Source organism: Aedes albopictus, chromosome 2 (genome assembly GCF_035046485.1).
Source record: "Aedes albopictus strain Foshan chromosome 2, AalbF5, whole genome shotgun sequence".
NCBI classification, from domain to species: domain Eukaryota; kingdom Metazoa; phylum Arthropoda; class Insecta; order Diptera; family Culicidae; genus Aedes; species Aedes albopictus.
The window spans coordinates 264952410-265024498 of NC_085137.1; the positions used below are offsets into that span (position 1 = coordinate 264952410).

General features: G+C 38.4%; 1 protein-coding gene and 1 long non-coding RNA gene across 2 annotated transcripts; both read right to left on the reverse strand.

Annotated features, from left to right (window-relative positions):
* Positions 1–29176: 29176 nt before the first annotated feature.
* Positions 29177–34731, reverse strand: LOC134288064 (uncharacterized). The gene is made up of 2 exons (XR_009997737.1): positions 33101–34731; positions 29177–32986 (listed from the first exon to the last, which is right to left on the reverse strand). It is a non-coding gene; the product is annotated as an uncharacterized LOC134288064 (long non-coding RNA).
* Positions 34732–35221: 490 nt separating this feature from the next.
* On the reverse strand, positions 35222–41581 carry LOC134286506 (uncharacterized). The gene has a single exon (XM_062848126.1). It carries the CDS (start codon positions 41579–41581, stop codon positions 35222–35224), a length of 6360 nt encoding a protein of 2119 aa, XP_062704110.1.
* Between the last annotated feature and the right edge of the window lie 30508 nt (positions 41582–72089).

Below are 72089 nucleotides of genomic sequence, written 5' to 3' on the forward strand. Positions count from 1 at the left end.
TTTTTGATTTTATTCGAAAGAGCACCTTTTTTTTAATGCCAGTATGATTTTTTCAGATTTTCAAAACTTTATTTTGATACCTAAATTCAATTACAAAAAGATTTTTTGAAATCACCTTTTGACAGCTGGGCAACTGCTTGACAGCTCCGCCCAGTACGAAATGCGACGAGGGGTGATTCGACAAATCGCTCCCATACAAACTTTAAATCGAATTTTTAAATAGGTTCCCGGGCACCAAAGTTCATGAAAATTTGGATTTCGGCTCAGTTTGGCATGTAGATTGTGAATATGGAATTATCTCAACACCACTAAAGAAGGCAATTGCAGCTGGTCTATGGAAAATTTTTTTATGTTATTCATTGCTATAATTTGAGTTTTTGGGTAAATACAGCATCATAGCTATTGATATGTTTATCTTTGTATTAAGTTCCTTCTTTCAATATCCCAATCCCGCTACGGTGCCAAATTCCTATCACTTTTCTACGATTCCCAATTCTTATAGGTTAAGTAAAATTTTAGCTTCAAAAAGTGATACATCTGCAAATGAGTTTTTTTATCTCAAAATTGAGTAAACTTAGTTGAATTTATATGTCATTTTAACAGTACTGCTATTCTAACCTCTAATTATAACGTCAAAAAGTACCGAACATACTATGTATTACGAAGTAATGAATGTTAGTGAGAGTGGATATAGCAAATATGGTACCTACTAAATAATTCTAATCAATAAAAATGTCAACTATACAGACAATTCTGCTCAATTGATGATTGCATTTGTCTATTATAACTTTTTTCTTTCGATCTATTATTATTCGATCATATATTGTTTGACATTATGTCATAAATATCTTTTTTCATTACTAAAAATAATCTAAAACAGAATAAAACTAAACAGTATCTGCAGAAGTAATCATATCGGCATATGATATAATTACCTTTTACCTTCGCTCACGTAGGTACGTGTATAATCGCCGTTCTCACAACGCGAACAAAACAAAAAAAATAACAAAATCATCTCCGTCCGGAAAGAATCTTTGTCGCCGCCAAAATGCACCCCATGACGAAGCTCAATCATAAAGAGTCGACTAGCAACTTTTTCGTCTTTGTTCCGAAACAGCCGACGACGAGCCATGCGAACGCCACCACTGTTATTAGTGTTTCAGTGCACATGTCTGCGCACCGCGATAGCGCTGTTGGTAAGAGAGAGAGGTTCATTGTTTGATCTTGCATTCAAATCTCTGTCTATTTTTGTCCTGCGACTGGCAAACATGAAATGGGGGAATAGGGAAACTGGCAATACGTAGAACCAGTAAAGCTTCTATCGTCCCTCACTGCAAGTGCTGTGATAGCCTCATTGGTAAAGGCGACTGAAAATTTACGATAGCAGGATTGGAGGTTCAAATCCCGTCCATGTTTGTAAGTTTTATAATGAATTCGAATGTTTTTTATGTGACCTATTATTTTCTAAAAATAGAATAACACACTTAAAATAATTACCCAAAAATGAGTAAAAAAGTTAGTTTTTACCCTAATTTTGCTTTCGGAATGTTATCAATAACTCTTTATTATCAAAATTTGTTATTGAAATATTTCCCAAATTCACTGTTATTAAGTTGTTATTGCCACTAACAAAACATGTTATTAAATTGATTTTTCAGGAACAAATTTTTGTTATGTTACTTGTTATTTTGCCGCTTATGACAGACAAGTTTATAACTCAATATGTTATGTTAATAACATGAAAATTACTAATTCTATTATGCAGTTATTTTGCCAAAATAACGCATTTTGTTATGCTGTTCTTATTCTCTTCTGCTCGGGTAGATATATGTGTTACACATAATAGAGTAAAGTGGGGCAAAAGTTAAGCAACTTAAATTATTTCTTTCGGGTGTCGAAGTTGTTCGAAGCCTTTTTGAATAAGAGACTTTCACTCCAAAAATTATGAAAATTGATCAATATTTCGAAAAGTTATGACAAAATAGGGTCTGGGACCATTTGGGCAGGAGCACCTATTTTGGGCACTTGCTGCCATAACTCAGTCAATTTCAAACCGATTGACTTGAATTTTTGTACATGGCTAGATACTGTGCGTATCTGATCGTGTCTCAAAAATCAAGTCAATCGGTTAAAAATTGACTGAGTTATAGCAGCAAGTGCACAAAATAGGTGCTCCTGCCCAAATGGTCCCAGACCCTATTGGTTTTTGATTAAAAAATTGTAATATGCATTGGTCCATCCAACGCATGGATTGGAATTGTAATGAAATCGAATTCGGTTTTTTATTTTGTGGCGTAACTAGGTACATTTTGAAGATGCTTTAGCATGTATAACTTTTTGCAAAAAAGATTTAGAAATCATATTTTACACATACTGGGGCAAAAGGTCGAATTGTGGGGCAAGAGTTCGAGTCATGTAGCAACTTTTGGTGAAAACCTAAAATTCTGCAAAATTTGCATATTATCTCTAAAAATGATGGAATTAGTGAGAAAATTCGATCAAAGTTTGAAAAAAAAGTTGTTTTATCTGAATATGGCAGAAAACTACTAATTTTTGGTGTAATAAATTTAACCCTGATTTGGGGAAAATCCAGATCGCACTTTAAAATGTATTCTAGTTCCAACATCAAATATTAATGGGTTTCAGATATTCCTATTACCAAAGTGTCAAAATAGTGTGCTACGGTTAGCGAAATTCCCCAAACACTAGATTCGAACTTTTGCCCCAATGGTGGGGCAAGAGTTAGAATAAAACGCACACATACAACAAGTGTTGTAACTCAAAATTGAAAAGACATTTGGCGTAGCTTTGTTCAGCAAAATTTTAGCTCATGGATGGTAGAATCACCACACGGTATTCATTTATTTTTATCTGCTTCGATTTTTTGGAAAAACATGAATTTTCAACTAAGGTCGAACTTTTGCCCCACCTTACTCTACATAAAAAAAAAACAAATATGCAGCAAAACTATTGAACGGGACCGTAATCGAATCTTATCCCCGTCAGCATGATGACTTATAACTGTGAATTTATTACTAACTGAGCTATAAAAGACCCCGGTAAAGTAGATGAGCATAAGGACTGTTCAATTTATAAAACGGACAACTTTACAAGGCTATAAAAAGAAGACGCGTAGTTCAAATTTAACCACCCTTGCTTCGTTGTTCAGTACATCATATTTCATTATAGTAGTGATTTTTGAATAGTTTTAATTATAAGAAAATCGGCCAGGTGTTAAATGAGGTGAATTTTACGATTGCTGAAATTTGAATATATATATATATATAAAATTACTGTTCACATATGGTATATCGTTTTTAATATCAGATAAGAATGTTCCATGCTGTAGCAGCATGAGTAATAAACATTCTGGTGAAGTTTAAACTCAATTGAAAAATTAGTTGTTGAAATATTAAAGTCTCAAGTGAGATTCGATTTTTTGATTAAAATTCAATTGTAAAGCAAAAAGGACATGAAAATCTTCAATAAACAATTTTTTTATGCATCCAGTCGAAAGTAGGAAGAGTTTGGTTTCAAATGCAGAAAACTGCTTCTTAATAGCATTGCTGGTTTGGTTACTGTGCGCCATTACAGGCACAGTAATCAAAACAGTTTCGTTCTTTGAAGGTTCTTCCAAATTACAATGCAACCTAATGCAAATTTTACATAACATTGATGTTGGAAATATTTTTTTTACATCCGATTGTTATGAAATAAGGTGTACAATAATATAGGATCAACTTTTTTGAAAATTAATAATAACAAGATTCGCTAGAGTCGAAAATTTGCATCAATGGTGTAAAAAGAATGCAATTTTTTTACAATGACCATCTTTATGGATTATTTTTTTTATGAAGAATGCAATTAAAGTATTTTTTTTCTTCTGCGTCATTCAGAAAACAATATTCTACTACTCTGGACAAATTTTTAGCTGAATCCGTTGTGCTATTGCATCACAGGACTTAAATAAATATTTTTTAATAATTTCTTTGTAAACAAGGCAACTCACTTTATCAGGCTGAAGGCTGGCTTGGTGCATTATTACTAACCAACTATTGAACTTTACCTGCAGTAGAATAGTATAAGATTCCATTACATTGAAAACTTCATGAAAATATGCATGTTTAATATGTGGAAAGTTATGTCGAATTTTGAGAAATGGGTTTTTATTGATGTTTTACGAAAACCGCTTCAGTTATACAATAAAGAACATTTTGCTTAATGTTATATTTTTCCAACATTTGAGAATAGCTATAGAAAGTTATGCAAAAAACTGATAATGATTTTATTGAAAAATAAAAAAGATATCGCACAAGCAAGTTGTCCGTTTTATAAATTGAACAGTCCTTAAGGCCTTCAAAAACTTACGACAAAGACACTACGAGAATGAAAAAAAATTGTTTTAAAATGTTTTAAGCCATTTTTCATTTTTGATTTATAATACAACACATATTATACATATGTATTATCTTCTATACGAAATCATCATAGCTTCAAAGATTCTTTAATTATATTGATGTACTACATTCAGAAATTTAGTGCGTACTTTTGCCCCACTGTCGAGGTTTTAACAAAGTTCCTTCCTGCAAAGTTCCTGGACCCTGCGCCTATAGTGGACCCCCTTCAGAAAAACTCAAATATAAATGCCAAAATCAACTGTTTCCAGGCAACTTCCACCGGGGGAACATCCATTACATTGCTACACTGCAGTTCCTGGCAAACAAATGACCCAGTGGCCGTAACAATCGGTTTAACTATTTAATGAATGTACACACTCAAAAGGGTCCACTATACGCACACTCAGGGAGGGTCCACTACTCGGGTAGAGGTGAATGGCAAACCAAAAACAAAAAAATAACACATTTTATTGTCATAACTTATTTTGTCATTCATGAGTTCTTCATGAAGAGCTTGAAACAACATGTCAATAGCATAATATGTCATCATATCAAAATATGCCATTCGCTTGTCATTTATCAAATTTGGAAGAATAACTACTGAATGTCTTATTTTGCTATCATAACAAATTGTGCAATTGGTGAGATATTGTTGACCTCTTACGAGTTTGATGAACCATCGCAGCTTTGGCACTTATTAAGAACAACATAAAGACATAGTTTGAATTTTGATTAATCTAATGGTAACTTTTGATATTTTTTTTTGTGGCAGGCGAATAACTAATTTTGATATTGTTCTGTTTTCAATAACTCAATAATGGTATATTTTGCAATTCTCAACCTTAATTTTTTTTTGTTCTTGGTTTGCCATTGTAATGTCAAAATTTGACATTCTTTAGTTATTTCATAGAACAATGTCAGTTATTATTTTTGCCCTTTTGTCACTTATTTCAAACAAACCAATGGCAAATTTTACCATTCAGTAATTCTTTTTGAATGGTAAAAATTGCAATTGTTTTGTTATTCTTTTCTGCCCGGGTATAGGCACCGTCGGCGGCGTGACAGCTAACATGGAAATCAAATGGGGGGTCCACTATAGGCGCCAAGATAATTGTGAATAATCCTATGATTATAGGCAACATCGATGCGTATTTTCAAATGAGTATTTCACTGGAATAATGTATTAATGTTGTAGGGGTGGTGGGGGTAAAGTGGACAACTTAAGAATGTTGGTCGTTTCCCGCGGAAATGCGGTCAAATCCATCTGCTTTTCCGAGTAACATGGAAGGTAATGATATACTCTAGAAATCTTGTAAGGGGTTACATTTAAAAAATATTGTTTTCTTTGATTATCTTCTTCACCAAATCGTGCATCAAAATAGCGCGAAAAAATTGGTGGGGGTAAAATGGACAATCGATGGGGTAAAATGCACAAGTCGTTAAAAGTTATATAACAGCATATTGTTTCTATGTTTTTAAATACAAACTATCAAATTTCATACGATACCTTTATTTTATTCTTTTCAAACTTTTAATACAAACTTTGAAACACACTTAAATAATTATTGTAAAAATAGTGTAAAAAACAAGCATATATTTTTAATATTTTTTTATATATTTTTACTTCAACTTTCTTACGATAGGTATGACGGCTGATGATTCAGAAATTTGCAGAAAAAAAATATGAAATTTTGATGAAATTTGAACCGATTGAACCGTGGGGCTGATTTTGTTAAAACTATTTCCCAAACTTTTTTTTTACAAAACTTAAATTGTTTTCCGGTCAAATATATTTTTCTACGTGGACTTTATTGGTATAGGGTGTAAAACTTGTAATAATTTCAAAAAAACTTACGAGAAGCAGATATAAGCAGATTTTACATCATTTCCGATTTTTCATGTGATTTTTAAAGTTTTTGTCATTTTGAAGAGGTATATTTGATTTTAATGTTCAAGATCAGCAAAGGACCCATATAGCCGAGGCGGTAAACGCACGGGTATTCAGCATGACCATGCTGAGGGTGACGGGTTCGATTCCCGGTCGGTCCAGGATGTTTTCGTAAAGGAAATTTCCTTGACTTCCTTGGGCATAGAGTATCTTCGTGCCTGCCACACGATATACACATGCAAAATGGTCATTGGCAGAGGAAGCTCTCAGTTAAAAATTGTGGAAGTGCTCATAGAACACTAAGCTGAGAAGCAGGCTTTGTCCCAGTGGGCAGTGAGGACGTTACGCCAAGAAGAGGAGAGAGGAGGATCAGCAAAAGTATAATGATTCATGCTTAGGCATAAGCTTCAATCGTTGAAACATTTTGAAAAACAATAAAAGTCATGAAACTGTACCCTTTCCATTTTACCCCACCTGTCCACTTTATCCCCACCACCCCTATGTTTGACGGTCTTAACATAAAAAGAGGATGTGAAACTTGTTTAAAAAATCCACTCTGGAACAATCCACTATCTCAACATAGCTAAAGAGCCGCAGAAGTAAATTTCGATGTCTAAGGGTTCCACTACTAGTACCCAAACCCTAGTTTATTGTTTATTCGAGTGCACCTCTCGAACTACCATGGAATAACGATTCTCTGACATAAAGGGGTTTCTTCTTCTTCCGGTTGTAGGAATTAAATGTGTTAAAAATAATGTTATTATTGATATATCGAAGATTCAGATTAAATCATCCGTTTGGTTTACCTTTACAAAAGTATAAGAAAAAAACTCATATTCAATCGCATGTTTTGTACTAGTGTACTAGATCTCGTTTGGGACGACTCGGAAAATGGACAGACTCGAAGAATAAGCACAAAAATGAACATGAAAGAAGAACGTGTGTGGCTTCACCAGCAAGCTTTCAATAGCCCACCTGAATCACACCAGCGAGCTGATGGACGGGACTCATTATGCGGTAGAGAAAGAGAGAGAGAAAAAAATGTTGAAAGAGAAAAATAGATTTTGAATGGACATGAACGGGAAGGGTGAAAAGAGAGTTCAGTTTGAAGAACGATGTAATCGAGTGATGTTGTGCGCGTCGATAGGGAATTGGAAATTCTGTAGAAAATAAAAAAATAAATAAAAATGAAAATGAAGTGCAAAAGAATTTACTATTGGTTTTTTAGTTTAAAATTGACGAATCCCGACACCGGTTACTACAAATTATTATACCAAAAGGTCCAAAAATTCTATCAAAACACATTGAAACACATTTTTTTACATAACTCTGGCACAGCATAACAAAATCGTTCCAATTTTTATTGACGATTAATCGATCAGATAATGAGTCGAACCCATACAGGTTTACTTGGATTCCTAACTCGTGCGCAGAGAAAGATTCATCACAGACAAACAGACGTAACACCTTGAACGATTTTCATGGAAATCCATCGCCCAGTTTAGGGGAGACTGGGGAGACTTGATCCCTTTTTCTTAATTTACCTGAAACTTTAAGAAAAAACACAAAACTAGATCCGATTTCCGTACAAAATGGCAAGTAAACATCTATTGCAAGTTAATATACAACAGAAGGCCTTTAAATTATTGTTAAAGTTTTCAAAACTGTGTTTTTATGGAGGCATGTCGTATGATGTATTTTGTTAAAAATGGGTGACACTTGATCCCCCTTTGAGCACATGGTTTATTTAAAGGGAAAATAATTCCAGAGTCTTCCTATTCATTTTCTTTTCGAGTTTCCTTGTATTTTCCATGAATTTGGAGTGTTTGAAATTGTAAGATTTCCTTAAATTTTTAAGGATATGCCGTATTTTCAAAATGGGGAGACTTGATCCCCCTTTTCTTAGTTTGTACTAAAGTTATAATCAGTGTTGGTAAACTCACACTCAAAGCACACTCATGAACCGCTCCTGCGTGAGCAAACTCGCGCGCGATTCTGAATCGTTTTCTCACGCGCGAGAATTTCATGCAAAATCTCGCTCTCACGAGTCAAGCGTCGAAATCTCGTTCGCTTGTTAAGGGCGGACGGGACGGTCGGGTAAATATCCGCCATTGCTCTGTTGCTACTAAGATGGTAATCTCAGATTCTACTTCATATTTTGCAACAAAAACCTATCATTGTGTATGCTCACTTGCACTGCATATGCTGATTGTTTTTCATCATCTTCAGTGCAATAGAACTCGAGATTACCATCTTCAAAATCGCGAGGCAAATTGTTAGAAAGAGATGCAAGATAGGAAAAATAACACGGCGTCCCGTTTCACCTTAAACGAATCCAAATCAATTTGAACGGCATTCAATGTTGTTGTACGCTAAATTTGCTTTTGTTCTATCATACAATCCTAAAAACTTCGATTTAAATATTAAGAACACCAAGAAATAAAGCAATGAGTGAAATCATGAGTCAACTCATGCATGATTTTTTCGGCGGTGATTTTGGCGAGTCAAGAATCGCGCGTGAAACAACTCAACCATGAGATTTGAGAATTCGAGTTTTTACCAACACTGGTTATAATTATCTGACACATTTTATCATTGAATAGACTAGAATTCCAAGTAAATAGAGGCTTCCGAATAGAATTTTATTTTTCACATGTATAATGTGTTTGTAATCCTCGAGGGATCAAGTCTCCCCATGTCACTGTTGTGTATACTAAGCTGAATTAATAAAAATATGTTAACAACAGCCTCATTTGGATAAATAAGTTTGAAAGTATTCAATTTAAACTATGTGCTGTGAAATTTTGACACGATTTGGTTTAATTTTCACAAAGTTATTGAGATTTTTCGGAATCGCCTAAAAGATTTCTGAAGGACTGAAAACAAACCATCAGCCGTTAAAAAAAATGCAATGTACAATCGAAATCACTTGTAGCCAAAACATAGTCGTTTGTCCAAGAGTAGTTTTGGAAAAATTATGCTAGAAGAAACATGTTTTTGATTCCGAGCAAATATGGGGGGAACAAGTCTCCCCAGGGATCGAGTCTCCTCAGTCTCCCCTACACTACCATCACCTGGTGGAAAAGTTGCACGATTCACTGTGTTGTGCAATATCGTGAACAGAAGGCGCTAGTGTGAAACGTCAAATGCATAGAAAAACAATGCGCGCGCCTCTGGTTTTGAAAGCCACAACTATGAAAATTTAAAATGATCGTCAAAAGGGTGGTCGATGGAAATTTTTCAAGTGTTACGTCTGTTTGTCTGTGGATTCACTGTGAACTTTTGCCCCGTTCGAACTTTCGCCCCGCATTACTCTTTTAGATAATGCACGAATCTCATCGCGTACAAGCATTGTAGGTGATTTGGTTGAAAATTGAGAAAAGTTATAGTGAATTCTCAATTATGAAAGAACTCTCAGCTACATTGTGTCAAATGTTGGTCGAATAGGGTCTGGAACTATTTGGGCAGAGCGGCCTATTTTCGGCACTTGCTGCTATAACTCAAGCAATTTTAAACCGATTGACTTGATTTTTGGGACACTGAAGTAGGATAGTTTTCCAATTGTTGCACGGCTAAAAATTCGCCTATTGTTGCACACTCCACGTTATTCTTATCAGGGGTGCAATAATTGGCGATTTACCCTAGTGCTACCCGAGCAGAAAAGAATATCATCTGAATAACATATCATGGTATTAATCTGAAATACTATTATGCCCCAATATACCCTCCAGTGCTGAAAAATTCATTTCGTCATATCTAAATTCAAGCATCTATAACTCATTTTAGAAGCTGAACCTGAGAATATGGTGTATGAAAAACTTGTGCGACTAGACCAGTTCTGCAAGAAAGTCACGGAAAACCCACTACTTTTCGAATATTTAAGGTAAATGTCACGGACTACCTTCGAAAAATCCCAATGATATTCACGGTGAATATCATTTGGCATTTTTCAAAGGTAGTCCGTGACATTTACATCAGATATTCGAAAAATAGCGGCTTTTCCGCGACTTTCTTGCAGAGCTGGTCTAGCCACACACGTTTTTCATATACCATATTCTCAGGTTCAGCTTCTAAAATAAGCTGTAGGTTGTTGAATTTTGATATGACGAAATGAAATTTTCAGCACTGATACCCTCCATTAGATGGACATAAGAGGCAAAATAACAAAAACGAATACCGCAATTTTGTGTAAATAACACCCAGAAAATATCAAGTATTTTTTTTTTTTCAATAATACATAAATACATACCTTAAATTTTAAGTGCTGTATTTGTTATCAAAAAAAATATTAAATTATAAAACAAAACCATTTCTTACCATTAAACTGTGCATTTGTTGTATTTCCTTCTGCTCGGGTACCGTCTGCTCGAATCACTTGAATTGTAGGAATAATTTAACTGAATATGTATTGTGCGTTGCAAGCAAAACACAATTATGGTGACTGCTTTCCAAGGCCTTCAATGATGAACAAAATTCAGTCGCAGTGCAAATGCCACGTGCAGTTGCAGCAGTCATGCGGCCATGTGGCGACCTTTTTTCAAGAATTATCAAAGAGCGCTATGATGGAAAATTTAAAAACAGGTCTGTTTTCTTAGGCGACTGTCTCGCGCGTATCTCTGACTGCGGGTAAAAGTAATCGCGAAAGTAGATTTTATTTTGATTCGTATAATAATGTGACGAGAAGACTCATTGCTATTATCATTTATCTATTTAACTAGCTGTCCCGGCTAACGTCGTACTGCCTGCCTACTGTGATTTTGTCATACAATAAGAACCTTCTCCGGCTTCAAAAGTACCCACACACAAAGTTTCACGCCGTTCAGTAGTTTCCGAATCCATAAGGGTCAGACAGATAGACAGACAGACAGAAATTTATTTTTATATAGGGTGCCTGTACCAGTTGTCGCACTACCTAATGAAAACTACTTCTACAAAAATAAGAAGAAGACGGACGAATGTCGTCGATATACCTATGCCAAATGATAGATTTGTTTTCATACTTAACAGGAAAAATATAAAATCTGAGCCAAACCCAGTGTTACTAGTTATTACGGCGTGTGCCAATGTTAGAAACCCTGTACCAGTTATGGACATATTTTTTTCGGTTTTACTTCGCACTATTTTGTGCATTCCTTGTGGGATTTGCCATAACTGGTACACCATGGCGAAATAGGGTGCAAGGAAGCCGCAATTTTAAGGAAAATGCATTTTATTTCTATCACAATTTGAGCAAAATGGGGAGTTTGAATGGGTGCTATCATCTTTTGTGAACGTGAGCTTTCGTTAATATATTTTTTCTTAATTAAATTAATTAATTATCGATTTTTGCGGCTTAACCAGCCGAATGGAAGTTTTACTTTATTCCAAAAGCTAGACTTTACATATACTGGCGTGAGTGAGAAATGGACAAATTGAGGTGAAATTTGCGAAAAAGTTACTCGTCCTCTCGGTGAGACTCGAACTCACGACTCCTACTCACTAGACAGGCGCGTTGCCGCTACGCCACGAGAAGACTCGAAGACGTAGCTGCTAACCTGAATTCAAGTTCAACACAAAATTCCGAGGTTATCTTTTCCACATCTTTTTCTTGTTGATTTGCATCGTTAAAGGTTGAAAATCAACTATAGCGAATTTGAGGTAGGGGAGATCGGGGCATAATGGACACCCGGGGCGAAATGGACACCCCTGTTTTTTGCCGAAACCGTTGACTTTTATGTTAAACTTTTAATGCATAAATGTAAAGAAACAAGTGATTGTTCTTTTTTTTTAAAGTACGATTTATATTCCTCCAAAATAATCAAAATATCATTGAATTTGAAATATGTTTTTCATATGGTGAAATTCTTATAATTTCTAAGCAGCAGCTAATAAGGTATTGCGAGTGTTTGAGTGTGTCCACCATAAAAACAAGTGAATTGTTACCTTATCTACATGTGTTCGCATATTTAGCAATGGATGAAGTATTTATTTTTTATCAGAATTTACTCAAAATAGCAATTTTAATGTTGTAGTCGATTCGGGGCGAAATGAACACTGGGAATTATGAATGGATGTACGCGCATTGCATACTGTTAGGCGTTTTAGAAAATTTGGAAAAAAAAATCTATCCGATTATTTTAGCCTACAATTTATTTAATTAACTTCCATGTTATGTCACCTCGTCTAAGATGGAGTAAGATGGAGTTTTATATCTGTGGTATTGATCTCCGTATGCAAACTCGTCGTCGTCGATGTAATGAAAGAATTAGCATAAAATATGCAGGGGTGTCCATTATTCCCCGATGGGTCGGGTGTCCATTTCACCCCGTACCTTTCCTGTCAGTCATAAAAAAAACACAGTTTACAAACCATTATTTCTTCACAATACAGACTTTCCACATGCTGTAAATTATTGAAATTCGTAGGAAACAAGCTAAAGTTGTAAGCCAACTGATAATATGTTATGTTTTTCTTTGTTATACAGGCCTAACAGACTCACTTGCTTAGGGTGTCCATTATCCCATCCTGATCCCCCTACTACAGCCATAACTGGTACACTGAGCCTATATAGATTTAAATATAGAATTAACTGTTCTACCATTTAATAATTGTAGAATAATAAGTTTCGTTTTAATGTTTTCATGTTACTTTTTCAGCGAGAATTTTATCAATGATTTTTATCTTCGTAATAAAATTATACCAGTACTACATAACAACACAACATGCACACAACATTTATGTGCAAGTGCTCAACAATAAGCCATATCTAAAAAAAAATATCTATTTTAACCACATTTGTAACAAAGTTTACACAAATCAGTAGTCAACATTATAACACAATAGCACTTGCAAGCGAAATCTTCAACGACCAGCAGATATAATTTATGAAATCATAAGTTTGATTATGATTTAATTAAGCAGTTTTCACGGTGACATAAATATTTCAAAGCAACTTTCGTAAAAGGCAATAGCTGCCTCTTTACACACAAATAAAAAGAGCACATAATGTTCTACGAAAACATTCAAAATCAAGTTTTTTATTGATATTTAAAAAAAGCCAAACGGTTTAGGCAGAATTTTGTTCAACTTTTATTACACCACTAAACCTATGCGCCATGGTACTTTTTATGCGAAGTCACTCTTTTCATATCCCGGTAAAAAATCTGCACGGTAAAAAGTATGAACTGATTGGCACTTGAATTCACACTACTGTTCAATCAGTTTGTTATCAATTAAATAGCTTTGCCAATACAGGGTGCGTACGATATTTTTGCACTAAAACATATCGTAATCATAAAACACGTTTTAAAAATAATTCGACAATAGATCTATACTAAATGATTTTTTCGCGAACAATTGTGATTATTTCAATGATTTAGGAAGAAAAAAGTGGTCCTAATATCGATAACCTTTTTTGAACGATCCTGAGAACCGCTGCAAGTCCGTTTTAGTGTTGTTCTCTATATTTTGGTCAACAATTGTGTTATTTTAGGTAAAACTAGATTTTTTTGTACGAGGAGCTCCAATGGTATCATCGTTATGTGTGCCGTTCAAAAAGTATCCCATAAATTTGAAAAAGAGGTTTCTAGAAGACGAAAAAGCGAACAACTTGAGTATAAATATATGGAGCAGCTGCATACTATCTGCATTTTCTCAGCTGTCAAGAACGCTATGAAGCTGATTTTTCAGTGTAGTTGGGGGATTCCATAGGCTTGTTACCTACAAAAAATACATCGCTGCAATGGAAGATAGCAGAGAAATAACTGGAAGAAGCCGGAAATTCTAATTTGAGCAATGGTATTCTACTAGGGCTGCTCAAACATTTATGAGAAAATTCAAAACCAAAATATCGTAAGTCTGACCACCTCAATTTTCTGTTTTAGACTCCCATAAGCCGCAGCACAAATATGAGCTGAATTGATAAGGTCTTAGGTATCGCTCGACAAGTCTGAAGTTTATATGGTAAAACTGATACAAATATGTGCAGGAATGGCATAGTTTTAGTTTTCTGCCACTAGATGACACTGGAAGCGTTCAATTACCCTTACTTTTAGTATTATTATAGGGAATTCTATGCGGAGCATCTTTGTTGAAGACCGCTAAGTGATCCGATGCTTGCTAAAAAAAAAAGTTGTACCCTAGACTAAGTGTATCGAAAAAACATTCAGTTTTTATTGATGCTATTCGATAATGTGTTAAAATCACCACGTCAAAATTATTTAAATTATAATTTTTGAAGCATATCTGTATCATTACGTCTCGTGTATCATTATCGGGCTTTAACACATTACATTTCTGGAGCTCGACTTGAATAGGTCGTATGTGCTTTTGTCGATTAAAAATTCGATCAGTTGGATTCGCTTATTATAGCGAATACCGTTGAAATTGAGCAAAGTTTATACATACAGCAGAATCCTCACAAAAGAGGCTTTCTGTTCCATCATTAAAAGTTTGCAAAATATCTGCCATATTGCTACAATGACTAAAATAAACAGATCGAATTTTATATCGACAAAAGCACATACGACCTATTCAAATCGAGCTCCAGATTTTACTGATTTCGTCTTATTTACACAACAAATAGTAGAACCCGAAATGTAATTGGGCGCGCTAGTGTAAAACATAGGATCTGAAAATATTTTCTCATACCACCACGTTTTTGATTATTAATGGTTTTATATTTTTCACAGTTCACTAGAAATATGGTGCATTTGATGATGTGGGATTTATATTTTTATTGCAACTCTTTGATGAAATATTCCTGTTTGTAGGTTAGTGCAAAATTACCGCACGCACCCTGTAGTCCGTTAGAAGTTATTACAAGTCAACTAAGTCATGTACCATCAAACAAAAAACAGGACAGTTACAGTTAGACGAAACATAAGACTAAAAAAGAAGACACTGACCCCGTGTCGAAACGTTGGGCAAGTAATAAACATCGTTTGTTAGTTCAAGACTGAGTAGCCGGTTTTAATTGATTGGTGGTAGAAATTGTTTCACTTCATATCGCACCTCTCTAAAATGTGTGAAGTAGTGTAGTGGTAAAACAACTGATCGTGAACCTCACGATCCTGGTATCGTCTGGACGCGTTTGACACTTTTTTTTTTTATTTCTAGTTGTTAGTGCAAATTGAAGAGATTTTTAGTAGATTTCTCCGGTGGGTTTGTTTTGGTTCTCAAATCAACACATGGCGATTTCAAAGGAAAAGCCTTTCTGATCGTGCTGATTGGGATGTTGATTAGTTAACACTTATGTGGCCGGCAGGGTACCCGGGTACCTTTTTCAATTTCAAATCTCGATATTTTAATGGTTATTGAGACTAGGATGTTGAAACTCTGTTAGATCTTAGAACTCGTGAATATACATCTATTAATGGGGTTGACCGAATTTTAAAGTGAGGAGGGGCAGGGGGAGGGGCTCCTGCATTTTTTTATTACGTGGAAGGCCGGCAGGGTACCCGGGTACCCACGAAATTGAAATGATCATATCTCCGTCAATTTTTCATCGATTTTGGAAATTTTTAGCTCATTCAACTCAGAAACTCATCATCTATCGGGAAAATATTTGGTTAGACCGATCTAATCACCGTTGGTTTCGGAAAATCCATATTTTTGGGAGCATGTCCTTATACCATATTGAAACCATGGTCAACCATGCCCCACGGGAAGCGTGTTCCGAAATCACAGTTTCAAAGTCAACACGTTTTATGATTCCAGGCCGGTCAGATACAATATGCCAAAGCAATTATACGATGCTTGGTACCGAAATTGCTATTAACCTACCGAAAATCCCGTATATTGTATTGTATAAAAACATGGATCCGGAAATCCGGATTTTCCAGTACCTATGGTGATCGGACCGGTCCAACCAAATACGATCTCGATAGATAATGAGCTTCTGAGTTAAATGAGGCAAAAACTTTTAAAATCGGTGGAAAAATCGCTGAGATATGATCATTTCCATTTCGTGGGTACCCGGGTACCCTGCCGGCCTTCTACGGGTGTTTTTTTGCTGGCCACACTACGGTTAAAGGATTTTTACCTTACATCGAGCGTGCAGAATATTTACCGTGTAGGATTCTGATTTCTGCCACCAGATACGGAGGGATCGTTTGCTTCCTATTATGTCCAGTACTACACAGAAAGAAATCATGAAAATTAAACAGCTCGTAAACGAAGGATCGACTGAAAATTATAGCAGAAACTTGAAAACTACATCCATTTGCTATGAGATAATGCAGTTCGCTCAGTAATCAGCCACTCATGCGTATTGTTTACAAATTTTGAGACATTTTCGCTTGAAATTTACATGTAGTAACGTAAACGAGGACAGCCACGCTCAGTCATCAGCCAATCGGAATGTTTTTTCGTCTGCTTCGCTGCGGAGACGGCTCTCTCTCTGCGGCCAAAGCGGTACAACCGTTTGTTCGTATTTGTTGGAAGATGTTTGTCTTCGATTGCCTTCACTTCAGCTTGGTGAGACAACCTAGAGGGGTAAGGCGTGGACTCTCACTCAAAAGATCTGAGTTCGATTCTCGTGTTGAGATTTTTTAAAGATTCTTCGAAAAGTCGGTGCTATAAATAGAACTTTTCTCATCAATTACGAGCTGTTTAACTTCCATGATTTCTTTCTGTGTAATTGTAAGGTACACCGGGGTAAGATGAAACAGCGGGTTAACATGATGTTTTTTAATGATGATAAACAATTCGTTTGCCATTACACATAGTTTTTAATTCAAACAATCTTTTATCGAAGGAAAATTTCCAAATTTTACTGAAATCTATTTCAAAACTTCGCGTTTCATCTTGCCCCACCCGTTTCAATTTACCTAACCTTACCAAATTTCAGCTCGATCAATGAAACTATATTTTAGCGCTGGCGTTTTCAAATTTACATAAGATTTAGTATGGAAAAAGTTAGTATCACAATCAAAAATCTGGCGGAGCGTCGTTAATTTCTGAAAATAAATGGATTCACTTACCCCCTGGAACAGATCAAAATAAACCTTTTTCGAAGTCCGCAAGGCAATCCGACGTTTGTGAAAAAAAAATGTTTTTCAAAAAGTATTTGCCTAACAGGCATCCGAAAATGATATAGGAACTGAAATTTATTTTTTGATCCATCCTAATGTGTGTCTTGATGTGTGTGTGAGGAAAAATTCACCGCAAATTGAAATTTCTCTGCCAGTTTTGGCAATTATTTTGTCGTACGAACATGACGGAGCCCTGCACGAATGCAACAGTTAAAGAACTATGTATATTCTTTGACCTGGTGTTGGCCCAAATCGTGGCATTGGCGATCAAATGTGAGGTTAGGTAACGCAAAATTTTCAACTTTGGAAGCAAAAATGACATATTTCTGGTCAATATGAGAATCAGCAATAATTTCACTTTTCTTCCATTTGTATCATTAGTAATTCAGTCTAGAACTCGTAATTCACTGTTTCAGAAAAGCGCCACCTGCGCAATTTAGCTTTGCGTTTGATCGTCAATAAACCACCATTCCATACAAATTATGGACGAGAACAGCTTTCCCGGGAAGCTGACTAGACTGATAAGAGCAACGATGGACGGTGTGCAGAACAGCGTAAGGATTTCGGGTGAACTATCCAGTTCATTCGAATCTCGACGGGGACTACGACAAGGTGATGGACTTTCCTGCCTACTATTCAACATCACCCTGGAAGGTGTTATGCGACGAGCCGGGCTCAACAGCCGGGGTACGATCTTCACGAAATCCAGCCAATTTGTCTGTTTTGCGGATGACATGGATATTATTGCCAGAACATTTGGAACGGTGGCAGAACAGTACACCCGCCTGAAACGTGAAGCAGCAAAGGTCGGACTGGTGGTGAATGCGGCTAAGACAAAGTACATGCTGGTAGGTGGGACTGAACGAGACAGGACAAGCCTTGGCAGCAATGTCACGATAGACGGGGATACTTTCGAGGTGGTAGAAGAATTCGTCTACCTCGGTTCCTTGCTAACGGCTGACAATAACGTGAGCCGTGAAATACGAAGGCGCATCATCAGTGGAAGTCGTGCCTACTATGGGCTACAGAAGAAACTGCGGTCAAAAAAGATTCACCCCCGCACCAAATGTACCATGTACAAGACGTTAATAAGACCGGTGGTTCTCTACGGACACGAGACATGGACGATGCTCGAGGAGGACCTGCAAGCACTCGGAGTTTTCGAGCGACGGGTGCTAAGGACGATCTTCGGCGGTGTGCAGGAGAACGGTGTGTGGCGGAGAAGGATGAACCACAAGCTCGCTGCACTTTACGGCGAACACAGTATCCAGAAAGTGGCCAAAGCTGGAAGGATACGGTGGGCAGGGCATGTTGCAAGAATGCCGGACAACAACCCTGCAAAGTTGGTGTTTGCTAACCATCCGGTTGGTACAAGAAGGCGTGGAGCGCAGAGAGCACGATGGGCGGACCAGGTGGAGCGTGATCTGGCGAGTGTTGGGCGTGACCGAGGATGGAGAGCTGCAGCTGCAAATCGAGTATTATGGCGGCAAGTTGTTGATTCAGTATTATCATGAATTTGATGTGAACTAAATAAATGAATCCATTACAATTTATATAGATTTATTGGCACTGCCACCGCAAGTATCCATTTATGTTAACTATCGAAACAATTTTCTATCAACAACTATCTAGTTTATCGCCCCACTGGCGTAGCCACGGGGGGGGGGTGTGGGGGTTTAGGGTTAACCCCCCCCCCCCCAGAGCCAAAATTTGTGGAACAAATTTTCATTATAAAGCAGTTTGCGACGAAAAAAATTTTCGGCTGCGCCGCTATTTTCAAACTACGAATACAATTGCTCATTACTGTTTACAAAATGTTAGCGTCAATTCAAAAACGGTATCATTGTCTGTTGAAAACCTCTCCCAGAGACAATTTCTGGCTACGCCACTGTATCGGCCGTATTAGATTTTATATTTGAAACTTTTATGGCTTTTGCGGTCATTGCCTACTCAAAGAGCAAGGGAGTAGATATTTAATGTAGCTAATGAAATAAAGATTTGATAGTATTCGCTAGGTTGCGAGCAAGTGTGAAATTGTTTTCATTTATAAGGTGAAACATACATTCCCGTTCAAAAGTTTGGGGTCACCCCCTCAAAAACATGTCATTTTTTTAGGCCCATATCTCCGCCAATTTGCGTCCGATTTCAAAACCCTAGGTTTCATTCAAAAGATAATAAGTCAAAGAAACTTTGAACATGATTTAAAAGAAACTTTTTCAAAAAAATTTGTATGTAAACTTAACCCAAAGTTGCCAAATTTCTAAAAAATGAATATAAACATACGGCAGTGTCGCTAAAAGTTGGGTCGACCAAATTTTAAGATGAGAGCGGTAATATGACCCATTTTGTATCAGCTTTCAACTGCTTTTTACAGAACTTAGCTAAAAAATCTAGAAAAAAAGTTATTAAGTAAATTAATCCTTGATGTCATCGACCAAAAGTTTGGGGTCACCCCTCAAAATGATGTATCGGCCAAAAGTTTGGGGTCACTATCGTAAAACATGGAAAAGTGATTTGTTGATATCTTTGTCATCTTTCATTCAATTTTAATTCTTCTTGGCTTATTTGAAACAAAATGAATGATACTTACTGCATAGACATTGAACCACACATATTTGTTGAAATTTACATACTAAAACTTAACGTAAAGTTGCCTCATTTTTTGAAGCGTGGAAAAATGTGCTAACGTTACAGAACATTTGTATATACAAAAATCGTTATATACGTTAAGTTAAAGACATCAAACGTAAATTTAGTTAATTATCTTTGAAATGGGCCAAAAAGAATTAAAATTGAACTATAGATGACGAAGATATCACCAAATCACTTTTCCATGTTTTACGAAAGTGACCCCAAACTTTTGGCCGATACATCATCTCTCTCTTCTTGGCGTAACGTCCTCACTGGGACAAAGCCTGCTTCTCAGCTTAGTGTTCAATGAGCACTTCCACAGTTTTTAACTGAGAGCTTCCTCTGCCAATGACCATTTTGCATGCGTATATCGTGTGGCAGGCACGAAGATGCTCTATGCCCAAGGAAGTCAAGGAAATTTCCTTTACGAAAAGATCCTGGACCGACCGGGAATCGAACCCGTCACCCTCAGCATGGTCATGCTGAATACCCGTGCGTTTACCGCCTCGGCTATATGGGCCGATACATCATATTGAGGGGTGACCCCACTTTTTTCTAGATTTTTTAGCTAAGTTCTGTAAAAAGCAGTTGAAATCTAATAGAAAATGGGTCATATTACCGCTCTCATCTTAAAATTTGGCCGACCCAACTTCCAGCGACACTGCCGTAAGTTTATATTCATTTTTTAGAAAATTTGGCAACTTTGGGTTAAGTTTACATACAAAATTTTTTGAAAAAGTTTCTTTTAAATCATGTTCAAAGTTTTTTTGTTTTATTATCTTTTGAATTAAACCTAGGGTTTTGAAATCGGACGCAAATTAGCGGAGATATGGGCCTAAAAAAATGACATGTTTTTGAGGGGGTGACCCCAAACTTTTAAACGGGAGTGTAGGCATAAAGACCATGGTGCACATATACATATGCATTGCATATACACCGTGTCCAATAAGTTCTCATACAAAATCAAATTCAATTTATTTCGCATCTGTAATAAGAATTTTCAAAGTAAATTTATTTATTGAAAGGTCAACTAACACACACAAAATACTGCATATGTTTTGGAACTAACTGTCCTTTATCCTTCTCTGTTGATCGCTTATGTGTCGTAAGTACAAATCAGCTGGCACGCACGCCATTTCATTGGTATTTCGTCGTATTTTAACGAGTAGAGATTTTAAGTTAAAACAAATTAGGTTTACGTCCTCCCCATTGCTAGTAGCAACTATGACCAGAAGAGAAAAAATATGAGATCCTGTATTCGTAAAGTACGAAGCCGTTTTATTTTGTACAAAATATATCGTGAATTAAACAAAAATGTCCATTTTCCTGTTTTAATGAGATTACCGTCTACCCCCGTTGGTTTGACCTCATCTAATCTGAACACTTTTTAATTTGACCCCCTCTAATCTGCACATCGTTCAAAATAAAAATTGTTCAAACGTCATTCTGCTCATGGAACGGGGTGAAACGGAACGCAGAATCAAAACAAAACAGCAAAAAAGGTTACCATCAGTGTGTTTTTCGATGTCCACAGAGTTACTAGAAGTTCAAATTAAAAAATGAACCCCGCTGGTTTGCATGAGGTGTCGTTCAAACCAACGGGGGTAGACGGTAGTTATGTTAAAGGCGGGGGGTGCATCTTATCTGGTTCATTCACACCATTCTCACTTATAAAACATGCTTGTATTCCTATTGTGGTAAATTTTGTCCAAAATTTACGTTTTATGATATTTATCTTTGATATAAGAGTTATTTTCATGAAAATCAACCCAAGTTGAGCTTACTTGCATATTTCTTACCATATCATAATTAAAACTGTGTTTTTTAGCCTTAGTATATCCATTTAGTATATAACTTGGGATACAAATTAAAAATTTATCCTTATGGACTCGATTTCGCTACCGTAGAATGAAAAACTTTCCGAACATTTTTCTTGCGTGCCGGAGAAAACGAATTTCATAAAACGGAAGCGTAATGCTAGGTTTATAAAAACAAATAGAAAATAAAGTTATTGTAATCCGTATGCTTTATTTAATCAGTATTATGCCGACAATAGACAATAGAGACAATAGAGATTAGTAGCATTTCAACACACAAACACTAGCGCGAGTTTTTCCTCACACAAAATTGCACGCATATTCAAAGGCTATTCAGATTGCATATGTAAATAATACCCAATCGAATTGGGTAAAACGGGTAAATAATGATGAAACTAACATCGGCGTAAGAGTGCACTTTTTTATCCTTATGAGGCGGATACAAATTTAATTTTGACTTTTTCTCTCCCCCCCCTTCAAAAAATTTTGGCAGGATTTGGCATTTTGAGGGGGCATATAAAAATATATTTATCAAAATTTGGGGTTTTGCTAAAAATTCATTAGGGGGATTCACTTAACAGCGTAAACTGATTAAACTGATAAAACGTCGCGATCACCAAGGCAATCTTTGATTATTTCATGCGCAAAATCATGAAACATTTCAAATAAGCAGAAAATCATGGCTTATGCAGCAATTTAATCTGTTTAGTGAGTACCCCTATTAACAAATCCGATGAGTTTTTAATATTTTTCAGATTAAATGCTTTATTATTTTTATCCCCCCCCCCCCCCCCTCGACCAGCCAAAGAGTGGTAGGACAAAAAGTTAAATAAATATTTGTAACGGCCTTATTGAGACTTTCAGCCCGAGGCTGGTTCGTCTTCGCAGAGTGCACTTGTTTTTCTCACAGTTTCACAACTACATCTACAAAAACGGCACGCATACATTTGAACGTGATTACCACTATACATCGGATGCGTAAACCTTTTACCTAACGTCGCCGAAATTGAAACGGCTTGGTCGGTGGTTTCAAACCACCAAGACTTGGTAACTTCAGTCTAGAATGGGAGCGTCCATAAATTACGTCACGTCTAGAATGGGAGTTGTCCATTCTCGAATCATTAGAATCGCGCTACAATAGTCGTTGGTCACTCGGTTTTCTCGGTAGGGCAATGGAAGCGCGAGTGGAAAATGCGGCATACAAGCGCGAGTGGAAAATCCGCGGTACAATATTCGTTGGTCAGTCGGTTTACTCGGTAGGACAATTAAAGCGCGAGTGAGAGGTCCGGCATCGGAAAAGCACTACAATATTCGTTGATCAGTCAGTTTTCTCGGTAGGGCGATGTTAGCGTGAGTGAAAAATCCGGAATCAGTACATTGAGAATGGTTAGCTAGTCCCAAGCTTTCACATTCTCTCTCTCTCTTCTTGGCGTAACGTCCTCACTGGGACAAAGCCTGCTTCTCAGCTTAGTGTTCTATGAGCACTTCCACAGTTATTAACTGAGAGCTTCCACTGCCAATGACCATTTTGCATGTGTATATCGTGTGGCAGGCACGAAGATACTCTATGCCCAAGGAAGTCAAGGAAATTTCCTTTACGAAAAGATCCTGGACCGACCGGGAATCGAACCCGTCACCCTCAGCATGGTCATGCTGAATACCCGTGCGTTTACCGCCTCGGCTATATGGGCCCTCTTTCACATTCATAGGTTCTCTGTGCAACTTCGATTGTTCTAGTCAATCACGGAGTAGCAACTACGATGTGTACGGTTGTCTTTGCTTTGCTTTGCTCTGATTAGGGCCTGTCCATAAACTACGTAGACTCTGAGAGAGGGGATCCGGGCCAAAGTCTACGCTCCATACAAATTTCTAAAATATTGTTTGAGCATAAGTCTTCGAGGGGGAGGGGGGTGTTTGAGATGGCCAAAAATAAGTCTACGTAGTTTATGGACAGTGCCCTATGGAGTTCCACTTATGTTATGTGCATAGGGGCTGCTTGATACTGTACACGCTAAAACTGTTCAGCACTAAAATGTGTAAGACCTACTCATAAGTGCATAATTTCCAGACCACACAAAAATGTGTAGCAGTTACACATTCTTAAAAAACAGCTCGTACACTCTTCTAGATGCGAAATGTTGATTTTTTTTTGTTTTCCAAGGTCACTAGTAATCCTACCTAGATTGGCGTACAAATTTTTTTGCGATTTTGACAATTTTGCGGACACTGGAGCTGATTTTGTAAATGTGCAAGGGTTACACATTTTTGGTGTAGTCTGGAAATTATGCAATTTAGTGCTGAGCGGCGTTAGCGTGTAAAAGTATTTAAAATAGATACGAAGAGGCTAGTGTTGTTTTGTTAGACAGTCTAAAAGTTATGGATAGCCAAAGTTTAGCAATTTCAGCATAAAAAAGTGTGATCTTCAAACTTTTTTATGCTCCGTCCCGGAAGGGATATAGAATAAAAAAAATAAGAATACTACGGTTGAGCACTCTGGAAAAATGCATGATAATGATATTGAAAACGTTGAGAAGGAATGGTATGTAATGTTGACCACCCACCGCTAAACTATTTCTTATACTTATACGATGTACACTTTGCCCTATCCCAAGCAACCAAAAGTTCGGATAAAATAGCATGTTTGGGCTTAATCAGCTATTCGAAGGAAGATGAATAGCATTCTATTCAGCTCACTTTTTAAGTAATTAACCGAACTTGAGTTCACAAAAAGTACACTTGTGTCGCTGAAAGGAACGCTATTCAGCTTAAAAATAAGCTTCGAAAAAATGCGCTTAGTCCTCAAAAGTAAATTATTATTATGAGACATTAGTACATATGTAATCCAAATTGACTAATACCTTGAAATAATTTTTAATGTTTTTTACTTACTGAGAATTGAACTCGGGTTCTCCTCGTTGAAAGCCGGCGTCTAACCACTACTCCGTGTATGTGTTGTTAGGCACTGCGGGATTTTACTCAATGTGCTGATATCATTTAGTAGAGCTCAATCAGGTTCGCTTGCGAACTTTCTCTGAACCTCAAGCCGAAGGTTCTAAAGAAGTTTACGTGGAACTTCTTGTGAACTTACATAGTTTGACATTTTCAGTTTGTTTTGGTTCGTAATTGAAACAAGTGCAAAGCAATAAATTAGTGCCAGTGCCAATCATTTAGAAAAGTTTGTAAGTTTTTAGTGACAACGATCGCGTCGATTACAGGCACGTTGGTGCGACAAGTGAGACGGGGTTGAAACATCCAGCAAAGCTGGAAGACTTTTATCCGCAGCCGAAAAAACTCCGGCGGAATCCTAGGCAGAACAGTTTTCCGCTGCGGGGGCAGCCTCTGAGCCACACAATACGGGTGCTTTGGGTTGATTACAAGTAAGTATGTTGAAATATTATAATGAAACAAAGTGTACTTGTGAAATTAACACAAGCTGTGGCTGCTGCGCTCGATTTCCGAGTGATTTAATTGAATGAGAACTTCTCCCCGGCCCCGCTGTCGCCGAAGTTCAAATGAAGTTCACTTTTGGTACGGTTAATATTTATCCGAACTTTGAGTAGTAAGTTCAAAACAAGTCCGAAACAAGTTCGGAACGGAACATTTCAAGTTGTTGTAATATGTCCAAATGAATTATATTTGAATTTTAAAGGCACGAAAAAGTTTAAGATGAGTTCGGTTAACATTTGATTGAACTCGGTTTTAAAGTTCAACATAAGTTCTTTCTGAACTTTTTTTCAAATTTAATGTCGTTTTGAAGAGATGCCAAAAGCTTATACATGTACTTCCAAGTTCATAACTAATACATAAGGAACTTTTTGGAGATTTAAGTTCAACGAAACTTGAATTGAACCAAAACTAAACTTCTGAGTTCGTTCTTCAAGTGGTATCTGAACTTTTGGTTGCTTGGGATGTTACTAGCTGCACAACTGTGTGACAGTGTTGACGTAAATTTATTTTTCATTATAGAGATAAAAGTACCGTAACGAAAACCGAACGTGTATGCCAAATATGTTTACTTTTTTATAAAAGTCTACCAAACAATTTTCACCCAGCAACGTCTATGAAAATGTTAATTCGTTACGAAATTGCGTATTCATGTTTATCTTGCTTGGATCTGTCACAATGAATACTTAAACTAGCATTTTCGTTATTCTAAGTTATTCTATTTTTTTTCAGCTATTCAGTCTTGCAGATTCAAACGATAGTTTGGTAACTGCTCGACATTTCGGCTGTGTTTGGCAGCCTTCTTCTAGGGGAATTTAGATCCATCGTTTACGTTTGAGTACATATATCGTGTGTTGGCTTGTCATACATTTTAAGCGTGAATAGTTGTGGGTGTCAAACTTGCGCTTGAACGTGAGTTTACTTTTCTCAAATTTTCAATAGCATGCTTTTGAAAAGCAATGGTTGTCATGAATTGACATAATTACTAGAAATACCTGCGCTCGATCGGTGGTATTTTTTTTTGAACTTCTTAATAAATGACTGAGTAACTATCGTTCAAAAGCTGACCACTTTACGTGACGCGATCGATTTATAGTTTTCTGAAATTGTTCTCCCATATGTTGCCGAAGAACGTTGTTCAACGTCATAATAGTTATTCATATTTGGCCTCACTGTTCAACCTTTTTCATTTCTTCAACAAACTTACAATACTTCTGAGTTGAAGAAAGTAGACAAATTTTCGCCCCAGATTTTTTGCTGATATAATCTTTTTAATTTATAAATACTCTTGCCAAAGTAACTAGGCGTAAGTCCGTGGTGGCTTTGACGCTTGTGGGACCCGGCCTCTTACAAAGAAAATTATTAGTTATTAGTTTATAGCCCTAAAAGGACTATTTGGGTTTGCAAAATACTTGCAAGTGCGTTTGGAGGTGTAATTTCGCTGATTCGCTAATTCGCTGAACTGATTTCAAATTAGGAACAGTAGCGGTGATGTTGTTTGATCTGTTTAGCGACTCCAATTGTTCTGCCGCGCGCCACGTACGACGACGCACAACTCGAGCAAAGGCGGATAACAAAGTGATATCACTTTGATAACAAACTATGTTATCGGTGTTATTATTTTGTTATTTTTGATATCATCTTCTTGAATTGATGATAACCAAATGATAACAAATTTAGTTATCGATAATTTTAGTCAATCGCGATAATATATACATAAATTCTAAATGATAACAACATATTATGCCTCTCAAGAAAAATCAGAATATGGCGATAATCTGCCTCTGGCTTCTGATATTAGCGCGACACTCACTAATCATAACAGCGTCACCAGATTTAAAAGTATATAATTCCACTATATGGGGTTTGACAGCAAGAACACTCATTCCACTGAGCTACCCCTGATAAAAAAATATCATAAAACTACGATAAATTTTATTGTTACAACACAATTTTTTCGAAAAATATTCACCATTAAACGTATTGTAATTTACACGGCAAACTCACCATCACCCCTATTGTTCTATACCATTCGGCGAATGGTAAATGGCACTTTTACAATAAAAAAATGGTGGTCGTTATGTATCTTAACCATAAAATTTTGAGAAAAGTTTCATACACTTTTTCGTGAGAAACAATAGAATGTATTGTGTTTTTATGAGACATTTTTAGGGCAATTTTCAAAAGAAAACAATATATCTTAATGTTCTTTTTATTGTTCTTACAATACAAATACTATTAATTGAATGGCGTCAAATGAATCGTTGTTACAATAAAAATATAATAATATTTGTTGTTATTAGTAAGCAGTTTTCGCTTTTGAAAATCCATAGAATTTATATTTTCCGCTAACATTTATATCCAGCATTTACACGGTGTTCAATAAGTTCGGATACACAGTAAAATTGAATTTATTTCCCATCTGTAATTCAGTTTTGCAAAGTGAATGTATTAATTGAAAGCTCACATAATACTGATCAAATACAGTATATGTTTTGAAATAAACTGTCCTTTATCCTTTTGTAATAATTGCAAATGTGTCTCAAGTTCCTTTTGGCCGGCACGCACGTCTGTCATTGGTATTTTATCTAGCTTTTATTGAGTAATGGTGTTAAGTTGAATCAAATTAGGTTGTTGTCCTCAGCATTAGTGGTAGCAACTGTGGCCATACGAAATAATCTATAAGATTCAGATTGGGTGAAATACGGACTCATTTTATTTTGATCTTTAGAATTGCCAAAATTGCCGCTGTACCTGGTTTAATGATTTTTGTTTTGTCAAAAAGCAAGGCTGCGTTATATCTCAGTTTAATCCATAGTTATCTTTTCCAAAACATGATTATATCCCTATTGTGGCAAATTTGAACCAAAATTGGCTTTATATAATGTTTTTATGCCTTTTTCATAGATTTAAGCACATTTTGACTAAATTTGCAAATTTATCACCATATCATCACTGAAATAGCAGTGTAAAGGTTTTGTCTATTAATTTAGTTATTTTAATATAGTATAGTGAGATGTAAACTCAAAAGTCAACGTTTTAGACTTCTGTAGCTTGAGCAACTTATCGAAAATTATTCCAGCGTGCCGGAGCTAACAAACTTTAGATACATCTAAGGGTTATAAAAAAAAGTAGAAAAAAACTTTATTCAAAACCATATGCTATATTTGATCAGTGTTATATGACCTTTCAATAAATACATTTACTTTGAAAATCTGAATTACAGATAAGAAATTAATTGAAGTTATATGGTGTATCCAAACTTATTGAACACCCTGTACGAGCACTAACGGCCGCCAGAACGATATGCACATTTTATGATAAGAATCAAACACTCTGATGTCTGTCTGGTTTGTATTGCTTGGCAGCTGTTGATAAGATCTATCTTCAATCTTTTCAAATAACTGCCATATATCACAAGTCAGACCTCAGGTCGTATGATCCATACCATAAATCGTTCACAATACATGTGGCCATTAGTATTTGTAAATGCTGGAGAAAAATGTTAACGAGAAATATGAATTCTTTGGTTGTTCAAAGGCGAAATTTGTTTACATAACAACAAATATTATTGCATGTTTATTTTAACATCGGTTCAATTGACCCCATTAAACCAATTGTATTTGTATTGTTATCAATGGTAGTTTACTATTCACTAGATTCCTTTAATTTAATGGAAAACATTAGAAAAATCTTTGTTTATCTTTTTCTTGTCGTAACATCCTCACTTGGCTAAAACCTGCTTTTCAGTTAGTTTTATATAAGTACTACCTCAGTTATTCATTGAGAGATTCCTCTGCCAACACGGCTTGACGTCTGTCAGTCGTTTAAATTTTAGCGAATAACATTCAATAACCGAAACATCTACTGTACTCAAATTTAAAACGAAAACTATAAAAAAAATATGTCAACAGATTTTGTATTTGATTATACAAACAAGCAACAATAATATTTATTGTTATTTATTTGTTACAAATTGTTTTTAAGTGTAATTGAGAAATAATCTCTTTTTTAATAAAAAGTCCAAGAGAACTTTGCAGGCACTTTTGCAACTCTATAAAAACAACTTAAATTAATTTTTACTGATAGTAATTTCAAATTATTATAGAACTATTGAAAAACAATCGAATTAATTAGTCACTAATAAAGCTAATGTTCACTTATTGTACGAACTTCAAGCCCATATGATTTCTATTGTAAAAAGTAACAATATATCTTCTATGTGTATAATTGTGAACAATAAAACCAGTCATATGTTAATAATATTTACCATGTACTGAATGGTAATTTTTTATCCGGGACTCTTGCCGTTCGTCACAAATACATTCAAAACATGTGTCACTTTGCGAAACCCACGTGCTTTTGTTATTGGCGGAAACACTTTTTCTTTTGTTTTGCCTTGCGACTGTCATGCGGCGGTATGCCTTGCGAGCGTACGACCGCCGCAGGACTCTAAGAAAAGATAAGCGCGACAATATGTTATCAGCTTCAAAACGCATATGTCAAAGCTTTCCCAAAACTGAGTGTCTGGTGAACCTCGAATCTAAAAATAGATTCAGTTTTCCACCTTCAATGCGACTGCAGTACGAAAGCGTAGCCTTCAATTACTCTCACTGAGTCCCGTTGGTATAGGGGCTATCGGCTGCGACCGGCAATCACTCGATCAGGGTTCAAGACCCGCCTGGGCGCAATAGTTGACAACATTAGTTGTAAATTATAAGAAATTTTTTTCAATTACTGATGGCGTCGGTAAAGTAGATTTTTACTAATTTGGTCGATAAAATAGCTCTTAATGATAACTAATTGATAACAAAACCAGTTATCAATCAGCCGTAATTTTTCATGTTGATAACTAAATGTAATGTTCAACAAAATATTGTATAACACAATTAGTTATAAACTTGATCTCAATGATAACTTAACTTCTTATCATTTTGGTATTCGCGAAGTAAATTTAAGTTATTATTTTTGTTATGTTGGCTCTTAATTCAATCTAAATGATAACAAACTCTATTATCAAACGAATGATAACCAGGTAACACAGTTGCTTCGCATCTATTGACGAGTACGGTTGTGTCTTATATCCAGCTGCGTTTCAGTACAGAAATGTATATTGGTGCTGTGATCTCATGGATCTCATTTGTTGCGCTATCTCTCTTTCGGCTTTACTTCCAGATAAGTACTTTTTTACGTTCATTTTTTCTAATCGAGTGCCTGTAGTTTCGAGACCAACAAAGGGTCGGACCTGCTTGGGAGCGTTGCTTCCATTGCAAGTCATGGACCAAGACAGTGACCACAGTGAGGAACCCCCGCTTAAGGTTAAGCCTCCTGACCCTCAAAGTTCCGCTCAGCAGCTACAGCCGATTCTACAATCACAACTGTCTCAGTCCGATCCTCCTCCGCCGCCAGTGCTCTCATCGTCCACCCAAGCTGACCTTCGTGCCCAGCCTCAACAACTGCCATCAGCCCACGTCCATCCACCATCACTGCCGTCGTCATCACCCAAAGCCACCTCCTCCACGCCTCCGTCGCCAACCGCCAATGCCTCTCAGACACTTCCTAACCAAATGCCTCTTCGGCACAGATGCTACCCAGAGTCCTGTAAGGGTCCGTTCGAAGTGTTCGTTCGCCAGAAAGATAAGCCAGTAAAGGTTCTACTCGTTTCCGCAGAAGTTCATAAACATTTTTGGTCAGTGAAGGAAGTTAAACAGCTCGGATTCATTAAGGTTCGCATTGTTTTCTCCCACCGGTCAGAAGCCAACAATGTAGTATATAACGAGCTTCTCAGCCGGCTTTATCGAGTCTACATTACTAGCGAAAGAGTAGAGATCGATGGGGTAATTAATCAAGCTGAAATGGACCTGCGGGGTCCTGAGGGGGCCTTACTAATGAGGGGTTCGGAAGATTTGATGATCCGCGTATTCCTCAGGTGTCTATTCTTGAATGCCAACAACTAGCCGAAGTGCAGGTCGAAGGCAATACGAAAACCTACATTCCCAGCAACGATATTCGTGTTACGTTTGAAGGAACAATTCTTCCAGATTATGTCGAAATAGGTCAGGCTCTCATTCGTGTTCGCGTATATACCCCGAAGGTCATGCTTTGTGCGAAATGCAAAAGGTTTGGTCATACACAAACCTATTGTTCGAATAAGGCTTGTTGTGATACGAGTGGTAAACGCCACACAGAAGGTGAATGTACAATTGAGCAACCAGCTTGTCTGTATTGCAAGGGTTCTCACATGTACAAGAATGAGTGGCCCATATATAAAAAACAGATGAAGCTAGCCAAAGCGAGAGTTGTTCAGAAGTCAAAAATGAGTTACGCAGCCATGGTAAAAGCTTCGGTTTCGCAAAGCTTTGAGCATGAAAACACCTACAGTTCGTTGAGTGACATGTCAGATTTTGATGAAGAAGCGGAGGAAGCACATCATAGCAGGTACGTTCCTCCAAAGAGGAAAAAACTGCGACCAGTTAAAAACCCAAAACGTGCAAAACAGGAGAACGAAAAGATTTCGTTCCCTTTAGACCAATCTTCGAAACAAACGAGGTCGTCTCAAGAAATTCCTGGATTCAAGAAAGACGATTTTCCACCGCTCCCACCATCAGGAAGAAACTTCCGCGAACCAGTCGAAGCAAAGCACCGATAAATTCGATATTCCTCAGCTGATTCACCTCTTCACAGAAACTTTTGATCTAAGTAACCTCTGGGTCAACCTTTTGTTGAAATTGACTCCCATCCTCAAGACCATTCTCTCCAAACTCATAACGTCATTGCCCCTCCTTGGTTTGTTTGTATCTATCGATGGCTAATTCAAATCATAAAAATAGGTTTTACATTTTACAATGGAATTGCAGAAGCATTTTGCCAAAAATAGGAGATCTTCGTAATTTTATTAATCAGATAGAAGCAGATTGCTTCGTACTCTCGGAAACATTCCTTGTGGAAAGTTTGTTCTTCAGCGTTCCCTCGTTTAACATTGTTCGTCTGGATCGTGATACTCGAGCCGGAGGAGTATTGATTGGCATTAAAAGTAACTACTCTTTCGAACGTGTAAGGATCGACAGTTCTTTCCCAATTGAAATAGTCGCGTGTTCCATCATAATCGATAAACGAAGAGTTACAGTTGCTTCCGTTTACATAGCTCCATCAGCAAAATTAGATCACAACATATTGCGTAACGTAATTCGCCAAATTCCTCAGCCAGCATTTATATTAGGCGATTTTAATTCACACGGCACTGAATGGGGAGAATCAGTAGATGACGCTAGAGCTAATCTTATTTATGATGCGCTAGACGAGTTTCAACTTTCTGTTTTAAATACTGGAGAAATTACGCGTATAGCTTGGCCACCTCAAAAATGTAGCCGAGTTGATTTGTCTTTGTGTTCTTCAGCCCTTGCACTAAATTCATCCTGGACAGTCATGAACGATCCAGCAAACAGTGACCACCTTTCTGTCCATACAACATTTGGTACTTACAATTTCGAACATACAACTATATCGTTTGATCTCTACCGACACATAAATTGGGATGATTACTCATCATCGATTTTGAATGCTACCGTAAACTTCCATGATATTCAACCGAATGAACTATATCCTTTATTGACTTAGGCTATCTATGAAGCCGCAATAATGAAAAACCCTCGCCGATCAAAAACTCCTACAATATGGTGGGATTCAGATTGCACCGAAATTGTCAATCAAAGATCAGAAGCATTCAAAATGTTCAGAAGATCAGGTTTGACTGAACATTATCTGAATTACCGAAAAATAGAAGCAAAAAGTAAACGCCTTCTTAAAGCAAAGAAAAGAAACTTTTGGAAATCGTATGTAGAATCACTAGATCAGCAAACTGCAGTTCTTTGTGGAGCACAGCACGTAAAATGCGCAACTATGTTCCACCACCGTGTAACTTGGATAGGTATAATTCTGAATGGATTTAAGATTTTGCTCAAATTATATGCCCTTCATTTGTTCCGGGTGATAGCCCGAAATTTAGAAGTGAAAACTCGGATTCTGCCTTAGATTTAAATCAGGACTATGCTATTGCTGAACTGGAACATGCCCTATCAGCTTGTAATAATACATCACCAGGACTAGACAACGTGAAATTCCTTTTAATTAAAAAATTACCAGAACAAACTAAGCAGCTTTTACTAAACTGTTTCAATTGGGTTGTTCAAAATAATGCCATTCCCAGATCATGGTCAGCTGTTAAAATTGTGGTAATTCAAAAACCTGGCAAAAATCCATGCTATGCAGAGTCATACCGTCCCATTGGGATACTATCGTGTTATCGGAAAACTTTGGAGAAAATGATTCAATTTCGTTTAGAGTCCTGGGCCGAAAAGAATAACATTTTATTTCCTACACAGTATGGATTAAGACAATCCAGAAGTACACGAGACTGTCAAGTGTTATTGGCAACCGATATTCAATTAGCCTATACTTTGAAACAGGAGCTTGCAACTGTATTTTTGGACATCAAAGGTGCCTATGACTCTGTATTAATTGATGTACTCTGTAAAAAGATGAACGACCTAGGAGTTCCAAATCAACTAGGGTAATTGATCCGATCATGGAGCAGTTAAGCACTGGGTTCATGCTTAAACCACAATTGTATCGCCCCAAGCAAATTTTTTACATGGATTGAATTAAAAATAATAAAATCTATCCTTTATCTACGGGAAAATAACGAAATATTGCCAGTTTGAGGTTGTTATGAGCATTTTATTCGTTTTTATCTAAAAGAACATTGTGTTCCTATTGTTGCGGTATTTGTTCCTAATGTTGCGGTATTTGTTCCTAATGTTGCGGTATCCCATTGAAATCATATGGGATACCGCAACATTAGGAACACTACCGCAACAATAGGAACACAGCAGCAAACACATTAAGGAAAATATTTTTTTTTTAAATAGGTTTTTGGGCAAATCTTAAGCAAACAAATGGTGCAATCTCATAATTTAAGCACAATACATCTATTAAAAATACCTTTTGGTAAAATTTCAGTCGAAAAAGTGCTCAATTAACCATTACCGCAACATTAGGTACTACCACAACGATGGGAACAATTACCCTAGTAAACTTTCTTTATTCATTGCTCTCTTTCAAGGAATTGCATTTTGAACAAAACAATAAGATAGCACAAATTCGTTGTAGTTTCATCGGATTAACGCAGGGATCTGTTTTAAGTCCGTTGCTTTATAATATATATACCAGTGATATGGATAAATGCTTCCACAACAAGTGCATTTTAGTTCAATACGCCGATGATAGCTGTATTTGGACGTTTGTTAAAAACTTAGCTCTAGCAAAACATTATTTACAAATTACATTGAATAATCTAATGAAATGGGCGAACGACCTAGGATTTACATTTTCGTCTAGTAAGTCAGAAATAGTAGTATTTTCCAAAAAAAGTTTTTCCATCGAAAGTCCAACTACTACTGGGTTTAGAAAACATATGTCAGGCAACCAGCTCTAAATACCTTGGAATTTGGTACGATCAGAAATGTACATGGAAATTGCACATTGAATATTGTTAGCTGGCGGGTGAATTTGGACAGTAGAAGTTTTCGGAACTCTATTTAGCAACTCCAGATGTGCTGTTGGATTAGCTTTAAGCTGTAAATATATTTATAATTAGATAGGTTTTTAGTTTTAAGATCGGTTTTAGCTTACAGATTTCAGTCCACTTTTGTTTACAAATTCACCGTGTAGCCTTTTTATCAATTTTTTGTAGATCTCGTTACAGATACTCTAGATATTAATAATTCATTATAGACACGTATTTCTTTGTATATAATTAAACTACTTACATATTTTAAGACGAAAGATAATTAAGGAAATAATATTTGTTTCTAGAAATAAGTTTTAATAATGCTTTGCGAATTCAATTTTAGCTCTCATCTACACTATCTATTTCTGTTTGTCATTGTCTATTGTGCCGAATTGGCATTCTGCTATGATGACACATCTATCACCATTCTACTGCTTGCCGTCAGAGTAACAGCGCACGGTGTCTTATATAAGGTGGGGACTATCGCCAACATTCCCCGACCCGTATTGCTGGAGACTTCCTTCAGTTATACCATTTCCGGCGATATCCAGAACCGCCAACTTTGATGCCGGCCGCTGTAGTACTCCACCGCTGGTTTGCACGTCAGCAGCACGCACTCTTCCATCTTTTCCAGGATACGTTCGAAGAACCTTACCGCGGACCCAGCTGTTTCTGATCCCATCTTCAACAATTATCACTAGGTTCCCAACTTCAAGGGGCTTCGTATCCTTAAACCACTTGGTGCGGCGACTAATTGTTGGTAGGTACTCCTTTATCCATCTTGTCCAAATTCTGTCCAGAACCTGCTGCACATGACCCCAGTTGGATCGTAAAGCAATTGCTGCATTCACGGGCTGCTTTGCCGGTTGTACTACTCCACTTGAAGTTAACAGCAAAAAATGATTTGGTGTTAAGGCTTCCTCATTTTCCGCGCCTAATGGAACGTAAGTTAACGGCCTAGAGTTGACCATTGATTCGACTTCAACGAGCATAGTGTAAAAGGTTTCATCAGACGGATTCCTAGACGTAGAAAGGGTGTTCAATCCGTTCTTCACTGATCGGATCAATCGCTCCCATGAGCCACCCATGTGCGGAGCCAAAGGGGGATTGAATCGCCACGAAGTATCCTTGTTTGTGAAAGTCTCGGACAAAGTATTGTTCATCTTGAGTAGCTGCTGCTTTAGTTCCTTGCTTGCTCCCTGGAAATTAGTGCCTTGATCGCTGTAGATCTCCTGCGGAGCGCCTCTTCTAGCGATAAATCTTCTGACCGCTAAAATACACGAATCCGTCGAAAGACTGCTCGCCACTTCTAGGTGTACAGCTCGAACTGTCTGGCATACAAACAGCACTACCCATCTCTTCACGTTGCTTCTACCGATGCGAATTAAAAAAGGGCCACAATAGTCTATACCAGTAAAGGTAAACGGACGGACGTATGCTGCAAGTCGACATTCTGGAAGAGGGGCCATCCTGGGAACATCCGGAGTACTCTTATGCACGATGCACCACATGCACTTCTTGGCGACGGTGCGAACAGCATTCCTCAACCCGGAAACATGAAACTTCTGTCTAATCTCGTTTATTACAGTTTCGTTGTTACTGTGCCCATACCGTCGATGGTACCAATTCAATACCAGGTTGGTAACGTAATGGGTTTTTGGAAGAATTATAGGGAACCTTGTGGTATATGGCACGAAATGAGCAGCACCAATGCGCCCATCCATACGCAGCATACCGTCGGTGTCTATCTTCGGCGATAACTTGTAGAGTGGACTTGAACCTTCAAGCCTCGGTGCTTCTCTCGGTTTCATCTGTTGTTGTTTGCTGATCGATGCTATTTCTGCAGGGTATGCCTCCAATTGCACCCAACGGAATATTGTTTCTTCTGCGGTCTGCAGATCACTTCGAGATAAGTGTGCTTCGTTCTCAGTAGGTTTCTGTTTCTCTTTGCCTGAACATTTTGCGCAAAATCGAAGTACATACGCCACTGCTCGCTGAAGTCTTTCCCATTTCGAGAATCGTTCGTAGTCGATCAACGGCGTAGCAGATCCCCGATGATGCGCTATAACTGGGAGTAACTCCTCGGTAGAGTCAGGCTCCGGAAGGTTGTTCGACGGCCACTCCGATTCGTCTTTGTATAGGAATTCTGGACCTGCGAACCATCTCGACTGTTTTTTGAAGCATGGCCCTTCGCCCCACTTTGTCGCTTCGTCAGCAACGTTGAGCCTACCAGGAACTTTCCTCCATTCATTCACTGTTGTTTGACTGAGGATTTCACCTACTCTAACTGCCACAAACTGTCGATATTTACGTTGATCGGACTGGATCCACGAGAGAACCGTGCTGGAATCGCTCCAGATTACCCGACGGTGAATTGCCAAGGTATGACTGTCCTGAACTGATTTCATGAGACGACTTCCTATTACCGCAGCTTGAAGTTCCAGCCTTGGGATAGACAGTGGTTTCAATGGGGCGACTTTGGTTTTCGCAGATACTAAGGCACATCGAACTTGCTCACGATCTACTATTCTAAAATATGCCACGCAGGAGAAAGCTACTAAGCTCGCATCGACAAAGACGTGCAATTCTATGTTCTCCAGACTTGATAGACTATACCCTGGAAAGTAGCAGCGTGGCAAGGTTACGTTATCTAATTGACGAATTGCCCTGGTCCATTCACACCATCGTTTGTTGATCTCGTCCGGGATTTCTTGGTCCCAGTCCACTTTGCTCCTCCAAACATCCTGCATCAAGCACTTGCCATGAACTACGTAAGCTGCCATTAATCCTAGGGGATCGAAAATGCTCATGACGACTCGAAGGATTTCTCGTTTCGTTGGAACTTTATTGCCATTCAGCAAATGTACGATGTCATCTCTCAGGCACAGAGTAAAGGTAAAACTGTCTGTACTGGGGATCCACTGCATACCGAGGACTCTTTCAATGCCAGTGGTTTTGTCCGTGGCAAAGTTCTTAGAGGAACTCACAGAACTTTCCCCGACCCGTTGAACAACTTCTTCCGAGTTGGACAGCCAGTTGCGAAGCTCAAACCCTGCTTTGGAATGAACTTCTTTAACTTCTGTAGCTATGCGAATGGCTTCCTCCTCGGTATCCCTGCTATCTAGATAGTCATCCACGTAGTGGTTGTAGATGATGGCGTCGACTGCTTCTGGGAATTCGGATCTCCATTCTTCGGCGTTGCGGTTTTTTATGTACTGGGCTGAGCATGGCGAACATGTCGACCCAAATGTTGCAACATTGATAACGTAAACGTCGACGGGTTGAAGCGGATCGTCATGCCAGACAAAACACTGTGATTGTTGATCCTGGGGGCAGATGAGAAGCTGGAAAAACATTTCTCTGATATCTCCAACCACAGCCACTTGACGTTGACGAAAACGATGAAGAACAGACTGAAGCGACGTCAAAAGGTCAGGTCCTTTGAGGAGCATTGAGTTGAGTGATACTCCATCAACTTTCGCAGCTGCATCCCACACCATACGTATTTTATCAGGCTTGTTCGGATTCACGACTAACCCTAAAGGGAGAAACCAGGTCCTTCTAGGATCGAAGCACTGCATTTCAACGGTCGTTGCTTTCCGGATGTAGCCTTTCGCTTCCAAATCACTGATATGCTTCCGCACTTTCTCATGTAACGTTGGATCCGCTGTCAGCTTTCTTTCGAGACACTTTAGACGTCGTTCTGCCATCGGACGACTTTCTGGGAACTCAATGTGGTCGTACTTCCACAGCAGTCCCGTCTCGAATCTCCCGGTTTCCGTACGAATCGTTGTCTTCTCTATTATTTCCCGAGCTCGAATATCGTCAACTGCTTCAACTAGAGGCGCCACTTTGACGCCTGTGCATTCATTAGAGAAGAATTCTTCCACCAAATTGTGTAGGTCCTGTTCAGATGGTCCTGCGCAAACATGAAGAAGTCGATGTTCTGGTGGATCTTCTAGGCCTTCCACGTTTCCATAAACTGTCCATCCTAGTTTCGTCTTTGTCGCAACAGGCTCTTTTGGCTTCCCCATCCGCATCTTCAGTGACACCATTAGACTGGTGTTGTCCAGACCAATCAATATGCGAGGAAGTTCTCCACTATAGCTGGTTACCGGAAGTCCTCGAAGATAGGGGAACTGTTGCGCCAATTCATCATAACGAAGAGATTGTGGCGGCAAGCAGAGACTTTTCACTGTTCGTACGTCCTCCAACGTATGCTGCTTGCTTCCATAGATGCCGGAGATGCCCAATTTGACAACTTTCGAATCAGATTCTGTACGTGTGACGTTGTTTGTCCACTGTAGACAAAGGGGTTCCACTTTACCATTGATGCCAAGCTGATCTGCGACGGTCTGCTCCACCAGAGTATATGACGATCCATCATCCAAGAAAGCTAGCACATCTACTCTAGAGTCTTTACCGTACAACCGAACTGGAATTATTCGAAAAAGGGTAGAACGTGGCATTTGACGATGAACATTTATTGTGGCAGTGACCACCGATGAACTTTCACTGGTAGATGCACTCTCCTGTTTATTCGAGTGGAGTAGTTTATGATGTTTTAGCTCACATCCATCCAAACCACAAACCGGAGCTTTGCAAGGCCACTTTCCGTGTGCAGTCAGGCAACGTCGACAGAGCTGTAATTGCTGGACCAACTTCCAACGTTCATCGACGTTATATTTTTGGAACACGTAACACTCCTTCACTTTGTGACCCAGTTTTTCACATACTGGGCACGATTTCACTTGATTTGGCGCTCTCCCCATGATATTGCTTTCACGCTGTCCATCAAGTTGTCGGTTTGCTACCTCCCCGTCGTCGTGGGTATTCAGGAAGCCTTTCCCCTTCGGCTTATCTTGCTTTGTATCGAAGTCGCTACTGAATGTAACGTTGCTTGTAGCGGAAACGATTGTAGACATGAAGTCCCCGAAGGTGCCCAGGTCTACCGTAGGGATTTGATGCTGATATAGAGCCCAATTAAGTTTCACACTTGCCGGCAGCTTGCTTACCATTTCTTGCATAAGGGTAGGATTTGAGAGATGGTTATTCATACCCATTGACCGAAGATGGCCACAAAGATTTTGCACTAAAAGCCCGAAACTGATTATGCTTTCCAATTTATCTGCCCTAGGTGCTGGCGTAGATCGTACTTTGTTGAGCAGAGAGTTCACGACAAGCTCCGGACGGCCATACAAAGTACGCAAAGTATCTAGTATTTGAGGGACAGAGGATGGGTGCAGTAGTTGATAGCTGACCGCACTGAATGCATTTCCCTTCAAACAGCGTTGTAGGCGCATGAGATTCTCCGCGTCTGTATAACCACACATCTGAGTAGAATTAGAATAGCTACTAAAGAAGAGCGGCCAATCCAACGGATTCCCATCAAACTGTGGGAGATCCTTCGGTACAACATGCCGGGCTGCAAGTTGTTGGGCGGTTGGACTACAAACCGTATCGACTGGTGGAAAACTGGGTGCAACCCACGGTGACGAGATCGGATTAGGGTAACTTGGGATACTTGTTACAGAGGAATGGTTCATGGCTAGAGGAACACTAGTTGACACTGACGGATGCAAAGTACCAAGGAAAATACCATTCGTTACGCTAGGGGTGTAGGAGATTGTTGCCGGGGTCGAATTGAACAGAGGATCCCCGAAACGTGGCGGTCCTGCTTTACTCGTCGAAAATGTGACTACAGGCTGTTTCGACCTACCTTCACACGATACCCTACCGTGTATACTCGTGTCGCACGCATTTGATGACTGACGGATATGACTCGGTTGAGTACGGTGACTATGCGTAGTCTGGAGGATTTCAAGTTGACGTTGAAGATCCCGCACTTGCTGCTCCAAATTTGATTGACTCATCAAGGCCGCCGTCGAGATTCGCGAATATACTTTTGATAAGGCTGATTGCTTCGTTGTTGGAGGAGAAATCACATCGTCTTCGGTTGTTAGATGATCAGGATGATACGCGGGAACTGAAACGGCGACCGGTTGTTCAGTGACTTCAATGGATTGGCGACATTCTGGCGAAGTTACTCCACCGATAGCTATGCTGTACAACGAATTCTCATCGGAACTAGCGACGACTTGTGCTTTTTCTGTAACATTGGCTGTCAGAGCTGATGTGACTAGTTTGCTACTGGTAACGCTATCCTGTGCAGAGGTTCGTTTCGGGATAGTTCCAGTATACGACGCGGTGGTCACTGGGGTGATGACACTCGTTGTAACTTCTACCGCGGCTGTATTAATCTGGGTTTCCAACCAACGACGTACCGTGCTACTGGTGCTTGGGTTACTACGTAGACTCTTCCGGCTCACACTATCTCCTACCTCCGTTGCAGACTGCAGTATATTGTACTTTTTGCTAATGTACTCCCTCTCTCGTTGCCACTTTTCTTGGTTCGCTTTCCGCTTTAGCTCCAACTCCTGCTGGATTGCTCGTTCACGTAAGGACTGTTCGTGTTCCTCTACTTCACGGATCAACAGATCCTGCACCTGCTTTTCCTCTTCGATTCGCCGTAGTTCAAGCTCAACCAATTCACGAATTCCGGCTGTTGAAGATGATCGTCCCGTTCGTGAAGAAGCTCTAGACGATCGACGTGAACAACGCCCACAGCGGAAACTGCGATCTTTCACTGACTCATCCACCCCCACACAGGTGAAGTGATACCACGAATCACACGAGTCACACTGCACCATCATACGATCGGCAACATCCGGCCGATTGCAAGCTGGGCAATTCACATCCTGTGTGGATTCCTCCTCCGTGAGCATTCGCACAGAGCAATTAGGCCGACGTCCACTGTTCGACATCGTTCGTTGTCGCAGAACGAGCTACGAGTGTCCGAATAACCTCAAACAGATTGTTGAAATCTCTTAAAGTTTGTTAGCTGGCGGGTGAATTTGGACAGTAGAAGTTTTCGGAACTCTATTTAGCAACTCCAGATGTGCTGTTGGATTAGCTTTAAGCTGTAAATATATTTATAATTAGATAGGTTTTTAGTTTTAAGATCGGTTTTAGCTTACAGATTTCAGTCCACTTTTGTTTACAAATTCACCGTGTAGCCTTTTTATCAATTTTTTGTAGATCTCGTTACAGATACTCTAGATATTAATAATTCATTATAGACACGTATTTCTTTGTATATAATTAAACTACTTACATATTTTAAGACGAAAGATAATTAAGGAAATAATATTTGTTTCTAGAAATAAGTTTTAATAATGCTTTGCGAATTCAATTTTAGCTCTCATCTACACTATCTATTTCTGTTTGTCATTGTCTATTGTGCCGAATTGGCATTCTGCTATGATGACACATCTATCACCATTCTACTGCTTGCCGTCAGAGTAACAGCGCACGGTGTCTTATATAAGGTGGGGACTATCGCCAACAAATATCTTGTTAAGAAATGCAAAAAAACGTGTAAATTTTCTTCGAACAATATCGAGTACATGGTGGGGCGCACATCCAAATGAAATGATAAAACTGTACAAGACAACTATTCTGTCAGTAATGGAATACGGTTGCTTTGTGTTCCATCAAACCGCAAAAACTCATTTTTTGAAATTAGAGAGGATTCAATACAAAAGTCTACGGATATGTTTAGGATTAATGACATCAACTCACACTATCTCACTTGAAGTGCTAGCAGGAGTTCTTCCAATTGACGCTCGGTTTCTTGAGTTAAATTCAAGATATTTAGTTGCTAAACATGTATCATCTTCGCCAATTATCGACCATATAGATAAACTATTTGAATTGAATCCTCAATCTAGTTATCTTAAATCAAATCGAATCTGTTTGACTATTCCTTCGGGACCTCAAGAAAATATCAATTATTTCGATATAGGTCGTTCAACTGCTTTTCCTAAAATTATAGTTGATAAGTCTCTTCTTGCTGTAACGAGAGATATGCCACTGATACAGTGATAGACATTCGTTTAGCCGAGGCCAAAAAAAATTCAAAAAAGTGTCAAAATATTTCAAGATAAAACTTTTTTATCGTAGGGATAATATATCTAGTACTGTTTTATAAAAATGTGATACATCGAACTCACATATACACTGAAACAAAAACGAGGGTAGAAGCCCTTCAAATATCATTTTTTACCTAGACATTCGTTTAGCCGAATTGTACAATTTTTAGAATTCCATAATAAAAAACTAACAAATTTCGAAAAATATACAACAAAGTCATTTTGTATGGCGACCTGCATTATAGATCGGCTTGTAAATCATGAATTTGATCATTTTCGGAAGTGTTGTCATATTAATTTTACATGCATCTTATATAAATATGCCATAATATTGTATATGTTTCCAAATTAAGATTTGATGTATTTATTTTTATCGGAAGTGTTTCAAAAGAACCTAATGAAAGTTTCATGATGAGTGCAGATTGAAAATTTACGAAAAACAATGTTTTTAACAGAAAAAATAACGCAAACCATCAAAAAATCACATATTCAAGTATTGTTTTGATGAAATATGATGGTTTCACTACGTCTTCTCATAGCTCCCAATATCTTCTAGACTGTATTGTGGCTGGAATAACATACATTGGACGGCTCAGATTTCGAGAAATGGCACCGAAAGTATTCAAATTTCTAGCATGAACTATTTGTTTGTGCTATCACAATTGATGTATCTGTTGGAAACCTCAACAGGAAATACGTCTATTGTTCTGTGTATTTACCACATGATGAACCATCCCCTACGGATGCTTTCAAACAAGTCATCGCATACTGCACTTCAAAAGGCCTTCCGCTAATTGTTGGCAGTGATGCTAATGCTCACCATATCATCTGGGGCAGCTCAGACATTAACTTGAGAGGCTCCAGTTTGATGGAGTACTTAAGTAGTACAGATCTTGCATTACTTAACATAGGCAACCGCCCAACCTTCATGGTATCTGCTAGAGAGGAAGTGTTAGATATAACGCTTTGCTCTAGCAGAATTAGTCACGAGCTGACCAATTGGCATGTGTCAGATGAAGAATCTTTATCTGACCATCGCTATATCTTTTTTGAACATTTAAATGTTACTTCGCAAACATTGCGTTTCAGGAATCCTCGGTCAACAAACTGGGACCTTTATACTGATTTGGTTGCAGCCAAATTTCATGGATATTCACCATCCATTGACACTCCAAGTGATTTAGATGATGCCGTTGATACTACAACGACCTTCATCATGGAAGCTTTTGAAGAAGCATGCCCTCTACGGTCTGTGAAGATCACAAGAGGAACCCCTTGGTGGAACTCTGATCTGGCGAAACTCAGGAAACAATGTAGAAAGAGTTGGAACAGACGACGTTCGGCTGGTTCGGAGGCTTTCAGGTCGGCTCGCAAGGCCTACAGGAAAGCTCTCCGGTCTGCTGAACGATCCGGCTGGAAAAACCTTTGTACAAATGTTTCCAGCTTGAGTGAAGTCAGTCGGTTAAACAAAATCCTTGCGAAATCTAAGGATTTCCGGGTGAACGAACTTCGTTTGCCAAATGGCGACCAGACTTCCTCTGATGAGGAAGTTCTGGAATGCTTATTCAGCACACACTTCCCTGGATGTGTGGATATTACATCTTCGGATGATCCTGATGTCTTTACTTGTAGTTATGATTCTTTAGCTTCGGCTCGGAGTATTGTAACTATAGAATCGATTGAGTGGGCTCTTAATAGCTTTGCTCCTTTCAAATCTCCTGGGGCAGATGGGATTTATCCTATTTTGCTTCAGAAGGGATTTGATTATTTCAAACATGTTTTGAAAAAACTACTTGTTTGCAGTTTCGCTACAGGGTATATTCCCAAATCCTGGAGGGATATTACTGTAAAGTTTATTCCGAAAGTGGGTCGTGCGTCGTATGAAGAAGCAAAGAGTTTCAGACCTATCAGTTTGACCTCTTTTCTTCTGAAATGCTTAGAACGCATTGTGGATCATCATATCCGTGATGTTCATCTGGCCAACGTGCCTCTTCATGTGAACCAAAATGCCTACCAATCTGGTAAGTCCACTGTGACTCTTTTACACAAGGTTGTTTACGATATCGAGAAAGCATTCGCTCAAAAGCAATCTTGTTTGGGTGTTTTCTTAGATATCGAGGGTGCCTTTGACAACGTGCCTTTCGATGCCATATTGGAAGCCGCACGGAGTCATGGTATATCTCCAATGATTTCCAATTGGATTCACCAAATGCTCAAAAACCGATATCTCTTCTCGACATTGCGTCTAGTAGGGATTAGGAAATTGAGTGTTTGTGGATGCCCCCAAGGGGGAGTCTTATCACCGCTTTTGTGGAATCTCGTAGCAGATACGCTATTGAGGCAACTCAATAATAGCGGTTTTCCTACTTATGGTTTTGCCGACGACTACCTAACATTGTTAGTTGGTATGTGCATCAGCACCCTTTACGACCTGATGCAAAACGCCCTTCAGGTAGTTGAGGGTTGGTGTCGCCAATATGGCCTTTCGGTTAATCCGAGTAAAACATCTATTGTTCTTTTCACGGAAAGGCGAAACCGTAATGGCGTTCGACCTTTGCGTCTCTTTGATTCTGAAATCGATGTGACTGAACAGGTAAAATACGTTGGAGTCATTCTTGATTCCAAGCTTTCCTGGACACCTCACATTGAGTTCAGAATCAAGAAAGCTTGTATGGCCTTCGGGCAATGCTGGCGTACTTTTGGTACAACTTGGGGTCTAAAACCCAAGTATATCAAATGGATTTACACAACTGTGGTTCGGCCAATATTGGCTTATGGATGTCTTGTGTGGTGGCAAAAGGGTGAAGTGAGAACGGTCCAATCAAAATTAGGCCATCTCCAAAGGATGTGCTTAATGGCGATGTCTGGAGCGTTCTCTTCAACTCCTACGGCAGCGCTAGAAGTTCTCTTTGACGTTGCCCCACTACACATTCATCTCAAACAAGAAGCCCTTTCTTGCACTTACCGGTTACGGGTACTCGGTCTACTGGAGGAAACTCCTGTGAACCGCAGTTCAACACACACCTCGTTGTTTCCACTTTTGGTGAATTGGGACAAAATTGTCCTTGCTCCAAGTGATCTTACAATTGCTTGTAATTTTCCATATAGGACATTTTCCACGAAATTCCCTTCCCGGGAAGAGTGGACATCTGGTTATCTGGAAAGAAGTATTTCAGACGGCATCGTATGTTACACTGATGGCTCCCTTCTCGAAGGTCGAGCAGGTGCTGGTGTTTATTCTCGTGAGCTAAGGCTGTATCAGTCTTATTCACTTGGTAGACACTGTACCGTTTTTCAGGCCGAAATCTTTGCTCTTATGTGCGGAGTGCAATCAGCACTTCAGCAGCACGTAATGGGCAAAGTAATATACTTCTGTTCAGATAGCCAGGCTGCTATTAAAGCACTTGCTTCGGCCAACTCCAGGTCGAAGATAGTTATCGCTTGTCGAACTCAAATCGAGGAGCTGAATTCAGCAAACGCTGTTCACCTTCTATGGGTACCTGGTCATTCTTCCATCGCTGGAAATGAATTGGCTGATGAGTTAGCTCGCTCTGGAGCATCAAATGACTTCATTGGCCCTGAGCCAGCTATTCCGATATCGAAGTGTTGGATTAAGCTTCAGATTCACACCTGGGCTGTCACTCAACACAGACAATATTGGAATAGTTTGGAGTCATGTCGTCAAACCAAATTGTATAGTGCTGAGCCATCTCTACGGGTGGCGAAGTATCTAACTAATCTGTCTAAGCAGAATTGCAGCATGCTGGTCAAAGCATTGACTGGCCACTGCCGACTCAGCTATCACATGGCGAATATTCAGGAAGCTGATTCATTTGCCTGTGATAGCTGTGAATCCGATTATGGAACTTCGTATCATTTGATATGTAACTGTCCAGTTTTCGCGCAACTGCGTTTCCGAGTATTCGGTAAACACTTATTAAGTGAAACTGACTTCAGAAACCTGAATCTTCAGGATATTCTGTTGTTCTTAACCCGCTGTGGTAAAGAGCTATAGGCTCTCTTTCGCTTTATGCTTTATTACAGTGCCCTTTTCAGGGCGCTGTTTGAACCCATTGTGGTACACTTGTGCGTTAGTACCCTCTTCCAGGGTATTTTTCCTATTTCCCTACCTGTCCCTATCCCCATCCAAATCCTTTTTCCTTCCTTTTCCCTCAGGTAGATGATGAAATAGGCTGTTATTTTGGCGATGGCACAAATGTCCCAAATGGAGGATAACGTGCCTCTGGAGCCGGCCTTCTGATACCTGATACCACATATACACTGAAACAAAAACGAGGGTAGAAGCCCTTCAAATATCATTTTTTACCTAGACATTCGTTTAGCCGAATTGTACAATTTTTAGAATTCCATAATAAAAAACTAACAAATTTCGAAAAATATACAACAAAGTCATTTTGTATGGCGACCTGCATTATAGATCGGCTTGTAAATCATGAATTTGATCATTTTCGGAAGTGTTGTCATATTAATTTTACATGCATCTTATATAAATATGCCATAATATTGTATATGTTTCCAAATTAAGATTTGATGTATTTATTTTTATCGGAAGTGTTTCAAAAGAACCTAATGAAAGTTTCATGATGAGTGCATATTGAAAATTTACGAAAAACAATGTTTTTAACAGAAAAAATAACGCAAACCAACAAAAAATCACATATTCAAGTATTGTTTTGATGAAATATGATGGTTTCACTACGTCTTCTCATAGCTCCCAATATCTTCTAGACTGTATTGTGGCTGGAATAACATACATTGGACGGCTCAGATTTCGAGAAATGGCACCGAAAGTATTCAAATTTCTAGCATGAACTATTTGTTTCATAATTTAGATGTTATTTTCAAATAAATCATGTTAAAAATGAATGTGGTTCAAAACTAAGACTCATTTATAATATATTTCTTCATATTGGATGAAATAAGCCAATTGTTTGACCATATCTTGCATTTTTGTATAAGCATCTACTTTTAAATAAACAGGGTACAAAAATTCTGACACATCTTGCAGTTCTTTCACTTAGCAGTCTTCTAACTCATTTGGTAATGATAGTATCAAACAGGTATACTCTACAGGCATTAGGGCACGTCTTTATTTCAACGCAGAACCATTTATTTTAGATTCTACCAATCACATTTTAAGGTTTAACCAACCAAAAACCAATATACTTATGTTTTTCATGACATTTTATGTAATAGTTTAAACATTTCTAACAATAATTCTGTGCCATATTTTCAAAACTGCTAATCTAGCTTACGTTTGAGTGTTTACAGAAATCATTTTTCTTAAATAAATTTGTTTATCATCGCTTTTCCTTATCGGGACATTTTTTTATAATTTTTTTCTGAATTTCACTAATAGGGGGATTAGGGGCATAATGGACACCCTAAGCAAATGAGTATGTTAGGCCTGCATAACAGACAAAAACTTAACATATTATCAGTTGGCTTACAACTTTAACTTGTTTCCTACGTATTTCAATAATTTGCTGCAGGTAGAATGTCATTATTGTGAAGAAATAGTGAATTGTAAACCGTGTGTTTTTTTTGGCTGGCAGGAAAGGTACGGGGCGAAATGGACATCCATCGGGGCATAATGGACACCTCTGCATATTTTATGCTGTATTTTTGATAATATCGACCAGTTAAGTAATTTGTCTACGGATATTAATACCACAGATATAATACTCCATCTTAGACGAGTTTTCATATCATTAAAGTTAATTAAATAAATTTTAGGCTGAAATAATCGGTTTGATTTTTTCCAAACTCTCTAAAACGCCTAACAGTATGCAACGCGCGTACATCCATTCACAATTGCCAGTGTTCATTTCGCCCCGAATCGAGTACTGCATTGAAATTGCTATTTTGAGTAGGTTTTGATCAAAAATGTAATACTTCATCCAGTGTTGCGAATACTCACTAGCAAAAAATTATACTCACTTGCTTCTATCTCAGTCCAGAAGCATGCTATCAAAAAATTATGTTTGAAGGGGTTTTAGATTGTAGTTTAATCTAAAAGTTTGCCGAATAAAGTAAAGGTCTCAGACGCATGCCAGAACCATGAGAGAGCTGTGAGTACACGGTGAGTATAAATTACACGAATTTTACTCACCTCGTACTCACAGCTCTCTCACAACTTTGGTATGCGTCTGCGACCTTTACTTTATTCGGCAAACTTTTAGATTAAACTACAATCTAAAAGCCCTTCTAACATCATTTTTTGATAGCATGCTTCTGGACTGAGATAGAAGCAAATGAGTATCACTCTTGCAAGTGAGTATTCGCAACACTGACTTCATCCATTGCTAAATCTGCGTATACATGTAGATAAGCTAACAATTCACTTGTTTTTATGGTGGCCACACTCAAACACTCGCAATACCTTATTTGCTGCTGCTTCGAAATTATAAGAAATCCACCATATGAAAAGCATACTTCAATTTCAATGATATTTTGGTTATTTTGAAGGAATATAAATGGTACTTTTGAAAAATAGAACAATGACTTGTTCCTTTAGACTTATGCATTAAAAGTTTTACATAAAAGTCAACGGTTTCGGCAAAAATAGGGGTGTCCATTTCGCCCCGGGTGTCCATTATGCCCCTAATCCCCCTAAATAAACTTTTAAGGTCAACTATCTTGCTTACACGTCATAAACTAAATGTTTTGGGGTATATCCTCGAAATATACTCACGAAATTGCTAAAAATCTATTGAAAACTTATTTTTCATTTAACTCGGCTAAACGAATGTCTAGGCAAAAATGACATTTGAAGGGTTTTTACCCTCGTTTTTGTTTCAGTGTATATGTAAGTGTGATGTATCACATTTTTATAAAACAGTACTAGATACACTATCACTGACATAAAAAAGTTTCATCATAAAATCTTTTGTATGAGTTTCCTGACACTGTTTTGCAAAATTTTTAGCCTCGGCTAAACGAATGTCTATCACTGTATGTCGGCTAAGAGATGGTTTGTTATTACCTAAAATGCCTAATAAATGGTGGGTTGTGTACCCACAAATCAATTAAAAAAAACCAGGTAACAGAGCTTGTTATCATTTTGTTACCCGCCTTTGCTCGGGAACCGTCGACAACCACCGCCGCCGCGGTGGCACCCCACTCGGCAGTATTCTGCTGAGCGAAAATTCAAACTATGAAACCGAGCTGTACTCTGTTATGTTGTTGGAGTTTCGTTTTCCATTTGGCCCGAGTAGCTGTGCTTCATAAACGTAACTGACTGAGCTGTACTCTGTCTGAGATCTGGTTGGCGGCTCCACTCGTGCTGCCGCGCGCGACGACGCAAAGACGCACAACCTACCAACTTGCCAAAGAATATTGCGAAATAAATAAATATTTTCCATTTTTGGTTCATTTCGTCACAATTACTGCTAATATATGTAACTGTTTTTTATACTGAACTTGGTGTAGTTTCAGCCCTTTTGTATGAAGCTAAACGCCTTAAAATGTTTTCAAATTTTCGACAATTTATTTTTGTTGTAACGTTATGTGCATGCTTTTTATTGTGTGCAGTAGTAGTGACGTTTGCGAAACAGGTCTTCTTTGTCTTCTTCACTCCACCAGGTTGAAAGATTTCTTTGGATAAGCATATTATTGTAGATTTTGAATCTTATCGCACGCGACGATATGAATCCGTCGCGGGTGAAACCATCGCCAGAGTCGTCGCCAACCAATCAGCAAGCGGGTGCCTGACGTTTCTCCGATTTCACTAACACAAGCACCTGTAGAGATGGTGCCTGATTTGTCGCGATGATTCTGAGCTGCCGTTTTGTTATGAAAGTGACATACAATACTAAACACATTTTTAGTGATCAAAACCTATCACTTTGCGTTACAAGCATAATTTTACGGTTTTCTGAATTGTACCCCCATATCTTGCTTATTCAACGTCGAAATATTTCAATCATCTCAAAACTTTCACAGTTTGCTTTGCACCTTATGACTAGTTGCGAAATATATACCGCATTTAGTTCACTACTGGACTGCGAACTGCGACATTATAAGTGCGAAAACGTAAATAAAAGTGCGCGATTGCATCAACTCAGGTTGATGTCTTCGGCTCACTATTTCTTCAATCTATGGAGAACAAGTGCTCTGAAGACACCGAGTTGATTTGATGCAATCGCGCACTTTTATTAGCGTTTTCGCACTCGTAAAAACTAGTGCGATAGTCCAGTGGTGAACTAAATGCGCTATATTACATGTACTTCAACATTGTTCAATTTCGTGTTACAGGGGACACAGTTCCATAATAGCATTGTTATGCGGGCACTTTTAATATGGTACGCTCATGATTTGATATTATTTTACACATTGAAATGAAAATCCGCAATTATTATGATGGTACTTCCACATTGATAATGATGACTATTCATAATTATTCCCAAGTAACAATTCGACACTGATTCTTGATTAGGACCTTACTGACATTTTCGAGTCCTCTTCATCGATCCTCTCTTTGTGTTAATACAGAATGTGTATTGGTGAAGTTGTTAGCGAAAGAGAGAGTCGACGAAGAGAAATCGATCAAGTCTAGCAATCCTGATGTAATTTCTTAGATAGAATAATAAAACTTAGCAATGAAGCTCTTTGTTCTGCAAATCCGAGACAAAATAAGCATAAAATATCCATAAGACTAATCTGGTCTTATGGAGATCTCAGGAGATCTCCAAGGCTGCTTTTGAAGACTGCTTTGAAACTAGTTGTATTTATGTGATGATTGATTATACGAACTTCATACAACTTCAACAAGAACAGCTTGAGGCATGTTGATTTTTTGCTGTCTTTCCCAAAAGTGCTAATAGTGCATAATAAGTTAAATCTTTTACCAAAGCATAATGCAGATGCGAACTAGTTTTGTTTCAAGGATGAAATGTTAATTGAACTGCGAATTAATTTTCATCAAATTGAAATGGCTAAAGCATTTATTTGCCTGACAGATCATTGATGACAGGGAATCACAATTTTCCGTGCCATATACACTTTTTCGTTGTTATGCCACCCAAAACATACGAAAATAACAAAGCGCCTCGAAAATCATATCAATCATTAATATACGATGACATAAATTTTCTATAAAAACAAAAGGCTACGCCACTTTTTCAATTCTTTCTAAACATGGCCGCTGTTCCAAGCAAACAAAACTCATGCAGCCGCACAATATATGGACGTAACGCTGTGTCCAAAATATGTCGGTTCCCCTATTACTAGTTGAAACTCATTTATGCTCTGAATTATAAGGACTTGGCTACCAAAATACTAACTGTAGCTTTTTTTTTCTTTACATTTTTGTTTACATTGATTCAATTTCGGTATTTTGGTAAGCTTTTTTTTATACACTGCAAGTTTGCACAACAAATTTGCTGTTATATTCAATGCAGATGTTTAATGAAAACATGAATAATGAAGGTGGCGGTGAGGTTTTTGCGAGTATGTCTCTTATGCACGTTCAATGAGATAAACAATGTTCTGCTTCACTCGCCACAAAAAAAAAAAAAAAAAACAGATAATATCAAACCGGTGAAATACATATTTGTTGTTTTTTTTCTTACCAACCTATAATAATCAATGCACAAAGGGAAAGTTGCTGGTCACATTTAAAATTAAAATGCAGCATTTTATTTTGACGTACCAATTTTGAAGCAAAATCAGTGTTATAACTTGAATCATATTTAACATAAATGAAGTGTTTCGAGTTTTTTACAAAAAGTAACATGCTATGCGTGTGAAATTGTTTCAGAATTCAACAGTGTATATTTTTCGTCTGTCAGTACTGATTGGAGAATATGTGGAAAAGTAGCATAATACTTACATAAACTTCTTCCCATTGTGAAACGTATCGCACCAATCGGGACAACCGCAATAACCTCACCAAAGACAATAATTTTGCTAGCCTAAGTATTCGTAATGCCCTGCCAGCATGGAGTATTTGAAATGAATCGGAGAAATCCTGAAATAAAATAAACAGAGATATTTGCATGCAGTAAAAACAGGAATCCGTGAGCCCAACTGAATTGAGCATCATTTTTTAGTTATTACTTGAAAACTTTATCGATTTCAGAAAACAAAAATAATCGAGAAATATTTATTAGAGCATAGGGGAACGAATACATTTTAGACACAGCGACGCGCCAATATTTTTTGGACACTTACAGCAAAAATTAATGGAAGTGTCCAAAATATATTGACGTAACGCTGTGTCCAAAATACGATGGTTGTCCTATTTAAAGTTGTGATACTACCTTATAACGTTACCATTTTTTATGTTTTTTTTATTATTTATTATGATTCACATAAAATTACGAAATTTATCACGCGAATCATGAGAAATTTTTGCTTAAAATTTGACAGCATTACTGATAATTTGTAGACATTTAACGGCTAAAATTTTCTTTATAGTCGGACAATAATTGTATATTTTGTTGCAATAGAGCTATAAGTTGTATTGCGACATTTTAACTCATTAAGATTCGGCTTGAATTCATTATTATCACAGTTGAATTTCGCACGCGACTCCGTTCGGTTGAGTTTATGACAAGGGTGTCGATGTATGTACAACAGGTACACAAAATAAGATTTGATTAGTGTGAAATCACAGTAGTCTAAACAATAAGGAAAACCCAATATGTAATGATAAATCGACAATATGAAGATACATTCTAATGTGCACAGCCGGCATTATCTGATACAAATTATATTTTTCGTTCATCAAATAAAGGGGAAAAAAGATAAAAAATTTTAATACACTAAATTCTGGTTTTACGTAGTGGATGCGTCAGCGTAAATACAGAATTGTGTGAAAAAATCGCGTAACTTCGAGAAATCGAGTAATAACTCAAAGGAGTTATTAAAATAGCGTACTTCGAGAAAATCGTGTTAAAAATCGCTCAAAATAAAACCGCGTACAAATAAAACTGATAGAAAAGTATTTAGTTCAATAAAATGCACCAAATTTGGAATTTGTCATATACATATAATATGGGGCTTAGGAACAAAACGTCGAAAACGAGTACCGTATAACGGGGTAACTTTGATAATGCAGGTTATTATGCGACGCCCGTCGCACTATTAAGCGACGGGCGTCACATAGTTAATCTTATAATTATGATTCCTTCAATCAGTTGAGATAAAGGTGAACGTAGATCAAAACTACACATATCAAAGTCCATCTTATGGTATTTTCGTTAAAATCGAGTTGATATTAAATTTTTTGGACAAAAAATCAAAATGATTGTTTTTTTTTTTGGCATTTGTGAACTCCTTCAAAAAATCTGCTGTACAACTTCGATTTGACTATTTTTTTGTCATTCTCGGTAGATCGATCATAGTAGAATTAAATTCTGGCCTTGAATCTCTTAACGAAATGTGTTCTTACGGACTGGAAAGAATTTTGTAAATTGGGACATAAATCTACATACACCGAAAAACGTTTAAAAGTATGCAATGCCCTTATAATTTCATGAAGTTCTTATTACAATTCCAAAACAACCTAACTAAAGAGAACTCACGATGCGTAGCAATCATATGCAATCGCGAATATATGTATATATATATATATATACGCCCCGATTTAAAGCTATTGGGAGGTACCAAATCAGTCGAGAAAGGGAGTTTAACAGTCGACACAGTAGCGAAACCATCAGAAAAGTTTTGGTTGTATTTGTCCAGGATTGCACCACATGTTACGGAAGACGACATTTCCGAGTTCGTAAAAAAACTGTCTCCAAACACAACAACCAATCGAAGTGCGGAAGCTAGTGAAAAAGGATGCCAATTTGAAGCAATTTCATTTCGTTCAAGATTGGTGTGGAGAAGGAGTTAAAGGAGACGGCCCTTAATCCATCTGTTTGGCCAAAGGGGATTTACTTTAGGGAGTTTGAGAATCTTCAAACCGAGCGGGTTTTTTGGGGGCCATCGAAGTACCCTCGGATGGACGTTGGGACTCCGACTCCGACGCCTATTACCCCCTCTGTCGAAGTAATTTCAATGGAATAATTTCAATTACCAACCACCAAACTCTCACCGATGTGCTATGTTCATGGCAAATGTACTGGAAGTTCAACCGAGACGCACCATAGAAAGCTATTTGGAAACCTCTGATCCCCTCAACTCAGTCCCGCCTTCTGCAGCCAGCGATCATCATAGTCGTCTCGGTCCTGCAGTTGAGGGTTGTAACGGGGTCTTCCAGATAGCTTGCCAAGGCAAGTATAATTTGAATTTGAATGCCGAGCATGCTCTTCCTGATGTTTCCTCCCACGTCTACAGCTTGTCCACATCAACCTGCACAACCAAAGGGAATCTCTCAGAATCCCGCCATCATCTGACCTCGCCTTCTGTTTCCGGAGGTTTGACATCACACCGATTCGCTTTCGTCGACCATCAACCAGTGACTGGGCCGTACCTTCTGTTGCCAGCGATCATCCGGTCCTGCACTTGAGGGTTGTGACGGGGTCTTCCAGGGCAGACAATTAAACGTTCCATAATAAATACAAAATTTCCCATAAATAATTCGAAAAGTCCCAGTGAAGAAACAGGGGTGTAAGCAATAATAAATAACAAAAGTTCCATAAACAAATATAAAAATGCATAAATAAATCAAAAGTTTCCATAAATAATTGATTTTTGAGCAATTGAAAACGTCAAAAGTGCAATGAATAAATCAACTGTTGCAATAAAAAAAGCCATTTTTCCCACCAAAAAACTTCGAATTTTCCATAAATAAATTCGATTTTTCCATAATAAATTAGAAAATTCACAATAAAAAAATATCTAAAAAGCAATAAAAAATTCAAAAAATGCAATAAAAAATGACGAAATTACCCATGAAAAACAAATGCAGAAAAGTATGAGACAGTGAAATGCTGAATCGCACTTATATGTCTGAATCGACTGAAAAGCTTGCGTAGCTATGATTGCAATTTACCGAGCAATTGCTTGCTGTCCGAACTCGCTATCGCTCGTCGGACCTAAAAAAAGGGATAACATCTATGTTTGCATTATACCGGGCAAATTCTTGAATCTGTGGTTTGCCTAGAACCGAATCGATGCAGTTGCGGTGCATCGGATATCGGAAACTTCGGCGGCCTTCTACCGCCTCAGTTCCTCAATCCTCTATGCGGCTTCGCCGCATGGTCCATGTAATTTTTGGCTGAAAATACATTTACGTTTATTGCTCGTATTTTGACATTTATTGATAATTTATTTTTTTGTTATTGCACTTTTTGAATTATTTATTGCTTTTTCGATATTTTTTTATTGTGAATTTTCTAATTTATTATGGAAAAATCGGATTTATTTATGGAAAATTCGAAGTTTTTTGGTGGGAAAATTGGCTTTTTTTATTGCAACAGTTGAATCATTAATTCCATCTTTGACGTTTTCAATTGCTCAAAAATCAATTATTTATGGAAACTTTTGGTTTATTTATGCACTTTTATATTTGTTTATGGAATTTTTGTTATTTATTACTGCCCTCACCCCTGTTTCTTCACTGGGACTTTTGGAATTATTTATGACGAATGATCGCTTTCTTATGAGTCGTTTATATTTTAGCCGTCTTCCAGATCGCTTGCCAAGGCAAGTACAATTTCAATTTTAATAACGAGCATGCTCTGCCTGATGCTTCCTCCCACGTCTACAGCTTGTTGAGTCCAACCTGCACAACCAATGGAAGTCTCGCAAAATTCCGCCGTCATCATCCCTCATCGGGACACACGATTTCACGAAGCACTATGAAAGCCCCTAGTATTTCGCTTTCTTGTGCTGCTGTTGCTTTCCCTCAACCGAGACAGTTTGTTATCGACAGTTTGACGTCTTACCGATCTGCCATCGTCAACAATCAACCAGTGACTGGGCCGTACCATCAACCGAGACGCACCGTAGAAAGCCATTTGGAAGCCCCTGATCCCCTCAGCTCAGTCCCGCCTTCTGCTGCCAGCGATCATCATAGTCCTCTCGGCCCTGCAGTTGAGGGTTTTGACGGGGTCTTCCAAATAGCTTGCCAAGGCAAGTACATATTGGGTTTCAATGACGAACATGCTCTGCCTGATGCTCCATCCCACCCCCACAGCTCGTCTACTGCAATCTGTCCAGCTCACTTCAAAACCATAGTTGCGCCACTGTCGTCGCCGCCCAACAATCACTACGGGCCAGTGATTGGTTCGGATGAAGCGGTCGTCCTATCCCTTAGAAATCTCGAATCCGCGAAACCGTTGACAGACTCCATTGGATGTAGCACTAGCAGTTGTTTTCCAGAGGATGCGCTCAGTGACGCGCGGCTGTATGACAAGTGGAGAGCTGCATCCGGCAATACACAGCCAGCAATAGCCGGCTCCTCTGGGAACTCCACTTTGGATCCGGGTAGTCGGGGCCCCTCTGGTGCGGAAGTTGTGGTCCAACCGGAACTAGGGAATACCCTCCAACGCCCGGTAACAAACAACAGAAACAGAGCTCCAACATCTTCCAGCGTTTCTACAACCACGTCATCCAACCATCGTATCTATTTTCAGAACGTACGTGGGCTGAGGACAAAAATTAACAATGTTTTCTTATCCACGTCCGAATTGGATTATGACGCGTACGTTTTTTCGGAGACTTGGTTGGACGATCGCATTCAATCTCGTCAACTATTTGGCGATAACTATACGGTGTTTTGCGTTGATCGCTGTTCTGTCAACAACTCTCGTCGTCGTGGTGGTGGTGTCCTCATCGCTGTACATAAGAAGTTTGGATCATCGCTTATGCAAATTTCTTCTGATCTGCATGTTGAACATCTCTGGGTCAAAGTTTCAGTTCAGACGACTGAAATTTTTGTGGGAGTTTTGTACATTCCTCCCGATAAAAGCCAGAACACTGAATTCATGCAATCACATCTAAACGCCGTGTCTGACATCTGCAGTTCACTGAATAATTCCGGAGCAATTATCTTATTTGGTGACTTCAACCAACGTCATCTGGTATGGAAAGCGAACGGACATTATGCATTTGTCGATTAGCTTTCATCGCAGGTATCCACGTCCAGCCAGATGCTTCTTGACAACGTTGCTGTTCATGGATTGCGGCAACACAATCTGATTCGTAACTGTGACGATCGCATATTATACCTTGTATTCAGCTCGGAATCGAATATGACAAATGGATTTGCGTCCATGGCGATTGAACACGTTGTTCCTCTTGATCGCTATCACCCAGCTATTGAACTTGACGCAGTACTGCTTCTACCCGTATCGTTCTATGAAGATGTTGACCTTTCCGAACGTGATTTCCACAGAGGCGATTTCGATGCATTGGATCGATTGCTTTCGCTTGCTGATTGGTCCGGAGTATACCAATGTGATGACGTGGATAGAGCTGTTGCATCATTCAATGAAACCCTACGTTACTGCATCGCTCAAACTGTACCGCTGAAGAGACCCCCTAGGAAGCCAGCATGGTCCAATATGCGGCTTCGTATTTTGCGGCGCCGTCGTTTCAAACTTCTGCAAAAATATTGCCGGCAAAGATGTGTGTACTCTAAACGGCAATTTGATGAGGTGAGTCGTATATACCGTGGGTATGATCGTTTCCTGTACAAACTTTATGCGAGAAGACAGCAGGATAATCTACGCCGAAACCCGAAACATTTTTGGAATTTTGTGAATTCGAAGCGAAAAGAGAATGGTTTGCCTACAGTTAGGGGCTTTTTTGTCCGACACTTCTCCAGCGTATTTGCTAATCGTATTCCGACGGCGGAGGAAACTGATGTAGCCGTGCGTTCTGTACCACGCATGGTACGTGGCCACGTGATGTAGTGGATCTCGTGATGTAGTGGATCTCGATGTTTTCCAAGTAAACGAATCGTTGGTTAATGCTGCACTCCAAAAGCTTAAGATTTCCTATCGTCCCGGACCGGATGGTATTCCGTCTTGTGTCTTTAAAAAATGCAGCGCTTTACTAGTAGCTCCGCTTGCAGCTATTTTCAACCAATCGCTGCAGCAACAAAAATTCTGGTGGTTTGACAACTATTGAGGTCATATGCTGATACAAATTTGGATTTTCTGTTGTGTCACCCACCCCCCTTCGGATTTTTTTTGTCGGAATTCGACATTTTGAGGGGGAGACACAAATAAATTATTTAGGAAATTTAAAAAAATTAAAGTGAAATTAGAGTCATAGAGAAAACTTCTTATCAAATCTGAAGAGTTTGACGATTTTGCCTAATTAATTGGGTAATTTTTCATCAAATATATTTATTATTTATCATCCCCCCCCCTTGACGAGTCAGAGAACAAAGTGACAAAAGAAGAAAATGAGATTTGTTCCGGCCTTATTAAGAACTAAAAATTTTCATAAAATCATAACTTTTGAACCGATTAAACGATTTTAAACTTTTTTGTTTTTGTTTGAAAGCTATTGAATTCTAGTTTTCAGGAAAAATGCGAAGAATGGGCCAATTCGTGTTTTTGTGCAAAAAATATGCAAATCTATTAGTTTTTTCACGTTTTAACAATCTTGGGACCAAAGGGGTACCCTGGTTTTGTATTTTTATCAGAAAAATCAGGAAATTCAGCGTAACATATCAAAAAATCAGAAATGTTTGGTTTTTAGTTTTTGAGATATGACTTTTTGAATATAGAGAGTCATATAATTTTATACTAGCTGCTCTAAATTTGCCTAAAATTGTAAATTCTCGTAAAATTATGCTTGTATTGCTTTTTTGAGTGATTCCTGGTCTTTTTTGTATCCGTACATGTATAAGGATTCAAAATATAATCAATTAAAAAAATGTTTCGTATAGGAAAATTTGATCTTTTTTTTTCAAAAAACATATCTCAAAAACTAAAAAACATATACATACACAGATATACATTTTTGATAGCTTGATACACTGAGTTTTTCACTCAGTACTCTCCGAAGTCACTTTTATATAAATATTGAATTTTGTAAAAATCCACGTTTTGTTAAATAAATTTCAATCTGATTTGTTCTATACTACTTCTTCTGTTTTAAGGGCACTATCAAAGTTACCCTAAAATAAAATATAATTTGAAAAAGATGATTCTCGCGCATATGAAAAATTATTGATCAACAAAAATATTTAAAGTTATCCGATCTTTCAATTGCTAATTTCAATTGCTTGATAACTGAGATCCCAGTACTTGATTTGAAAATATAAAATTAAAAAAAATAATGTTACATGAAACAATATTGAAAAAATGTTCTGAAAAATATCACAGTTACCCCGTTTTACGGTAATTTTAGCAAAGAGTGAATTCTATATTCTTTTAAAGAAAACTCATCTTCACTATTCGTCGTTTAATCATTCGAAGTGTTGTTCTTTAAACGTTTTGGCATTCGTAGTTTTGTCATCCAAGCATATTATGAATAAAAATATAAGGCTATTCAAAACATATACCTACAGGGGGTGGCCAAAATATTTCGGAAAGGCAACTTTTATTTCTCTCACAAAAAAGTTGAACATGTTGTAACTTTTCATAAAGTACATCAAATATTCTCAAATTTTGACTATTTGTCAACCTATTATGTGTGCATTATTGGTACAAATTTAAGCCCAACAGGTTAATCTTTCGCGAACCTAGAACAGTTTTTTATTCTTCTATCACTTAACCTAATTTTCAGCTCTATTGTCCACTAGGGCACTGCGTGAGCGATTCCAATTGAAAACTGTACATGTACTTTGTACAGCGCCTAAATGTATTCTATTTCTAATTGTACTACATCGAACTGGTAGCCGTTGCGCTGCTTTCACTTCCTACCCTATCATGGTAGAATGATGAGCTCGAGGATGTTGATGTGTGGCTGTTGGTTGTTCCTGTTTCCAGTCCGATTGGGGGTCCATCATGGGTTTGCCGCTCGCCGATGTTCAAGTATCCGGGTGCATTTGAGCCATGGGCTCAGAAGAGGGTCAGTGTCAGCTGCTCTCAGAGGGAAAGAGCAACTGACGAAAGTGTCGGGGCTGGGATCGAACCCATGACCATCTGCTTATGAAGCAAACGTGTAGCCACTACGCCACGGGCCCCAGGCTACCTAGAACAGTTCTTATAAAACATTATTTAACCCTTATGTGGCCAGCAGGGTACCCGGGTACCTTTTTCGATTTCAATTTTCGATATTTTTATGAGAGACGGGCTTGGTGGTCTAGTGGCTACCGCTTCTGATTCGTATGCAGAAGGTCATGGGTTCAATCCCTGGCCCGTCCCTTTTCATCCTACTTTGTATCTTTCTATCCACTTTATCTCTCTCTCTCTCTTCTCTATATATACAACTCATGTATATTCATATGTTCATAGCCATCGCTAGAACCAGAAACGAATTGGAAAAAAGTCGTTTCCCTCCTTTCCAATTTCCACTCACAGCACAGTGTATATAACGCCTACAAGTTATGCAACCAAAGCGTGCTGTGCCGCTTGACCTTATTCACCTCATTCACCACACAATCTATCACCTTACGAACACTATAAATAACCCTCTATCCATGGATCGCATCACCGACCCAACGGTGACTCCCAGATCTCCCATCCTTTCCGTCTAACAAATACCCCAGTCCGTGCGAGTTGTGGGGACGCAGAGTGCTCTCGGTCTTTAGTAGCAACAACCAGCACACTCTAACATTCCTTTCCCTTCCCAACTGACTATAAGGGCGTGGCCGGCGCCGTTATTGATCCAAAATGTATGAGCTGCTAGAATTGCACTTTGAGAAAAAGTGGAGTGTCCCAGCCCTTATTCATTTGGATCTCAGTGCAATTGGTACCAGCTCAGATCAATAACGGAGTAGCAACCATTGACATGTATAGTCAGATTTGATCGTTGATCGTTTGATCGTTCAATTTTCGATATTTTTATGATTATTGAGAGTAGGAAGTTGAAACTCTGCCAGCTCGTAGAACTCGTGAATATATATCTATTAACGGGGTTGACTGAATTTCCAAGTGAGGAGGGTCGGGGGAGGGGCCCGGGTACCCACGAAACTAAAATGATCATATTTCGGTCAATTTTTCACCGATTTCAATTTTTTTGGCTCATTTAACTCAGAAACTCATTATCTATCTAGAAAAAAATGTGGTTGCGCCGATCTGATGACTGTAGTTTTCGGTAAATCCGGATTTTCGGGAGCATGTCCTTATACCATATTAAATCCCACATTGTTGAGCCTACGCTACCGTATAGTGGCCATTGCCAGCCATGACCCCACGGGAAGCCTAATCCGAAATCGCAGCTATAAAGTCAACACGTTTTATGATCGCAGGCTGGTCAGATACTATATGCTGAAGCAATTTTAGGATGATTGATACCGATATTGCCACTAACCTACCGAAAATTCCAAGCATTGTTTGTATAAAAACATAATCCCGGAAATCCGGATTTCCCGGCACCCACGGTGACCGGACCGGTCTAACCAAATACTATATCGATAGATAATGAGTTTGTGAGTTGAATGAGCAAAAAAAAAAAATAAAATCGGTGGGAAATTGACGGAGATATGATCATTTCAGTTTCGTGGGTACCCGGGTACTCTGCCGGTATTCTACGGGTGTTTTTTTTGCTGGCCACACTACGGTTAAGCTGAAACAAATTTCGATTTTCCTTTATGTCAACTACCCTCCTCGGACATTTTTTGAACGTTGAAAAAAGTTATCATGGATTAACCCTCTTTGGGTTTTTCTCGAAAAAGTGTATTTTTTTTAGATCATTGTTATTAAATTTAAGTTTTGATATCCAAAGATTTTCTACTTCTATTTTCAAAATATCTATGATAAGATATTAGAGCCTATTTGGATTAACGGAAAAATACATTTAGTAGTTTTTGTGTGGTATTGTAAAGTTTACTCATTTTCCTGTATATGGTTGAAAAAGTCAAACCGGTATAACTTTATTTGTCGTGAAAGAATTTTATATATTATGACGTCGTATCAAGTAATCAATACATTGTTGATAAACGTTCAATATTTCATTCAAATCGGTTCAATGGTTTCTGCGATATGACTGTTAAAAAAATGGTTGTCTAATACATAAATAGTGTTTTACCATAACGGATCTAGGTTCGCGAAAGATTAACCAATCGGGCACAAATCTGTACCAATAATGCACATTGGCAGTCACAATTTGAGATTTTTTGATGAGCTCCACGAAAAGTTACAGCATGTTGAATTTTTATGGGAGAGAAAAAAAGTTGCCTATGCCAAACATTTTGGCCACCCCCTGTTTATGGTTCTTGATTTTCTGTACAAATTCTAAGTATTTTGTTTTGCAGTTCAAAGTAGTATTAAGTTTCAATAAAAACCTAATCGAAACATTGATAAAGTATATTATTCAGAACAAGCAAAAAGTTGATTGTAGATTTATTGATCTTATTTCGAAATTAGTTGGCCATTAGTTGACAATTCTGCGGAGCCAGAACAATACTTAAAGTTAATTTTGTTTCCGGCTTAGCCATTCAGTAAAATTTAAGAAAAAAGTGAGTTAAAAGGAACCGCGTTCGAATAAGTTTGTTAAATTATTGGCCAATTAATAAATTAACGTCTACTGAATGATAGAAAATAATTGGTTTTGTATTATGATAACAAGTGTACCTGATTATTTTTCTGGATCTAGAAAGAAAAAGAAGAAAGAGAGAGAGTACTCAGTACGGTTATATTATGCGATAAAGTTATTACAATATGCAATAAAGTAATTACTGTATAGTGTGAAACACACTCTTTTTCAATTCATAAAAATGAGTTTTTTTTTGTATACAAATGTGGTATGGTTATTCGACATATATGAAAAAAGTATATACAATCTATAAATAAATATATATAGAAAGTCCGATGGATAAATGACGTGAAGAGGAGTTTGCGTTCTTAATTTTTCATTTTTTCTTCTGATAACAAATTTTCTAATTTATTTCACTTCTTCTTCTTCTTAATGGCTCGACGTCCCCACTGGGACTTGGCCTGCCACGCTTCAACTTAGTGTTCTTTGAGCACTTCCACAGTTGTTAATTGAAGGGCTTTCTTTGCCTGCCATTGCATGAATTTGTATATTGTGAGGCAAGTACAATGATACACTATGCCCAGGGAGTCGAGAAAATTTTCCCGACCGGAACGGGAATCGAACCCGCCGTCTCCGGATTGGCGATCCTTAGCCTTAACCACTTGGCTAACTGGAGACCCACTAAATATATTATATTTATTCTTTAAAATTTTTGAAGAGGCTCTAAAGCTTGCAGACTAAAATTATTAATCTAACGCTTATTAGGGTGCCGGATTATTTGAGCAGAAGGCCCGTTTTTTGCATGTAACCTAGTAAATTGACTTGAATTGTTGTACAAGGTTAGATACTGTACATATCTCTCAGTATGCAAAAGTTCAAGTCAATTGGTAAAAAATTGAAAGAGTCATAAGCGGAGGGTGCCCAAATGGTTTTCCTTGCCAAGAGATTTTACACCCTATAAAAGGTTGACTTGTTGTTTTTATCAGCATGTTTGGTTCCGTTTGAGAAATAAATTGATCAAATGAAAAATTAAAAATACTATACCCCTGAATGATGTTGATCACAAAAATACAACAGTGTTTATTTAGATAAAAAATCTTGCATATTTAGCGTTTATGTTGCTTATAATATAATATAATATAATATAATATAATATAATATAATATAATCAAAATTTAAATTGAACGTTAAATACACTGTGTGATTGAAAGTGAAGGATTGTTTAATTGGCATTCCGTAGTTTGATGGACATCTCAAGGTTATGTTAATAAACGTTTAAATACCACTAAATGATGTGAACACAATATTAGCAATATTAGCAGAGCACTCAACCAATGCAACTATGGCTACCAATTGAAAAGTGGGGAAAGGAGTACAAGAAAAAAATCACACCTTCTTTATGGACGACCTGAAGCTGTTTGCGGAATTAGTACAGAGGCTGTAACATCTGTTGCGGCTTGTGACGGTGCTTAGCAACGACATCCGAATGGAGTTTGGATTTGATAAATGTTGATCAGTCCATCTTCGCCGGGGTCAAGTAGTGGACGCCAGCTGTTTCCACGTCAACGAACAGGAGGAGATTCGGAACATGGTTGAAGGTGATGCGCCTTCCTGTAACTTAGAGGTATTTGCCATTCACCGATCCAGAAGGAACTACAGGACAAGTTCTTGCATCGTGTCCACTGTGTTCTGAGGAGCGTTCTGTCAGTACTGTGCCCCTGTTCAGTGGCGTTTACTAAGCACCGTATGCGCCATCCAAATGGCACAAATTTCCCAAATGGAGGAGAACGTGCCTCTGGAGCCGACCTACTGATGCGCCATCCAAAGTCGTCAATCGAGAGAGTCACTCTGCCACGCGCAGTAGGAGGAAAAGGCGTCATCAATATTCGGGCATTATGTGTCTCCCAAATCCAGCAACTGCGGGCATATTTCGTAGAAAACCAGCCTCGTCGCGAAATGTACCGCAGTGTATGTGAAGCTGACAGCGCCCTGCATCTGGCGTAGGAGGCTTACCAGCTGAGCTATGACATCAAAACCGTTGATAAGATGTTCATAGCGTGGAAGTAGCAGGAGTTGCGTGGGACGCACCCCCATCAACTGGAGCTCGGGCTCATCGATAAGGCGGCGTCGAACGCGTGGCTGGTGTGGGGGGACCTTTTCTTGGAAATAGAAGGTTTCATTGTAGCCACCCAGGACCGGGTAATTGAGACGAAGAACTATTGGTGGTACATATTGCACGAAGACGTGGAGGACCGCTGCAGGAAGTGCAAATCAGTAGGAGAAACGATCGAGCATGTCGTTGCAGACTTTTCAGTGTTAGCTGGATCTGCCTACCTTGTCGTCACAACAAAGTTGCCAAGATTGTGCACCAACAGCTTGCGTTAAAGCACAACTTGGTCGACAGATTTGTACCCTGCCAGAAGTACCAGCCGGACCCGGTTCTGGAAAACTGTTGCATAAAGCTGTACTGGGATGACAACATCATTACGGAATCAAGAAAGTGTGATATAAGGCTGAAATTACAAAAGGCCCTTCTTTGTAATATACGCTATTCTTTTGAAAAATACTGCCTTAGTAATGGCATAGTGGCATAGTAACTGAAGTATTTTCCTTTAAAATGGCTGAGTTTGGCCAACCATGAACTAGGGATGGACCATAGACTAACTTGAAGACCTGATAGTGCACGGTCATAAAATTCACACAAAACTGAGCAAAAGTGGGACAACTCAAAATTGAGTAAATTTTTTTTCCAGCGCTAGCGCTGGCTCAAGTGCGAAAATCTCATCAGTTTAAGCTGTATAATATTCTTGCTGATGTGAAGAATATTATACGGCTTCAATTGGTTGGATTTTTGCACTTGGGCCAGCGCTATCACTGGAAATGCAATTTATGTACTCATTTTTTGAGCTGTCCCAGTTTAGCTCAGTTTTGTGTGAATCTTACTCATTTTAGAGTAACATTTTCTTAGCGTGTGTGTCCAATAGCGTGCAATATTATTCATTACCTTGTATTTCTTCCGCGTAATTTGCATATGATTAAATTATTTTTAGTGTGTTACATTATGACGCCGCTGGTGCCCAAATGGTTTTCCTTGCCAAGAGATTTTACACCCTATAAAAGGTTGACTTGTTGTTTTTATCAGCATGTTTGGTTCCGTTTGAGAAATAAATTGATCAAATGAAAAATTAAAAATACTATACCCCTGAATGATGTTGATCACAAAAATACAACAGTGTTTATTTAGATAAAAAATCTTGCATATTTAGCGTTTATGTTGCTTATAATATAATATAATATAATATAATATAATATAATATAATCAAAATTTAAATTGAACGTTAAATACACTGTGTGATTGAAAGTGAAGGATTGTTTAATTGGCATTCCGTAGTTTGATGGACATCTCAAGGTTATGTTAATAAACGTTTAAATACCACTAAATGATGTGAACACAATATTAGCAATATTAGCAGAGCACTCAACCAATGCAACTATGGCTACCAATTGAAAAGTGGGGAAAGGAGTACAAGAAAAAAATCACACCTTCTTTATGGACGACCTGAAGCTGTTTGCGGAATTAGTACAGAGGCTGTAACATCTGTTGCGGCTTGTGACGGTGCTTAGCAACGACATCCGAATGGAGTTTGGATTTGATAAATGTTGATCAGTCCATCTTCGCCGGGGTCAAGTAGTGGACGCCAGCTGTTTCCACGTCAACGAACAGGAGGAGATTCGGAACATGGTTGAAGGTGATGCGCCTTCCTGTAACTTAGAGGTATTTGCCATTCACCGATCCAGAAGGAACTACAGGACAAGTTCTTGCATCGTGTCCACTGTGTTCTGAGGAGCGTTCTGTCAGTACTGTGCCCCTGTTCAGTGGCGTTTACTAAGCACCGTATGCGCCATCCAAATGGCACAAATTTCCCAAATGGAGGAGAACGTGCCTCTGGAGCCGACCTACTGATGCGCCATCCAAAGTCGTCAATCGAGAGAGTCACTCTGCCACGCGCAGTAGGAGGAAAAGGCGTCATCAATATTCGGGCATTATGTGTCTCCCAAATCCAGCAACTGCGGGCATATTTCGTAGAAAACCAGCCTCGTCGCGAAATGTACCGCAGTGTATGTGAAGCTGACAGCGCCCTGCATCTGGCGTAGGAGGCTTACCAGCTGAGCTATGACATCAAAACCGTTGATAAGATGTTCATAGCGTGGAAGTAGCAGGAGTTGCGTGGGACGCACCCCCATCAACTGGAGCTCGGGCTCATCGATAAGGCGGCGTCGAACGCGTGGCTGGTGTGGGGGGACCTTTTCTTGGAAATAGAAGGTTTCATTGTAGCCACCCAGGACCGGGTAATTGAGACGAAGAACTATTGGTGGTACATATTGCACGAAGACGTGGAGGACCGCTGCAGGAAGTGCAAATCAGTAGGAGAAACGATCGAGCATGTCGTTGCAGACTTTTCAGTGTTAGCTGGATCTGCCTACCTTGTCGTCACAACAAAGTTGCCAAGATTGTGCACCAACAGCTTGCGTTAAAGCACAACTTGGTCGACAGATTTGTACCCTGCCAGAAGTACCAGCCGGACCCGGTTCTGGAAAACTGTTGCATAAAGCTGTACTGGGATGACAACATCATTACGGAATCAAGAAAGTGTGATATAAGGCTGAAATTACAAAAGGCCCTTCTTTGTAATATACGCTATTCTTTTGAAAAATACTGCCTTAGTAATGGCATAGTGGCATAGTAACTGAAGTATTTTCCTTTAAAATGGCTGAGTTTGGCCAACCATGAACTAGGGATGGACCATAGACTAACTTGAAGACCTGATAGTGCACGGTCATAAAATTCACACAAAACTGAGCAAAAGTGGGACAACTCAAAATTGAGTAAATTTTTTTTCCAGCGCTAGCGCTGGCTCAAGTGCGAAAATCTCATCAGTTTAAGCTGTATAATATTCTTGCTGATGTGAAGAATATTATACGGCTTCAATTGGTTGGATTTTTGCACTTGGGCCAGCGCTATCACTGGAAATGCAATTTATGTACTCATTTTTTGAGCTGTCCCAGTTTAGCTCAGTTTTGTGTGAATCTTACTCATTTTAGAGTAACATTTTCTTAGCGTGTGTGTCCAATAGCGTGCAATATTATTCATTACCTTGTATTTCTTCCGCGTAATTTGCATATGATTAAATTATTTTTAGTGTGTTACATTATGACACCGCTGGTGGGACGCACAATCGTCAAGCTCAAGCAAAACCTATGCGAGTGCCACGGCTGGGTAATCGACTTACAAGCAAATATTCAAATAGATTGTTAAATCAATGAATGTATGCAAGTATTCCCAATTAGAATGATTTGCTTGTCTGAGCTGTTAGTGTTGAGGTTACCCTTTAGGCTGGTACGTTTAAAAGGGTTACGTACAAAAGGCTGAAACACAAAAGGCAGAAATAACAAAAGGCTGAATTACAAAAGGCTGAATAACGAAAGGCTGGAAATATCAAAAGGCTGAAAAAACATAAGGCTGAAATAATGATTCGACTAGTTCTCAAACGACGAGCACATAAGCAGTCATGCTGAAGACCAGCCCAACACTAACATCACAGACAAACAGACGTAACACTCTTATTATTCATATCGTACACTGTCTTTTTGAAAATTTGCTAGTTGGCCGACCAGCCCTGGCACTTGTATTGGTTTGCTTGAGCTTGACATTTGACGCACACTACCGCTCATTGGTTAATAATTAGCCAAACTATTTTTTTTGTCACTAGGCGAACATGCTTCCGTGATTATGTTTTACAACGGGAAGCGTTAGGACTGTTTGTCCGCGCTAACAATCCCATGCTATACATTAGTGATCGCCTACGTAACTATAGTCCTGTTCAACGACGTAGGTTGAACTTGCTCGAAGTTGCTGCATGCCGCAGGCAGAGAAGGCTCTCAATTAATAACAGTAGAAATGCGTATGGAAGCTGAGAAACAGGCTTTGTCTCAGATGGGACGTTACGCCATAAAAAAGAGGAAGAAGAAGTTCTATAACTCCTTTCCTGCATTTTCGCAAATTCAGCCTTTTGAAATTCAGCCTTATGTTACTTTCAGCCTTTTGTGCATTCAGTCTTCTGAAATTCAGCCTTCTGAAATTCAGCCTTATGTTAGCATCCTGTTTAAAAACTGTCCAATCAACGTTCTCCGGCAAGATATTCAAGTACCACGACCTAGCGGAGGAGTTGAAGCAGATGTTACACCTGGAGGACGTCCATAGGCGCCAACTTAGGGGGGCAAGCATAGTTTTGCCCCCCAATATTTGACGATTTTTCGATTTTCCCATGCAAAAAATCAGAAAAACCAGGCTTTGCCCCCCCAATAATTTGGCCAAGTTGGCGCATCTGAGGACGTCTGTATAGTTCCGGTTGTCCTCTCGGCAACCGGATTTGTCCCTAAATCTCTGCTAAGGTCCCTAAACGAGCTAGAATTGAAGAAGGACCTGAACAGAGCCCTGAAAGCGGCGATTCTTGTCGCGGTGTGAAAATAAAAATAATGAAATTGTTCAGAACAAAATATTTCGAAAAAATCATCTGATCAAAACATATTAGAAGAAAACCGTTTCTTTTAAGGTATTTTAGTTCGGGTCAAATTTCATTGGAAGAAACTGTTTTCTTACAATATGTTTTGATTGGTTGATTTTTTCAAAATACTTTGTTCTGAACATGCTTTTAATTTCACGCATTTTCGTGGAAGACGACAAACTCGTATCTCTTATATGTTCGTACTGTGGACCCATTTTCTATGAAAAATTCCATATTTTCAAAATTAATTTAAACGCTTTATGAACGAAAAGCACCTTTTTCGTTTTTTCACCGTTGAAAGATGAGAATAACATCTTTTGAACAAGACTAAATGATTTGAAATCAGCTTGCGCCATTTTGAGATATTAAGTGTCAAAAATAAGCAATTGATTATATAGAATTTGATAATGAAAAATGTTGCATAATAATTGCACTAAAACTGCTCGGGGCATTTTTTGCGAAAAATTAACGAATGAATAGCCACACAGAAAGACAGCTTGCGCTAATGACCAGCATAAAAATGTTTTCAAATTTACTATGGCAAAACGTATTCATCGACCAACAAACGTTTCTTGTGTGCGATTTGTTCCCTCCTATATCAGCCGGTTCGATAGCCGAGAGGTAGCATGCGAGCCTGGTGATCTCAAGGTTCAAATCCGGTTGCCAACAGAAACTTTATTTAATTGTAAATCGGGTTCATAGTAAAATTGAAAACATGAATCTGTTGAATCGAAACGAAACTCATTGTGCAGAAATTTGGTGGCGTTGTGTATTTAACCTTCGTCGTGCATTGGGATCATTATGATTCCTAAACGTGCACTAGGTCAGCGAGGTGAGCGAAAGCTAATGCACGAAGAAAGTTAAATTGACTCTTCGAATAGTAATTTCCACCGCAAGCAGTCTTCCATTGTGTGGGAAGAAATTATCTTTGAAAAATAATATTTATGAAACCATAAGAGATAGCAACATGATTTCTTTGACAAAGTTGTTCTGATTTAAGTTTTTTTTAACTTTGTAGAACATTTAATTTCTGTTTTTGGAAGCAATGAAAAGTTAACATTGTGATCTTGGGAACTATTTGAACCTAATTTCGCATTATTGAAAAAAATGTTCAAATATGGAGAAGCTTTCCCGAAGACAGCATATACCTAAAACTAAATGTTTAGCCGTAAATATTTTTTTCCACTTGAATACGGCCCACAGACCCTTGTGTAATATGAATCCTTTGCCCATCACATCCCACCAACACTCCAATATTCGCATGAATTTGTGCAGACGCAGAGGTATACTCGGTCTGATATGGATACAAACGATTGCAATCATCATTTCCCTCCCCTTCCCCACATTGAAAAATAGAAGATCACCGACATCCATACACTAGAGACGCCTGCTGGTCCTAGGCAGTTATCTCATTGATTCCTTGTGTAAGTAGCATCCATGGATGGTCAATCAAGCTCAAGCTGTGTTGAATTTCTGAACACCATTTTCGGACCCCGAACATCTTCCCCATTTTAAATGTGTACTTATAATACAATTTTAGAGCCTAAAACTCGCTAAAGTAACTCTCATCTTGAATTTTGGTCTGCCATTCTGGATTTCTCAGTCATCAATTTTAGAATTCGGACATCTTCCCCATACAAAATCCACTCATTATGCAGTTCTGCATCGTATTTGGGGCTTAGTTCCATAAAACAGCCGCCGTCTTGAAGTGTAGGTTTAGCTTTAGTTAAAATACACAATTATAAAAAATATAAAAACCGCCATCTTGAATTTGTATCTTCAATGTTTCTTTGTCTGATTACCATGATGATGATTTTAGAACAAAATTCGTCAACCATGAGCAAGGTCACAAAAATTTGCCCAATTTGATGTCTATTGGGATTTTGGTCAGCTTTATGGAGTGTTTGTCTCAGAAGCCTATTTCAGCGCTGAAGGAGGATATTAATAGTTATTTATGTGACGAGTTACAAAAAGTTGATTTTTAGGTACGAGTCGTACATTTATCAGACGATGCTTGCCGAGTTGAATAAATACGAAGAGTGCTGAAAAAATCGAGTTTTGCAACGTTACTACAAAATTTTTTGCAATGATATTTTCATTATAAAACTCATTTGAGTTGCGTAATGGCCATAGTGCGACTCAAACGAGTTGCATAATGAACATTATACATCTAGGGTAACGGTCGAATTTTGGACCCCTAGAGGACATTAGTTTGAATTTAAGCTAAAATCAAACAGATTCAGAGGGTGTTACACATAATGATG

Excerpts from the sequence above, each read along its gene's own strand:
- LOC134286506 (XM_062848126.1), bottom strand. The coding sequence starts at position 41,581 with ATGTCGAACAGTGGACGTCGGCCTAATTGCTCTGTGCGAATGCTCACG.